The 50,829-nt window shown below is 42.3% G+C and overlaps 1 protein-coding gene and 1 long non-coding RNA gene across 2 annotated transcripts; both read left to right on the top strand.

Annotated features, from left to right (window-relative positions):
- Window positions 1-13,785: 13,785 nt before the first annotated feature.
- On the top strand, window positions 13,786-24,789 carry COQ2 (coenzyme Q2, polyprenyltransferase). Its single transcript, XM_039541904.1, is given in 8 exon segments — window positions 13,786-13,907; window positions 13,909-14,048; window positions 16,389-16,555; window positions 18,780-18,901; window positions 19,165-19,250; window positions 21,590-21,723; window positions 22,147-22,335; window positions 24,612-24,789. Coding segments are annotated over 8 exon segments (1,116 nt in total). The 3' UTR covers window positions 24,768-24,789.
- A 561-nt stretch (window positions 24,790-25,350) lies between these two features.
- On the top strand, window positions 25,351-29,910 carry LOC120406785. Its single transcript, XR_005599579.1, has 3 exons — window positions 25,351-25,677; window positions 27,167-27,418; window positions 29,752-29,910. It is a non-coding gene; the product is annotated as an uncharacterized LOC120406785 (long non-coding RNA).
- Window positions 29,911-50,829: the final 20,919 nt, after the last annotated feature.

Raw genomic sequence — 50,829 nt, 5'->3', positions numbered from 1 at the left:
CCTTTTTGTAATGACTTTTTTATATTTGCATATTTTAATAAAATTTATATTAGTTTAATTGTAGTTTTCTTTAGAATATCAGTTTTTAAATGGAAACACAGCTCTCACTGTTTTACTGTTGACATTTTTATATTTGCACATTTTTAATAAAGTAATTTATATCACATTTTAGTAATTGTGGTTTTCTTTAGAAGGTTCGTTTTTAGCTTTATTCACATCTGTGAAAGGTAGGTACATCCTTAGTCAGATTTCTTTTTCTTTTAATCAAACCTCCTCCAGCTGTCTTTCTATGGTTTCCCATGAGAGTGCAAGAGAGAAAAAGTAAAAACCTCATCTGAAGCACACAATCTTATTGCAATTTATATTTCTTGTGGAACACCATCTGACAAACACTGGTTTTACAGTTTCAACCAGATGAATATAAAACAAGGGATAACAGTACAAATGCAAGGGATCATGGAGACAAGGCTTGTGATGTCAACATGTAAATCATTGTGATAGTTTCATTTTTAAACATATGGCCTCTTTAATAGATAATTATCATTACAGAGGTAACAATTAGTGATATTTAGAACTTGGATAGTGCTTTTCAACCTTATAACACCCTCTGAAGAGTACTATATAATGAACAGGAAATCACTATTAGCCCCATTGTACAGGTGAAGACACGGAGGCACCGAAGTTAAATGATGTGTCCAAGGTTACAAAGGGTTCAGTGTCAGAGCCTGAATTAGAATCCCAGGTTCTCAGCACTGGGCTCATGTAACTTGACCATGCCTATCTCCCTCCCACTGCAGTTGTTGCCTTAGCAGCTTGTTTTATGGTTTTTCCATGGCATTATAATAAACCACAGGAATTTAATCCAGACTAAGGAATTGGTACATACATGAAATCATAGCTCATTAATTTTTTTTCCTATCCCCATTTTAATTATTTTCAAGGAAATTACTTTGTTGTTTTAATACTCGTGGCATTTTTCAGAAGTATTTGAGAGAACAGCATTTGTGTACAGCAGGAAAGATTAACAGCTTTGGCATGTCCCTCTTCTCCCATCGTCCCCAGAATTGGGAGGAAGGGGAATTCAGATTCACACACCTGACATGGTTCGGTTAAGCAAACGTAACCTAATCATCATAAAGTTCTGTGTTTTGAAGTAGTATTTTCCAGAAGATGGTTATCTCCCATGTACTCGCCTAGTCCAGCTACTTAAAGTACATCCTTAAGCGTGAAGCAGGGACAGAGACTGGCTCTCCTTACAGTGTATGGGGGGTGGAGGGGGGAAGGAAGGCAAAGTGTATCTCAGGGCAGGTCTACACTACAGGGGAAAATCGATATAAGATACGCAACTTCAGCTACGTGAATAACATAGCTGAAGTCGAAGTATCTTATATCGAATTACCTACCGTCCTCACGGCGCGGGATTGATGTCCGCGGCTCTCCATGTCGACTCCGCTACGGCCGTTCGGGTTGGTGGAGTTACGGAGTCGACAGGAGCGCATTCGGGGATCGATATATCGCATCTAGATGAGACACGATATATTGATCCTCGAGCAATCGATTGCTACCCGCCGATACGGCGGGTAGTGAAGACGTACCCTAAGAAGTTTCCAGTGTTAAGACACTGAAATTTGGGGTCCTGTTTTGTTAATCACAATGCAGCAGGTTGGTATATGTCAATGTTCAAGGTACCTGTGAAGGAAAATGATGGGGGAGGACATAAATAACCAGGAAAGAATTAATGGAGCTAGAGTCTCCGACTGCATGGGAACCATTAGCAACCAACTGCCTTATGTGATCACCCTCCTCTCTGCTTAGGGACGGTGCTTACAACATTTCTGCTCTTGAAAAGAGATCAAAATTCTGAGTTGGGCTCATTAGAGTGAGAGGTTTTAAAATGATGGCTCCTTTTTCTATGGTATAGTCATGTGAAGTGGAGAAATGATAGAGAGAGGTGCAAATCCAAACTGTAGAACCAAATGGCTGGGAACTTTGGGAAAGCATGACTCTGAAGCTGGAAGCAGTGGGCCATGTGGTGAAAGCTTCCAGAAGAATTCCCTATGTGTGAACACCAAAGTCTTTGGATGGAGATAGGTAAAACAGAACAGCAAAAGTTCTTATTGTGCCTTATAAAATGATAGTCAAATTGAAAATTATTTGCATCTACAATTTTTGTACTTACTGTTACAAATAAATTCTAAGGTTACTATACCATTCTTTCCTTTTACTTTGTGCTGATGGTGAATGCTTTTTCTGTAAGACCTTAAAGAGGGCATTTACCAGTCACAGCAGAAGAGCTGAAAATGAACAAATACCAAGCAGCATCCACCTGTAGGTGTTACAGTTCAGGGCAACTGCACCTCTATTCCACTTCTGTGATCCAGCGAAGGCATCCACTCTAGGCTGCCGGCTTGCCTCGCCATCACCTCGCTTGAATGGAGATGGTCTCGCTCCCTCCTGACTGGGGTATTTCCAGGCTGCCCAGTCCCCCTGACTGTATTCTGAAATCTCCTGCAAAAGACAGACTCCCTAAACAGCACTGATTACTTTGTCTTCAGAGGCTAACAACAAAGTAATTGCCCACAGTTGTAAGGTACCACATAGCACTTCCTCTGCAAACCTATTTTATTCTTAAGTTGAAAACATTCAGAACTACAAAGGGACCTACATGCATGCCAATAAGCTTGCCAGAGATCACGGGAGCTGACTTTCCAATGTGCCAGGGTGTGCTCGACCCCCTAGCCCCAGGGGGGGCCCCAGGCCCCACCCTGCCCCTTTCCACCCCCTCCCCCAAGCATGCCATGTCCTCACTCCTCCCCAGAGCCTCCTGCATGCCACAAAAAAGCTGATCAGGGCAGCTGGGAGGGAGGGAGAGGTGCTGGGGGATGAAAGGGGGCTGCTGGTAGGTGCTCAGCACCCACCATTTTTTTCCTGTGGGTGCTCCAGCCCTGGAGCACCCCAGAGTTAGTGCCTGTGCCAGAGATCACTCCAACCCTATTGTGGGCTTTGGCAGGAGCAGTCCTTCAAAACACCCAAGGAGTTTCATTGGAGTTTCAAGTTTGTCAGTTTCAGCTCAGAACAAGCATCCAGTCTTTTGGGGCCTCAGTAGGCCAACTCCTTCTACCCCTCCCTAAGGATTGGGACCCTCCATGAACTAGGGGGTCCAGTTTGTTTGTCACAGCAGGAAGAAGATCCTGAACCTGTTTAAAATCCAGGCTATTTATCAAAAAATCCTTTCTTCTTCTGCTGGTCCCTAGAGAATCCAGTCTGAACTAGTATATGCTCATCTCTCCAGAGGGTGGCGTCAAAGGGCTGATAACTGCAGAAATGTGATTAGCGTCCCCCACCTCCTAGAGGAGTTATATACAATTCCAATAACATACACGACTGATATTTAATACAACAGACCACAAAGATATTAAACCTAATTCAATATGTTACAACTTAACTCAGTAAATTTATCTTACTTCCATAAAGTTTGACCAGACTATTATCAATCTGTCATAGTATGAGCAGAGAGAAAAAAGTGAACTGGAGTATTTTTGGTTTTGCTCTCTGGCCTACCCAAGAGGCCCATCTAAACATTAAAAGGGAGGCAGGAAAAAAACCTTAACTGTTGAAGGAACTTTTTAAAATGCATGTGATTTAAATGGTGCTCTATCTGAAATAATGCTTTAAATAAATTGTTAATCTAAAAAAATGTAATTGGACAGTTAATTTAATGTGTGTGCTTATTTAGGTTCCAATCCCACAAACATTTTAGTATAGTTGTGCAGGATTGAGACCATAGGATGAACAAAGTGCTAATCTTTTGGCTTTTTTTTAAATCATTTCCACAGTTTCAAATAATAAATCTTCAGGCATATCCTGAAACTCAACGATATACACAAATCAAAATATACAGCACAAACAAAACTGCACTACAAGAACAGTCAATGATTATTGCCGGAAATATGACTAGGAATTAGGAAGGGAGAAAGGATGACAAACGGAAAATTTAAAGCACTTGTACGCAAACTCATTGTGAAATTATTTTATGGAGACTAATTATAGTGATTGCGAGTGTTTGCCTCCACCCTATCATTGCATTGACATGTAATCCATTTGAGGGTGTAGAGCTCTAAGTGTACTTGTGACTAATAGCCATCCTTGAGGACATTTTCATTTTTGTGAAATCTCTTTGTGATAAGTTGCATTCTGTGACGAAGTAGAACTTTGATTACTGAGCCCAGATTCACTGCAGCTCTGTTTCTGAAGATTAGCTATCGTGGAGCATAAAAATTTATGCACTGCAATATTTTATACACATAAACACACACATGATCTACTGCTGCTATCACTGAACTCAATAGGAGTTTGACCATTGATTTAAACTGGAGCAAAGCAGGCTTTTGTCATATAAATGCTGCTTCTCTGATTATGAAAAGGATTCAGCAGACCCGTAACATCTAATGTACATTATTGACTGGATGCAGTAACAATAACTCCACATGATTAATAGTGGATCACTAGCGATATCAATCCTTTTTAAAAATAGCCATTATATCTACATACTGGATAACAATGGAACTCATAGTACCATCTCTTTCACCATAGAATTACACTGTAACTGGGCTTGTGATTGAAGACTTTCATTTCACTTTGTTATAAATGGATGTTCATTCCACCAGTGGTCAGCAACTGTGGGTTCCCCCGTGGATCATTGTGTTCTTTACAGGATGTTTTACTGCCTTAAAGATTATTCTACAGCCGAACTATGAATGGAATAAACTGGGTGACACCCTGAACTGTACTGTTTGTTTCCAGTTCTTCCTCTTAGGATAATTTCAATGGATTTAAAGTTAAGTTTGTAGAGCTTCTGTCAGGTCTGTCACACTGAAAGGGAGGGAGGCTGTGGCATGAGATACCACTTAGCCTCCTGGGGAAGTACAGAGGTCACAGAGTCATGATGATTTGATTCCTGACACTGCACAGTCGCCTGAAGCTTCTTTTGTAAGGGGCTTCCTGTTATAAATGACTCTTGCTAAATCAGCATATCAACCTCTTGCATAGTAAGAGAATGGACTCAACCCATTTGTTTGGGGGTAAGAAGAGAATGTCTACAAAAATAGGTGTCCAGAATAGCTGCAGGGGCAATGGGCAGTAATGGCAAGATAGCAATTGTCCAGTGGCTTTGTCACCACAATGGCCGTCAAGACCTGAGTTCTATTCTTGCTTCTGCCACTCACTGTGTAGCCTTGAACAATTTACTTAACCTTTCTGCGGTCAGCCTCTCTATTTGCAGAAGAGAATAAATATTTCCCTACTTTTGTAAAAACAATGAGAAGTCCTTGGGTGAAAGGAGCTCTCCATGTGTACTATACTCAGAATACAACTTTTGCAGTGAAAACACACCCATGACAAAAATGTTAACTGTAAAGTGCATTCATATCCAAATCAGGCAGGCACCTTGCTCAATGAGCTACACAGAGATTTTGGTTAAAAAACAAACCTATAAATTTATAGTGTGAAATTAGCCACCAGAGGGAGCAATTACTTAAACTATGCTACAAAGTTCTTCTCGGCCTGGTCTACACTAGGTGTTTAAACCGGTTTTAGGAGCGTAAAACCGATTTAACGCCACACCCGTCCACACTGAGAGGCCCTTTATATCGGTATAAAGGGCTCTTTAAACCGGTTTCTGTACTCCTCCCTAACGAGAGGAGTAGCGCTAGTATCGGAATTAACATATCGGCTTAGGGTTAGTGTGGCCGCAGATCGACGGTATTGGCCTCCGGGCGGTATCCCACAGTGCACCACTGACCGCTCTGGACAGCAATCTGAACTCAGATGCAGTGGCCAGGTAGACAGGAAAAGCCCCGCGAACTTTTGAATATTTCCTGTTTGCCTAGCGTGGAGCTCAGATCAGCACGTGTGGCGATGCAGTTAAAAATCAAAATAAAGAAAGAACTCCCGCATGGACCATGCGGATGTGATCGCTGATAGAACAGGCAAATCTGTTCTATCAGCGCTCCGTTACAGAAGACGAAATTCAAAATCATTTTTTAAAAATCTCCAGACAGGGGCTCAGCGCACTGCTGTGTGACAAACGTAACGGAAAGCCAAAGAATCAAATGGACGCTCATGGACTGGAGGACTCAAGCTATCCCACAGTTCCTGCAGTCTCCGAAAAGTATTTACATTCTTGGCTGAGCTCCAAATGCTTCTAGGGTCAAACACAGTGTCCGCGGTGGGTCAGGGCATAGCTCGGCAATTTACGCACCCCCCCCCCAGAAGTGAAAGGGAAAACAATCCTCTCGTGACTCTTTAACATGTCACCCTATCTTTACTGAATGCTGCAGATAGACCCGATGCTGCAGCACTCAACACCAACATCCTTGCTCCCCTCCTGCCATGGGTGGCTGATGGTGCAATATGACTGGTATCCGTCCTTGTCATTAGCCTATTGGCACATGGGGCAGTGCAAAAGGACTGGTAACCATGCAGACTAGCATCGGTGAGGTCTATCAAGGGTGCCTGGCCCTAATTTTTCCTGGTAGATGGTGCAGTATGGCTGATAACCATCGTCGTCATAGCAACAGGGGGCTGAGCTCTGTCAGCCCCCACCCTTCATGTGTAAAAAAAAGATTCAATTGCCCCTGGACTAGCAGAGGGATGCTGGGCTCCTCTGCTCCACACTCCTTAGTCCTGTCTGGACTATCATAGCAGCTGGAGGCTGCCTTCCACTCATTTCTCACTAACAAGTCAGTGTGTCTTATTCCTGCATTCTTTATTACTTCATCACACAAGTGGGGGGACAATGCTACAGTAGCCCAGGAAGGCTGGGGGAAGAACGGAATCAACAGGTGGGGTTGTTGCAGGAGCACCCCCTGTGAATAGCATCAGAGGGGTAGCCGTGTTAGTCTGGTTCTGTAGAAGCAGCAAAGAGTCTTGTGGCACCTTATAGACTAACAGACGTTTTGCAGCATGAGCTTTCGTGGGTGAATACCCACTTCTTCGGATGCAAGCAGTGGAAATTTCCAGGGGCAGGTGTGTATATATAAGCAAGCAAGAAGCAAGCTAGAGATAACGAGGTTAGATCAATCAGGGAGGATGGGGCCCTGTTCCAGCAGCTGAGGTGTGAAAACCAAGGGAGGAGAAACTGGTTCTGTAATTTGCAGATTTAACACCATCAGTTTAGTCCTAAACTGATGGTGTTAAATCTGCAAATTACAGAACCAGTTTCTCCTCCCTTGGTTTTCACACCTCAGCTGCTGGAACAGGGCCCCATCCTCCCTGATTGATCTAACCTCGTTATCTCTAGCTTGCTTCTTGCTTGCTTATATATACACACCTGCCCCTGGAAATTTCCACTGCTTGCATCCGAAGAAGTGGGTATTCACCCACGAAAGCTCATGCTGCAAAACGTCTGTTAGTCTATAAGGTGCCACAGGACTCTTTGCTGTGAATAGCATATAGCTCATAATTTCTGCAGAATCTGACACAGAGCAGCTGTGCTCTCTGATACAGTGGTTCTCTAGTACACTTGCCCATATTCTAGCCAGGACTGATTCTATTTTTAGATACCAAAAAAGAGGGATTGACTCTGGAAGTCATTCCCAATTTTGGCTTTTGCGCCCCTGGCTAAGAGCAGCCAGGGGCACTTATGACAGCAGCAAATGGTGCAAAACGACTGGTAGCCATGCTCATCTTTTTACCAATTTATGGATTGGTAGATGGTGCAGTATGGCTGGTAACCATCTCTGCTGTCATGCAAAAGCAAAAGCATGCTGCTGTGTAGCGCTGCTGAATCGCCTCTGTCAGCGGCATCTAGTACACATACGGTGACAGTCACAAAAGGCAAAACAGGCTCCATGATTGCCACGCTATGGCATCTGCCAGGGCAATCCAGGGAAAAAAGGCGCGAAATGCTTGTCTGCCATTGCTTTCCCAGAGGAAGGAGTGACTGACGACATTTACCCAGAACCACCCGCGACAATGATTTTGCCCCATCAGGCACTGGGATCTCAACCCGGAAATTCCAAGGGGCGGGGGAGGCTGCGGGAACTATGGGATAGCTACGGAATAGCTACCCACAGTGCAACGCTCCAGAAGTCGATGCTAGCCTCGGACCGTGGACGCACACCACCGATTTAATGTGTTTAGTGTGGCCGCGCGCACTCGATTTTATACAATCTGTTTTACAAAACCGGTTTATGCAAATTCGGAATAGTCCCGTAGTGTAGACATACCCCTCAATTCATAACAAGTGCTCTCTGTATTTCTAGTCCAGTACTGTCCAGCCCAAGCATTCAAGAATCAGGAGTATGGCCTCAAAAATCATTAGATTTTTTTTAAAAGTTTGTTTTTTATTTTGCCTTCCAGTTACTGAGCCTTTAGAGTGCACACAGGTGATTTATTCAGGCTTTTCTCCTCCACCAGGGAAGTTGAAACTTACTTTTTTAAAGGAAACTGAGATCCTCATGTAATTAGTTGCCTCCAGGAGCTGGGACTTTAAAATACGTGAAATACCAGAAGATCTGGTAATGGTGATGATGGTCTTTGTAATCTGAATGCAGATTGTAATGGGAGATTGTAAATTGTAAAGGGAAATTAGTAAAATACCAAGATAGAGCTATGACAGGCCACATCCAAATCATACATGTGAAAAATGTTTATCACATATAATCTGTAAAATAAGATTTAAATCTACTAGGCATCAAAGCCAGCATATATAAAAATTCCATAAACAATAACAGGTAGTATTAATACCGTACTACTAAATTAAGTAGTAAGAAGAGGCTTTGATAAATAGCTGAAGTGAAGTACTGTAATTAAAGAACTTTAAAGTTCTTCACATTTTAATTTATAAATCCCATTATTTTTAATGTATGTTGCCAAATGCACTTAGCAGAAAAGTTGAAAGCCTTTGGTGCGAGTTGGTAGATAAACAGCAAAGGCACAAAGATCCACACACAAAAAGCATGGATTTTTTGTAAGAGCAAATGTATTGGGAGTAGATGTAAACTTAAATATTAGTTCACAGAAATTAGAGATGGAAAAGACCTATTGGGTTATTTAGTCCATCCTCCAGTCAATCCATGATTGTTCTCTACATTGTATACTCTGTTGTTTTGTTCAGTCTTTGGGGGACTATTCCACAGTCCAAACAGATCTCAGAGTCAGGAAGTTTTTCTTAACATTCAGCTAAATTTTCATTTCCTTTAACTACCTTGGGGTTATTTCATTTCTTCCCCTTAAACATTTCCTCTTACTGACTTTCTACTCATATCAATTATACATAACTATCATGTCCACCCTCTTAGTCAACATTTATAACTAACTTTTCCTTATAGTCAATCTTTCCAGTTCCCTAATTAATTGCTCATTGCTGAACTCACTGCAATTTGCTTAAGTGTTTCTGGTACTGAGTAGCCCAGAACTGAACACAATATATTAGGTGTAGTCTCAGAAGTTCTATCCGAAACACAATGTAAAAATAGCACTACCTTGTATAACAAAAATGCAGCTCTTTCTGTGTAGACAGTCATATCTGCTGACTTTAGTAAACAAGGTACATTTGTATTGCTTTTTACTCCCTCCCATTCTGCAGTGGCCAACAGCTCTGAGATATGCCTTGATGAACAGTTCCAATCAGTTACACCTGTGCAAATTCAAAGACAACACCAGGGTTGAAGAGATGTCAGAAGACATAATTTGGCCTGCAGAAACTTCTGTGGCAGAGGTGAGTAAGAAGGAAAGAACCCAGCTTGACTATTTTCAGGGCTTGCATTTAGTTAAAAAGAAATATCCTTTGTTTTTGTAGACTGAGTCTATCTTATGTGGAAATCGAGACAGCATGAACAGCAATGTGTCATCCTCCTCCTCCCCCCCGCCCATGCCATTTTTAGAATTACTTTTTAAAAAAAATGAAATTTAGAGATTTGTAATATGTGAAAACATTACAGTGGATACAGAAACTGACTGAAATTAAAGTCCAGGCCTACAGAGGAAAATAATATGAACTAAAGTTAAAATAAAAATGTTAAAATGCCAAGTCATTAATTCAAAGAAACACCATCAGGCTAGTTTAGGACCTGAAACATATTTAAAACACATGGAGACTAAGTTTTGTTGTTAAAATATCTGTCACTGTTTTTATGTCCCTAGCTCTGCAGTGGGGAATGTCTGACATTCTGGGGTGCAATCCAGACCAGTAAGGAGCTGAGTCACTCCTGCAACACAACCTTGGGTGCTTCACAATGCTTCACTGTTATAGCTTACAACTTGGGTTGCTCACAATCAGCTTGCTGGCACACAGGTCACACCCTGAGTGCTCTGTAAAGCCACAGCGCTGGACCAGCAGCCTGTCAGCAGGGATCAGCCACACTCTGTCTTCCAGCAGCATTGGTTACTATTTTCAGCGTGATCCCAATGCACTCCCCGTCCTGAATTCCCCCCCCCCAAAATGTGTGTTTTGCAGTGTCCAGACCGCTCCTAGACAATCCAGATATACTAGCTCCATTGCCCCCTCTAAAGGGTAAGTATCCACCAATGCTACCTTAAATTAAGTTACCCAAACAATTCACAACACTGGATTAGTTTTAATTAAAGAATAAAACACATTTATTTAACTATAAAGAGATGGATTTCAAGTGAGTACAAGTAATGAGGCATTAAAGTCAGAAATGGTTACAAGAAAAATAAAGCTAAAGCGCTTTAGCGTAGACACTACTTACTCTGACAGGAGGGGGTCTCCATTGGCATAGGTAATCCATCTCCTTGAGAGGTGTTAGCTAGGTCAACAGAAGAATTTGTCCATTCACCTAGCGCTGTTTCCACCAGGACTTAGGTCAGTTTAACTATGCTGCTCAGGGGTGTGGATTTTTCACACCCCTGTGTGACAACGCAGTTATGCTGACCTAATTTTCTAGTGTAGACTAGGCCTAAATTTGTTTTTCCACTGATTTAGTCCTTATACCAATTTAACTGTTTGTATTTAAGGTTAGAAAGGTCACTCCTGGGATCTCTGTATTTTCTCCTAATTAGAAAATAGGCCAGCCTACTACAACTGCTCTTGATGGAGATGTGAGGAAGGCAATGCTTAGTGAAATCTGCTACTGCTTAGGGATGGGAAGAGAAAGAGTCTCATCTTCCAATATATACCTTGGGTGAGGGGAATTATTTAAGGATAGGAAGGGGTTCTTGGTGAAGGGCATTAGGCGCAAATGGTTGGGGGCAAGCAGCTTTCTGGGGCTGTAGAAGAGTACACAATACCCTGCCCCCCCCCCCTTTTTTTAAATTGCTGCACTTCAAACGTCAAGAGACGCTTCTGAGCTTAAATGACCTAAACTCACAGGTGGGTGCCCTGGGCTATAGAGTCATTCATTCCCCTGCCTCAGGCCACATGACTGTTTAAGTATTTACAACAGTGGAATCCTCAGAGATCAGAGAGAGATGGGGAATGACTCCGTGGGTAGGGCACCCATCTGGAAGAGGGGAGACCGTGACTCCAGTCCACCTGCTCCAATCACTCTTTCATTATTTAATCCACAGTGGAGAACCTTCAGCAGGAAAGACTGAGGGAGCCCAACATCATAATAGCCCAGAGCTCAGCAGTTAGAGCTCTCCTATGAGCGGTGGGAGACCCCTATTCAAATCCTTTCTCCCCCAGTGGCAGAGAGGAGGAAACTGGGTTTCTCACATCCCAGGTGAGTACTCCAGCCACTGGGCTAAAAGTAATAAGGTGAGCACTACCACTCCCTCCTCTTGCTGTTTTGTGTGAAGCAAGGCAGATCCCACAAGAGGATCCTAACCTGCCTGACTCCAGACAGCTGTTTCCTGTTTGTGGCTTGCTAAATAAAGGGAGATATCTCTTTATAGCCATCTATTTCCAACACCACTCAGGTTGACATCTCCCATTGGCTAGTTTTGCAGCTCCCCACCTAGCATACTGACTTTTGTGAATTGCATCCTTAGGCACTTACCTCTCCCTATTCATTCGACGGGGAGCTTAGCCACCTGAGTCTTCATGGTGAACTGCAGTGTTGTTCCTGGGACTTCCTAGGCACCATGACCCTCAGTGTTTCAACACCTTTGTGAATCCCAGCCTTAATCTGTGCTTCTATTTCCCCATCTATAAATTGTGATAATGATGTATAATTACCCCACAGGGTTGGTGTGAGCCTTACTCACTGTTTGTGAAGTACTTCTAGTTCTTCAAGTGGAAGGTTCTTTCAAAGTGTTGGCAGTTGTTATTTCATAAGTAACCATGTGTTATATTAGTAATAGGGTTGCTACCTAGCCAGTTTCCAACTGGCTGGGATGTTTTTTTCTACTGCCTTACTGGTTGCAATGTTTTTGTTTTGTTCTCTCTTATCTGTAAGCTAGTCACACATGCAGCAGCACAAATGGGTGTGCTGCAAACTTCTAACTACCACATACGTCACGTCTGGGAGTGCCTCCAGTGCCGCACCCAGGGCCTGCTCTGTGTGCTGGTCCCTCAATATGCCCAAACCCTGGTGGCTGAGGCTCCTGCTCCTCCTGGCACTGGGAAATGGGAAAGATGGGATTGGGAAGGACAAATAGATCCAAGACTTGCTATTATGGAGCAGGAAACAGTGGGGACCGGGGGGGGGGGGGAGGAGCAGGGGCTTCTGGGAAGGCACGGATGTAGGGGCTTATGGGCCAGGCGTCAGTCTGGGGGAGGTGGTGGGCACCTAAGAAGGGAAAAGGAAGATTGGGCTGGTGTGTGCTCAAGAATGCCAGGGAGGGGAAAGGAGGTCCGGCTGGTGGTAGGCAGGGCAATGGCCACTTTCTCTGCATCTGAGGTGGTGACCCTAATTAATACGAGGAAAGGAGATGGTTAAGAAGTGACCATTGGTTTGACAAGATTAATGGTAGCCAGGAGGCTTTTGGGAATCAAACTTATAACAGAAGGAAGGGGTGGTTTAATAACAGAGAGAAGCTTGTTGTCCTGCCCTAGAGAAATGGAAATGAGTGGTGGGCACAGCCATAGGCTCTGCCAGCGACAGAGGGTATCACTCCTGGAAGCTCATAGGATGAGACACCAAGAATTCAGGGCAATGGCAGGCGAAAATCCAGATGAGCGATGAAGGAAGCAAACGGCATTGTGCACAGCAGGGAGATAAAGGTTCAGCTTCCCCACAGGGAGCAGGAATGCGGGGCTGCCCACCGGGGACCTTCCGGCGCTGTTACTGATTGCTGGGGGTCTCCGTACAGGGCCCGCGCTCGCAGTCCAGGCAGCCCGGCTCTCAGTGCAAACGCCAGGGCCTGGCTTGGAGGGGTGTGGGTAGAAAGTGGCCGAGGGCCCGTGGGGCCGAGGGCTCCGCCATCACAAGGGGCGCAGTCCCCACGCGTTGTCGAAGGCAGGTATTTCCCGTGGGCCAGGCCGGGGCTCTAGGGGCTTTGCCCCAGCGCTGCGGCGCAGCCTGGCCCGGCAGGCCGGGGGCAGGGGGCGGTTATGCGGCATCGCGTGGCCAGGGCTTCGCGCTCACCGCCCACAATGTGCGGGGGGGGGGGGGGCAGGCCCGTGGCCACGGTGAGAGGCACCGCCGTAGCCGGGGGGAGGGGACCGCACCACGCGACCCGCGGGGGGTGGCTCAGGAGGAGCCTGTGGCGAAGCGACTGAACTTCTTCGCGCCCTTCGGGAGGGGGAGGGGCACGGGCCACAGCGAGGGAAAGAGCTGCGCACGCGCAGTACTTCACGGCGGGACGGAGATCGAGAGGGAGCGTCCCGACACCTGACGTCATCAGGCTGCGCGCGCCCCGCCGCCGGAAGTGGGCAGCATGGCGGCTCTGGTAGCACGGCTCTGCCGGGCCCCTGGCACTGCCGCCGGGCCCCTCCGCCTCCGCCTCCTCCGCGCCGGCTGCGCCCGCCCCGCCGCCGCGCTCACTGTCCCGCCCACGGCGCCCCGGCTCGCCGCTGGGCCTGGGCTGGGAGGCGAGGAGCGGGAGGCGGCCGCTGAGCTTCTCCGCGGCGGGGCTGGTGAGCTCGGCCCCCGGCCCGCTGCAGCCCTACCTGCGGCTCATGAGGCTGGACAAGCCCATCGGTGAGTCCCGGCGGGGCGGGGCGGGGCGGGGCGGGGAGCCGCCCTCCGCCCCCGCGTGCGGGAGCCCGGGCTCAGTGCCTGGCTCTGCGTCAGCCCGCGGGCCCGGCTGTCCAAGGGGCTGAGCCGCCGGGCGCAAGCGCTGTCCGCAGCTGCGGCAAGCCCCGGATTGCCCGGAGCTGGCCCTGGACAGCGCGGGTGGCGCGGTGGGTGATTGCTGCTCACTCATGCCCTCGGACGCACCTGGCATTGGCCGTTATCGGGCTAGATGGAGAATTGGTCTGACCCGGTGTGGCCGTTCCTATGTTCTACAGCAGGCGCTGGCTCCCCTCTTCTTGGGGAGTGATGTGCCTCTGCCACACCGGGATGTCGTGAGGATAAACTCCATGAAGGCTGCTGCAATTACTGGGGCCTTCAAGGGGGAGGGATCATAGAAATGTGAAGTATGGTTATAAAAATGGATTTCAGCAGCATTCACCTGCCAAGAGACTGCTGGATTGTCTATGTGCTGCAAAGTGTGTCTAGTCTGTACAGTCTCTGATCATTTTTTTGGTGTACAACTTTCAGAACCACCATTCATCCTACCACAATCTAAATCTCCTTGTTGTTTGAGCCACAAAAAATACATTGAAGTACAAACTGCCTTTTGGGTTTGAGAGCACTTTTCTTTACAAAAGAAATTCCAGTGTTTGTTTTACAAAAATCATGTTATAATAATACACCTCCACCCTGATATAACACAAATTCAGATATAACACGGTAAAGCAGTGCTCCAGGGGGGCAGGGCTGCATGCTCCAGCGGATCAAAGCAAGTTCAATATAACACGGTTTCACTTATAACGCAGGAAGATTTTTTTGGCTCCCAAGGACAGCATTATAGCGAGGTAGAGGTGTACTTCACGCAACAGAAGTCTAGTAATATAAAACACTTAAGGATCATTCAGGACAAAAGGATTGATTAACTGTTTTACAGGTGATCTAGTAAAGCACCACTCAAAGGATCCGGTGCTGACAGTTTGGTGCCCAGCAACACTGTACAATTATGGGAGAGGAAAATGTTTCTCAAGGACAGTAAGGCAAATCTCTACACTTATATATAGTGCCCTGGGATATTTTATGTCTATGACTGTCATGTGGAGGCCTCTTCCGGGGTAGTTAATCCACCTCCCCAAGAGGTGGTAGCTATGTTGACAGGAGAAGCTCTCTTGTTGACATCCTGCTAAGTACATAGATGATTAGGTAGATATAACTCGCTCACTAAGGAGTGTGGGTTTTTCACACACCTAAGCAATGTAGTTATACCAATATAGGTCTGTAATGTAGGCCTGCCCTTACACAGAGCTGTTCTTCAGGTCTGAGAAACTTGCTCACAAGTTTAGACAAAGGCTATGTCTACGCTAGCACTTGTCAGTCAGGGATGTAAAAAAACACCCCTGACAGACACAAGTTTCATCAACAAAAGCGCTGATGTGAACAGTGCTATGTCAGCAGGAGACATTCTCCTGCCAACATAACTATGCACCTCATTAGGGGTGACTTAATTATGCTGGCAGGAGAATGGCTACACGAGAGATTGTACAGCTGTGCCGCTGTAAGGTCTGTAGTGTAGACATAGCCGAAGACGTTAACACACGTTTCCAGGGACCTTTTAAGGTGAAATGGCCCGTTAACACCCCTCCAGTCATAGGGGGAAAGAAAGGGAGATGGATGGCGGTGCGGGGAGAGGGGTTGTTTTATAGATTGTTGTAATAAGACAGAAATCCAGTATCCTCTATTCTTGATAGAAGGATTGCAATTTGCTTATTCAGGTTAGATAGTCAATTAGTCAGCAGGTCATGTGACATTTGGAACAGAAAATATTTTACAGATTGGCTAGACAATTCATATAAACTCAGGAGACAAATCCATTTTGGAATATGTCCTTGTGAATAATTGTAAAGATAGTTAAATATTTGGTTTGAATAGAGATGTGGAACAAAGTGACTTAGCAAGTATGTGTTGCATCTTATGTTCTCTGTAATGGCTGATTTTATAGCTACTGTTCAAACACTGCATTCCCTCCATGGTTCAGTTTTCTGTTTTTATTGGGAAAATAGACAAAGCGTCTTTATAGTCAACATTTCAGTCAAGAAGAAGAAGAAAAAAAAAGGAGCAGAATCAAATTGTGAAACTGCAGCGCTTTGCACAGATAACCATTTTAACTGTCTCTCAGCTTTGGTGTTGCAATTTTAGAAGTTTTTAATTAGTAATTCAACACTTATGGCAACACTTTTATGGCATGCTAAAGAGTAATTCCATTTATAATTTCTCTTTTTCTAATCCCTTTCAAACTTATTTTTCTAGGAACGTGGCTGTTGTATTTGCCGTGCACATGGAGTATAGGCTTGGCAGCAGAGCCAGGCTGTTTTCCAGACTGGTATATGCTGTCACTGTTTGGTACTGGAGCGGTCCTGATGCGTGGAGCAGGCTGTACAATTAATGACATGTGGGATCGGGACTATGACAAAAAGGTAGAGAAAGCCCCATGGACTTGAAAAGAACAGACAGGCTCCTCTTAATGTTTGATGAGTAAGTAAATTGCTGGCCTTTTATTGAAGTAAGCCCTCTTCTGTCTTTCACCAAGACAAACTGGTTATTTGTCTGGTAGAAATACAGGCTTGTTTGATGAAGACTACTTCCAAGTAATCTCGCTCTCTTTTTTTTTTTTTCTTCCCTCCTGGTTCAGATGTAATCTGAGTAAAATGTAATAACAAGTAACCTGATGCTTACCATTAATCTTTGAATGGTAAAGGTGACTTTCTTTTTTGTATAAGAGAGAGCCACAAGTAGTAATGCAGTAGTGGGTCTTTGTTTTCTAGATAATTTGTATGTAGGATAAGGTACATCAGATAGTTACAATGTAATCAGAGCTTAATCAACATAAATCCACTTCTTGTAATGTTTTCCTAAAAACTGAGCAAAACCAACTGACATGCTTCTTTTAACCTTGCTAGCCATTATCTACCCAAGAACTATCAGGGATTTCTTTATCTGCATTTTGTAACTTTTCAGATGTAAATTTTTGCCAAAGGTGAATTTTATACTCTCTTAATTAAACTGGTGGCTATGGTAATGTACCCCAGATAAGAACGAGCTTTTTGTAATGTCAACTTGCAGTTTCCTCAGTAATTTTACACTAAGGGCACATCTTCACTGGCAACATTAAAGCGCTGCCGCAACAGCGCTGTAACATGGCTTGTGCAGTCACGGCATAGCACTGGGAGAGAGGTAAAAAACCCACCTCCGCGAGGGGAGTAGCTACCAGCACTGTTGCACTGTCTACACTGGCACTTTACAGCACTGAAACTTGCAGCGCTAAGGGGGGTGTTTTTTCACACCCCTGAGGGAGAAAGTTGCAGCACTGTAAAGTGCCAGTGTAGATGAGCCCTAAGAGAAGACTGGATAATTTGACACTGTTATGTTCCTGGTAATAAAAGCTGGAGTCACTTGCATAATTGTGGCCTAAATGCAACAAAATAATGAACTTAAATGAAATTGACATGAATGTAACAGTAAGGAGTTTAAAATTCATATAGAAAATTATTTTACAAATAAAACTTCAGCCAGCTGTCTTCAAGAGTGGGTTGGGGGTGTTTTAGTGGTGGTATGTCTAGTTAGTCATCATTTTGTTGATTTCCTGACTAAAACATCCCTTGCTTGGTCTTACCCACAGGTGATTTTTTCTTGAATGTTAGAGTTAAATTAGTGCAGCCATTTTTGAGTTGCATGAAGGTGAAGATGATACTTTCTATGGCCCCCAAAATATTTTTTTGTGTCTCACTTAAACTGCAGATCTATAAACTTCTAACTTTGGCATAATTGTAGTCTTAACTGAGAGAGGAAAATCGAGCCAAACTTAAAGGAAAATAGCTTAGTATTGTTAAAGTGTGCACAAATAACCCTTTTTTGATAATTTTTTTGGAGCGCAGTAAGCAGGTGGCATTCTTACCTGGCTCTGAGTACAACTGTTCTGTATAAAGTGAAAACTTACTCCTTCCCTGGGGTTTGGTTTTATTAATTTAGATAACATAAATTCAGCCTAAACTTTCTTCCCAAACTTGGTTGCTCCTACAGTTTTCCCTGCTGACCTCTCTGCCCCTGAAAGAGGTTCCGTTGCCTTCTATATCCTGCTTGGAGCTAATTGAATCCGTCCGTTATTATGACCAGGAATGACTATACAGCATCCTTATGTAGAGTTTAAGTATTTAAATGCAGGATGAGTCAACAGAAGGAGCCCTGTAACTTTATTTAATAATCCTAGAATCTTCCACCCTATTACAGACATCTTCGTACAGAAACACTTAGAATGTTTGAACAGAATTGCTTTTAAAATAGGGATATTCAGTGCAAAAAGTTAATTTCTCAATATTGCACTGAGCGCACACATAATAAAATTCAAATCTAAACTTTCTGCAGTATCTCTAATTCAGCCTCATTACACATAATCCTGCTTTCATTTTTAAAATGCTCCATATTTTAGTAGAAAGCTTTAATATTTATTCATAAATATGTACTGTATACAGGATGTGAAATGTAGTAGAGGTAATATTGGTGTAGGAACCATAACTTTTGAATTCCCTGACTCGTGGGCTTAATTTTTCCACCTTACTTTGCATTAAGAGATGAGTTTTGCCTATAATGTGTATTTTAACTCAGTATATTGGATTTAGTATTGAAACTATTCTTTCTTTTTAGGTTTTAAGAACAGCAAGTCGACCAATAGCTGTTGGAGATATCTCAACTTTTCAGTCCTTCGTTTTTCTTGGCGGACAGCTTAGCTTGGCTTTGTGTGTCCTTCTGTGTCTAAATTACTATAGGTAATGTACCTGTGATCTTTTATTCTTACACTATTTCGCTACCAGGCTAAAGCAAAGCATGATGAATTTCAATAGACAAGGCAGTTTTTTGAGAAAGCAACCAAATCCATGGTTTTAGAATGAAATAATACTTTCAGTCTTAACTACAGCATCACTCCTCTGATACTACAGTATTGTTTCTTAGACTAGGGAATAATGAGAGTACAATAGAATTATTTAAACTAAACCACATAAAGTCTCTTAATGAACCTCTTTCATTACAGTATTGCCCTAGGAGCCGCCTCTCTGTCTCTTGTGATCACTTATCCACTGATGAAGAGAATCACGTATTGGCCGCAGTTGGTTTTGGGTGAGCTTCAAAATCGCTAGTTTCCCTTCTTTCAGATGTAAATTTTTTTTTTTAAGTGTTCTGGCAAAATCTTAATAGTAGAACTTCAATATCAAATGAAGTTGCCTGAAACTGCAAATAAGGTCATTGGTATGTCCCACATTTCTTAAACAGATAGTAAAACACATGGAGTTTCTTTCCCTCATGTAGTTCCTCCTTTCCCCACACTCTGGTGTTGAGAAATAATCCGTTTGTCACCTGAGTACCAAGTAGGAGATGTGGGACATTTTTCTCCCAGCCTTGGGAAATCTTTCTTAAATATGTATTTCACCCTGTATTACAATCTTAAATTTAAATTAACTGGGGTAAACAGATGCATTGCACTGTATTCCAGATTGACCCAGTTTGGTATCCTACCTTTAAATTTTTGTTTCCCATATTTTTTCCACTTTTAGGAACCATTTTTAATATCTACCACCTTTAGTAACCACCACTGTTGTGTCTGCTCTGTTCTCCTTCCATTTTTCTTCAACAGTTCTCTAGAGCTAACGAACATTAAGCTTAGGCCCGACATTTAAAAACATGCTTAACTTGAGATATATGGATAGTCCTGCTGACTTCATTGGGACTAGTCACATGTACAGCTGTTTGCAAGATGGGTGTGTGTGTCTGTGTTAAATCAGATATAATTTAGAGAAAGAATGTGTTGCTGTTTATACTGTGTAATCTATAGGTACTTAAATGTATATGAATGTTACAAACCCAATGTGATAAACATTTAAGATTTTATAAAATTCATGTGGTTTATCATTGGTTGTTTTTTTTCTTCTTGTTTGAAAACTCCACTGCACTCCTCTGAAATTTTAAAAAAGAAGAAAACAAAGTAAAAAGAAAAGATAAAACATTGCACAGTGCAATGTACTGATAACAGCTCAGCTGTCTGCTCTTCATATACCATAGGGTTTCTCTGTTACTGTCCCTAATAGTAGCAGTTAGCCAGCATCCTCGTCAGTGCATTCTCACCAAATATTTCAGAGACTGGAATGTTAGTCACTTTCCTTCTGCTGCAGGTGCAAGAAGAGCATGGAAACCTAGGGATTGGTAGAAGGGAGACAGGTGGTGTTTCCTACTATGATCAGCACTCCTGTTTTCTCATATAACTCCTTTCTTTTCGCATGAGAAAATAATAGAATAATCCTCCCTTTTCCCCCTTCCTCATGTATGAGTTCCGTGTTTCTGGGTTCATAGATTCCAAGACCAGAATGGACCATTGTGATGATCTAGTCTGACCTTGTGTATAACATAGGCCATACAACTTCCCCAAAATAATTTCTAGGGCATGTTTTCTGGAAAAATATCCAATCTTGATTTAAAAATTGCCAGTGAGGGAGGATCCACCATGGCCCTTGATAAATGATTCCATTGGTTAATTACCCTCACTGTTAATAATTTATGCCATTATTTCCAGTCTGAATTTGTCTTGCATCAGCTTCCAGCCATTGGATAGTTATACCTTTCTCTGATAGATCAAACAGCCTATTATCAAATACTTGTTCCCCATGTGGGTACTTATAAACTGTAATCGATGTTGTTATAGCTGTGTTGGGTCCCAGGAGATGAGAGAGACAAGGTGGCTGAGGTGATGGCTTTTCCTGGAGCAGCTTTTGTTGGTGGGAGAGGCAATCTGTGTTGTTTAGCTGTAATGCTCTGAGTAAGTTTCCCAGACCTGAAGAAGACCTCTTTGTAAGCTAGGAAGCTTGTCTCTCGCACCAACAGAAGTTGGTCCAATAAAAGATATCACCTCACCCACCTTATGTCTCTAGACTATAAGCAAGTCGCCCCTTAATCTTCGCTTTGTTAGACTCAAGGAGCTCAGTCTATTTAGCTTGTCACTGTAAGGCATGTTTTCTAATCCTTTAAGCATTCTTGTGGCTCTTTGAACCCCTTCTCAAATTTATCAACATCCTTTATGAATTGTGGGCACCACAACTGGACACAGCACTCTAGCAGTGGTCACATCAGAGCCAAATACAAAGGTAAAATAACCACCCCAGTCCTGTTCAAGTTTCCCCTGTTTATGCATCCAGGGATTGCACTAGACTTTTGGGCTACAGTGTTGCACGGGGAGCTCATGTTCAGCTGAGTGTCCCCACAACTCCTGAATCTTTTTCAGAATCCCTGCTTCCCAGGAGAGAGTCCCCCATCCTGTAAGTGTGTAGGGATTAAAAATCAAAAAAACACACACATGCTTGAGTGTCAAATGTTGATTTAAAAAAAATATATAATTTAGATTGTTCCTGACTCTTACATTTTTAGAAGCCTATAATTCTGTATATTTTTTTTATTTTTGTTACTTGCAGGACTTACATTTAATTGGGGAGCCTTACTTGGGTGGTCTGCCATCAAAGGTTCATGTGATTGGTCAGTGTGTTTGCCTCTGTACTTCTCTGGAGTTATGTGGACATTGATATATGACACCATCTATGCACATCAGGTGAAGTAATAACATTAACTGTTAACTTTCTCATTGTTAGTTATGTGTGTATGTATAAAACTCACTACTTCGGACTTGCATAGCACTACTAATCTTCCCACTGCAATCAGCAGATTTAAAACCTAGAAATGCTTTTAAGAGATTCTTCTCTTATCCACTAGTTTTAAAGTGCCGTGTATACCTCGGTACATCATAGTCAATAGCAGCGGTCAAGTGCTCAGCAGTTTTGAGAACCAGGCTGCTTATTTCAGTGCCTAAAAGTGTATTTAGGAGCCTAACATTAGACACCTGTTCTTAAAAACCTTGGCCTTAAGGCAAAGCCTTTTCTATTACATCCCTAAAACTACTTTCCCCACCCACGACGTCTCAACTTGTGAATTGCTAAGGGTATTATGTTTTTTCTAATAACCTTCTTTATTCTAGGATAAAAGAGATGACATGGTCATTGGTGTGAAGTCAACAGCACTACGGTTCAATGAAAACACAAAGCAATGGCTCAGTGGCTTCAGTGTTGCAATGCTCGTGGGTCTGAGTGTGGCAGGAATAAACTGTGAACAGACTTTCCTCTATTACACAGCTGTGGCTGCCATCGGTGCTCACTTAGCTCACCAGGTTTGATATGATTTTTGTATTTCTTTTCTAAGTGGAAGCTCTAGATTTCAAATCCTGTATCAGTTTACCTAAAATATTCCGCCATCTTGTCTCAAACTGCTGCAGCAAAAAGAAGGCTTTTTAATAACAGCTACAGGCAGGTCTGTCTTTATACACCTAAGCATATAGCAGCCTTTTCTCTTCTCCTAATGTGTTTATTGTAGCCATCACCATGCCATTTTGATGCATGACTTAGAGTACAATAGGTTCATAATAGAGTAGAACCTCAGAGTTTCAAACACCTCAGAAATGGAAGTTGTTTGTTACTCTGAAATATTTGTAACTCTGAACAAAATGTTATGATTGTTCTTTCAAAAGTTTACAACTCAACATTGACTTAATACAGCTTTGAAACTTTATTATGCAGAAGAAAAATGCAGCTTTCCCTTTATTTTTTTAGTAGTTTGCATTTACTACTGTACTGTATTTGCTTTTTTCTTTTCCTCTGCTGCTGCTGCTGCCTGATTGTACTTCTGGTTCCAAATGAGGTGTGTGGTTGACTGGTCAGTTCGTAACTCTGGTGTTGGTTACTCTGAGGTTCTACTGTACATTAGGATCGTTCACTTAAATTAAAAGGTGTATAAAGGTTAATGAGGGGGAAAACTAAATGGCTCAGTGGCTTGGCAATGGATGCAGAATCTTAAACGGGGTTATGCTCTGAAAAACAGCAATGGAAAAATGACGTTGTTTTTGTCTCCCAGTAACTCAGTGAAATTGGCACCGCTTACAAATGAATACATATTTTCTAACTGCAAGCCCTGCAAACTCAGTCTGGGATCTGAAAGGCAGTCGGGGTTCCCTTTGTCTCATACTTTTATCACCAATTGCAAATATCCTACAATTGTAATTCAGTTAACAATTCTGTGTAAGTGCCAGGAAATAATCCAGCTCACTGTCTCATACCTATATTGGTTTTAGTGATCTGATGAGTAAAATATAGTAAAAATCCAACTTACTTTAATCAATAGAATGAGCAGCTGGGACTCATTTTTATATACTCACATTTCTGATTTTTAAATTCAGTCATCAGTTCATATCCAGACCTAGCTTGTAGTGATGGTAAGTAGTCTGTAGAAAATGAACCGGTGGTCTCAGTAGTAGACTGGTGGTAGTAGAAGTGTAGAGGTAGTTCCTGGTAATAGAGAAGAGTCCATATCCCAGCTTGCAGCCTTGTTAGTAGTTAAGAATATCATTGGCATGCAGTCTGATCTATGATCTCCCCCACATCAGGGTTGTGAGGTGCATTAGGGTGATTTGGGGAAGCTCGCACATCTGATATGGTGCTGTCCTCTATGGATAGATTTCATTCTCTGACTGCTGGCCTGGCATCTTTCATGAGCACTAAATTCCCTCTTTCTTACCGTGCAAATATTGAATGGCCAGAATTCCCTTACATGGGAGTTGGCACAGCATGAGAACTTCTGTTCTCCAGACCAGGTAGGCTTGGATATTTGAGAATGAAAATATAAGACTCTGTGGGAAGGGGAGTATAGAACAGTTATCAAGAACAACATAACGGATCATTCGTCCCTGTGCCCATGCAAATGCATACACAGAAGTGATATTCGGAAGGTAATTAGGTATTCAACTGTCTTTAGTTTGGTAGCTGTTATGACCTTTTTCAGAAAGTTAATTGCAGTTGTCTTTTGCTATTCATCTAATGCCCTCTCATCTCTTTTCCCACATGCCCCCATCTTGCACTTGCTTCTCTGTTGCTTGGTCGTCATCCTGTTTTGTACCCTGAACATCCCACTGCAACTCATTTTAAGTAGCAGTGTTCCCCAGTGGAGGCAGCTAGGCTGGCTAATCCTTATTTCCAGCTGCTATTGCAGGTCTCCTGTGAGTTTTCTGTGGATGACAATTTGAGAACCCCTTTCCTGTGAACTCTTGTGTGTGTTTGTATTGAATCTTTGAGCCAGATTTTTAAAGGTACAGATAATACCCTATGCACCTGTTGTCTGTATCTTTTGGTGCTTAAATACCTTTGAAAATCTGGTCCTTAGTATCCATACCTGTTACTCATTATCTGTACCTTTCTGGTATATCTTCATCCATTTATCAAGCGCATTTAGGCAGACCTCTGTGTCTGTATCTAATCCAGTGCTGGCACCGAAGCTAGCATGTGTGGAGCTCATTTTGAGTCCCTTGAGGTAGGGACCTGTGTCTTCTCTGAAGTGTCTGGCATGCTTGTGGTACTATAGATAATAACAACAGAACATTATACTGTACTTTCACAGATTTACACTTTGGACATACACAAACCTGAAGACTGTTGGAAGAAGTTTACCTCTAACCGCACAATCGGACTTCTACTTTTCATAGGGATTGTAACTGGAAATTTATGGAAAAGAAAAGATCCCAAAGAAATGAATGCAATCAACACTGATATTTAGTCATTATTTAAAAAAAAAAAAACTATTCAAAAGTAAAAGCACCTTATCCGCAACTGCTACTAGTTTTGCTTAATTAAAATATTTGGCCAAAGCATCTGTTTTTAAGAAGATACTTCAGCAAACAGAATTATTGTTAGTGTGTGCCTTGTGAATACACTTTAAAGACTGAACTAGCAGTGATCTTGGCAACTAAGCTTCTCTGCTGCTTGTGGTGATCTTTTATTGTAAAATCCTTGTACTCCCTCTTGCAAGGAATCTTTTGTAAAATGTTGACTACTGCCCTGGCAGTCTGTAAAACTCTCAGTAGGTTTCTTAGAGTCATGGTTCATGTGAAAATGTAGTAATTTTGTAATATAAAATAAAACCTACTGTGTGAAGTTTTCGTGGTTTGATTTTTGCAGTAGTTTGTTTTGCATGAAATATTTAGGTCCAGTAAATCATTTTTTATCCTGCCAAGTTTAGAAGCATTTATACTTTGGTTCAGGGTAATAAGTAGAAGAACGACTTGCCTGTCTGATTGGCCAGCTATGGTTCCAAGCCAGGTGGAAATGCTTTGCTGGAATCTATTCATGGGCCTCAATATTTTACCTTTTTTAAATCCTTTTTGAAAACAAACTTCAGCTCACTTTTTGTAAGCAATGTTGCAGATCTGCCAAGAATTAGTGATTGGAATATGGGCTATATATAAAAACAAACCCAAAATAGCCCAGAACTATTAAAAAACATACATGGCCATTCAAGTTGTTTGATGTTACAAATCTAATCATGTCTTACTTTCACTCCTTTGTGTTTATTACCCTTCAAGATTGTAAGATTTTTGGCGGAAGGACTTGTCTTTCTCTGTGTTCTGTAAAGCCTCTAACATGCTCTTGAGCACAGTAAAAGTAATAATCGAATGGCAAATACGTAGGTGAGAACTACTTAGTATTTTTATTTGTTTCTATTATGAATTTTATCATTTAGTAGGTGGTCCAACAGTTCTTTTATTGGCCCTTAATACAGGGCTGTATCCTGCAAGGTTCTGGGTGCTTTAATATTCTATTGAAGTCAAAGGGTTGAGGGTGGTCAGCCTCTCACAGGAGTAAGTTCAATGACGGTGACTTTCAGTAATGTCCTCGATAGTGTGTGATTTACAAGTGAAGCTGCTCAGCCAGCCTGTCATTCCCTCACTGATGAAACTCTGTAAAGAGAATGTACTGTGTAACTTCTGGAGTTAGTTTCTATATAAGGAACAGCAGACACACCTATGGCCGAGTTGCTTCCCTGGCATATCTTTTAGATGAGGCAGGTGTAGTTTCCTGAAGTAATGAGCTATGACAGTTCTGGTAAGTAAGCCACCACACCCTCAACCAAGTTCTTGCGGGAAGACCACTGCCCCCACGTAGAGTCCCATTGAAACCACTAGCCCATGGGTACACGGATCTGTTTGCACTGAGTTTATTGCAGGATTAAGCCTGACTGTCATTTTTTTATAAGGCTTCCATCTTACTTTTATAATTCTTTTGTTAATTATTTTTTTCTCAAAACAAAGTAATTTTCTCTTACTCTGAACAAACAAAATATTTTAAGCAAAAAGTAAACAAATTAAGAATCTTGCTCTCTAAGGATGCTTTTTTCAATCAAGTCCTACATAACACGACTCCAAGTATTTCCATATATTTTAGCAACGCATGATAGTTTTGTTTTTCCTGGTGGCTTTTAGATGTTTGGGCCAAGTTTTTTCTAAAACTAGGTAAATTCTCTCTTGTCCTCTATTTGTTCTGTTTTTTAAAAAATATTAAATGGAGTGTGCTCTAGATATCAGGGACTTTGAGACTTTAGATCTGCCTTTAAATTAACCGTTGCTAATTAAGGTATTGCGCGGCTCTATAAAAGGGTAGCTGCAGTTTTAGGTTTTAAGCCATCTACTCAAAGCTGTGGTGTTGTCATTGGTGATCCTGGGTCACCAATAAGGAGAGAGAGAAAGCCATGATAACTTTTAGCTTCCTTGTTGTCAAAAAAAAAAAAAAAAAGGGTGGGGAGACAAAACTATTAAAAGAATATCATTAAGGTAACAGCACAGTTAAAGTGGCTCAGTTGGTTTGTTCTTTCCTTAAAATACAAACAACCCCCCCACCCCCGATATTCTGGAAGTGGGTGGAGAATTTCATTTGTCATCCTCATCTTGCGGGAGAGGGGGAAGGACAAAACAAAATGCACAACCCCAGTTTATTTATCAGTACCAGTTTAAACTGTTGGCTTACTAGCCAAATCTAGACCAGTGCTTTCTGGTAGCCTCTATTCTGTTGAGGATTCTGGCCTTTTAAAAAACAGTTTCCCATGTTCCAGATTCTCAGTTATTAACGTGTTGCATCTGAGTCTCCAAATCATTAGTAATTATCAGTATAACTTGTCCATAGGTGCATGCGTTTGCCTATTTGACTTTTGTTGTCTCTCTGAGAAGAAAAGAAAGATGCTGCAGCTAATAGAAGGAAGAAACAAAAGAAGCCTGTACCTGTCGCACTTCATTCCGATCCATTTCACTCACACCAATGCCACACCGAACAAGGAAACTCCGAACAGGAGAGTGACCTGAATCCTTAAGGAAAACAAAACCAAATCTGAATAGTGCCTTGAGAAGACAGACCACACCCTGTCACATACGAAGAATGGTAGACAAACCCAAAATGAAGTCATTGACAATGTCCATGTAGTCTCAGGATTGTTTTAAATACAACAGTCTACTCTAGATGGGTGGCTTGAAGGTGTTCAAGATCCTTGAAACTGCATCATCAAACCAGCTGGGTAGGGTTTTTTAAGTGGATCGATCCATCCAAAATGTTCCCTCTTTTCCTAAAATTGGATTTTTGTGCATTAACTTCTCCCTGTAGTGCATATAATCCCCACCCCCAGTTTGGAGTTCTGAAGTAGTATCTTCAGCTATATTTGGTATGAGAGCTTGACATTACTGCTTGATTTTAATTCGGTACATTTTGCCAGTAATGAGAGATGCAGCTTAGGTAGTTGAGGTACACCACTGTGTGTGAGTGGACTCTCAAACTCTAAAGGCCAGCACTGGCATGGATAACCAGTGATCTTTAGGGAAAAGCTGTGATAGCTCTCAGCCCTGCTGATGGATTTAAAATTTTAAATAGACTTGTTTTTTCAAAGCAGTCTTCAAAAGGAGAAGGCTTGAGGGTGTGGGGAAAGAGTTAATGACAAGTATGGAAGAGAACATATGTACACATTTTTGCAAACCAGATCCCACTTCCCCTATAGGTCAGCTTCAACTATTCTGTCCCCATCTATTCTCTATGTAATGGTGCAGGGGGTGAGGGGCCAAGAATCTCAAGTTCCTTGAAGTTCATGGTTTTGCTTCTACAAATCTCCTTGATCTCCCTGATGATGAGCCTGCAGGGGTGGAATGTAGATACCCTGGTATAAAGAGCGCCAGTGGCTGAACTGTCTGAAATTCATCCTTGGTATGGAGGCTATTGAAGGCCCCCCTAGACCACGTAAACCTTGTACAGCCAGAGATTGTAGATGTCTTAGATGTCAGTAGGCTAGTATATAAGGTATTCAAGGATTAGGAATACTGGATCTGTGATTGCGTGTAGTGGCCCAGAAATCTTCCAAAGGGGCTGAATTAATGCCCCAGAGCCTCTTTCTGAGCTGGGAGATGAATTCCATCCCCTTTGTAAACCACCCATGGAGTTCCCCAGATACAATCAGGTTACTTAGGTTGGGATTTTCAAAAGTAGCTAGAGGATTTAGGAGCACAAGTTCCATTGACTTTCAGTTGGACTGGTGCTCCTGCAAGTCATGTAGGAGCATTGGAAAATCCAAATCTTGGTCTTCCATGGCAGAATTTCAAATTACACAGGGTAGCAGCTCTGGAGCTAGACGTGTTAAAACAGTAAACAACTATTTTGAAGTGCACTGGTCTTTATTTTTTGAACTGTAAGAATTATTACAAAAATCTCAGTGTTTGTTTTAGTCACAAATGTGTACTTATTGTAAGCGCTATGGCCCCAGTTCTCAACTGACTTGTAGTAGTGTAAAAAAGTAGAAGTAATATTCACTGCAGGCTGTAGAGTCAAACCAGTGTAAAACTGATGGTATAAAGAATCAGTCCACTTATGTCAAAATATTTACCCATTATTTTATGTTTACGTGCTCATTTCTTCTGTTCTCCCTTTCTTTCGCCCATTCATTTTCTTTCGTTCTTTCTCTGTTGGAACATATTTTTTTACCCCTTGCTTACTTATTTTTTTAATTAAAAAGCCAATTTTCATAATGGTTTTAATCATACCAAACTCAGGACATTTTAAATTTCGTTTTCTATAATAACTGTAACTCAACCACATTTCTTGTGTGTGTATATATACAACAGGGGTGGCCAACCTGAGCCTGAGAAGGAGCCAGAATTGACCAATGTACATTGCCAAAGAGCCACAGCAGCCCCTCATCAGCTCCTCCACCCCACTCCCAGCACCTCCCACCCACCGGCAGCCCCACTGATCAGCGGCTCCCCCTCCCTCCCAATCAGCTGTTTCATGGTGTGCAGGAGGCTCTGGGGTGGAGGGGGAGGAGTGAGGGCACGGTAGGCTTGGGGAGGGGGCAGAAAGTCGTGGAGTGGGGGCAGGGCCTGTGGCAGAGCCAGGGGTTGAGCAGTGAGCACACACCCCCCCCGGCACATTGGAAAGTTGGCGCCTGTAGCTGCAGCCCCAGAGTCGGTACCTACACAAGGAGCTGCATATTTAACTTCTAAAGAGCCGCATGTGGCTCCGGAGCCACAGGTTGGCCACCCTGATATACAAGATTGACAACCTATATTCAAAATGTAACAAGGCACTTGAGTTACTATGTGAACAAAGATTTCAGTTCTGAGTTTTGCAAGATTAAATCTCACCCTTGGTATTGCACCATGTATTTCTTTTGTATCTAACATACATCATTTTGTGATGGAAAAATAGATGACTGTTCTTACAAAATATCTTTTCAGGTCAATTTGTGATATCCTGTAATTAAATTCCTTGATGACAAATAGCCAATAGCAATTTTGGAATGCCGCCTGGTTAATTTACATGTTGCAATTTGTGTAGCATATGGATATATAAGGGACTCGGTTGAAGTTGGACCAAGAAAAGCGATCTCTCCAAGACTGCTCTGCAAGTGGTATGTGGATATTTCTTTATTTAGTTTGACAGAGAATTTGGCAAAGTTCAATGTATTCAAACTTGTGAAAGCTGTTAGCTGCTGAGTTGGTTATTTCTGGGAAGGGAAGTTAGTAAAAATGTTTAGTTCTCTGCTCAACAAACCAATTAAGGTAAAATGAAATATGCTGTCAATCCTATTAGTGGGCATTTGACAAAATTATGCACCTAAGCTGAAAAGCAGAAACGTTTGTTTGTTTGTTTGTTTTGCCTGCCACTGTTCAGATTTTATAAATATATTGACACTGATATTTCCCAGAAAGATCAAGGCTGATTTTACTGAAAAATTAACTTTGATACAGTTTAAATTTAGCTGCATATATTTCAAAATGACCAATGGAGACAAAGTACATCTTACTAATGGTATTGGGGTTGTGAAACAGATTTCAGAAGAATTCAAGGAAACTTCTATCCTATGTGCTTTGGAATTATCCATGTTTTAAGAGAAGGCATATGTTGCTTGCTGTTTTCAGGACGCTCTATCTATTTTCTTCCCTCTTGAAAGATGCAATGATCTCGTCACCTGCAATCTTGTTCGGTCACCGAGATCAGGGCCGGTTCCAGGCACCAGCAAAGAAAGCAGGTGCTTGGGGTGGCCAATGGAAAGGGGCGGCACATACGGGTCTTTGGTGGCAATTCGGTGGCGGGTCCCTCAGTCTCTCTTGGAGGGAAGGACCTGCCGCCGATCGCAGCTTTTTGTTTGTTTGTTTGTTTGTTTTTTCCCGCTGCTTGGGGCCGCAAAAAAGCTGGAGCCGGCCCTGACCGAGATGTGTATAGTATTAGTAATGGCAGAGTACCAGAGGCTCAGGTACTACAAAGAGCCAGAGCAGAGCATACATGCTGCTCGTGCTGTTTGCAATGGTCTCTGCTGAAGGTGTACCCAGTCCCTAGTGTAACTGAAAAGCTTCTCCGGTAAACTCAAGGTGTGTGACAGCACTGTGTATCTGCACTTAAACTCAAAGAGCGCCAAAATACACGTTTGTCTAGGGCATTGTTTTCTCTAAGGCTGGACCTGGGGGCAATAGCTCCGTTGCTGGCAAGCTTCCAGAGGACTCTGGAGAGCAATTCTTGTCTCTAGTCTCTGAGTGGTGCCTCACATCTCAATCCGCTCTGCAGGCTTATTTAGACATGGCAGATTCTGCAGCCAGGGCCATGACGACGGCAGTGACTACACACAGATCATCCTGGGTGCAGTCCTCAGGGATTCCTGGGGCAGTGCAACGATTGAGGACCTCCCTTCTGAGGCCTGTGCTCTATTTGCATCTAAAACAGAGGAGGAGTTACACACGCTAAGAGATTCAAGAGTGGTGTTGAAGTCTCTGGGCCTTTATATGCCAGCAACAAAGAGGACAAAACATCACCCTCAATGTTAGTCCAGGCAGCAATACGACCCCTTCTGCCAGCCTGATCTGTCCAAGAGGAGACAAAAGCCCATCAGGAGGAAGCCAATGCCTGCAGCTTCCTCATTTTCTTCATCCCAGCAGCCACAGACCTCAGAGCAGTCATTTTGACTTTTACGTTGAGGACAGCGCACTATCCAACCCAGATCTCACCTGGCTTTTTCCACCTTTCCGGGACAGATTGTCCCATTTTCTGCATTGGACAAGTGGGTGCTAGTCCTGATGGAATTGGGATATACTCTCCAGACTCCTCTCTATCCCAATCCCTCTTCAGGGCAGATATGCCAAACCCACGAAAAAAACGCAGAGATTGGGCTTGTTTTTGGCTTAATTGGCTTGTGAGTTGCTTTTTGGCTTGTTGCTTCTTTTGTTTGATCGGCTCCCGGCAAGCAGGGGCAAATGGGGAGAGAGTCAGGGGTGCACAGCAGGCCCACCACAGTCCCAGACTGCACGCCGGGGGGATCTAGTCACACAGAGTGTTGGGGTTCTTAGGGATTGGCTTCTTTTGAAATGGGATTAGCTTGATCTTTGGCTTTATTGTGAAAGTCAGGGTGCTTATTTACCACCTGAAAGTTGGCAACTGTGCTTCAGAGACCCCTCTCATGAGTTCGTGCTGAGGCAAGAGGTGCAGACTCCTACGTTCTTTGGGAGTGATGGAAGAGGTGCCCCTTCTTCATCAGTGCAGGGGAGTTTGTTCCTGATATTTCCTAATACTCAAAGCCAGAGGAGTGCTCAGGCCCATACTGGATGTTTGGAACCTGAACAAATAGACCAAGAAGATAAAGTTCCATGTGATATCCCTGACTATGATGATCCCTTCCATGGATCTGGGAGACTGGTATGCTGCCCTTGACTTACAGGATACTATTTCGATGTAATGATCCGTCCTGGCCACAGGAGATTTCTGAAGTACATCATAGAAGACAACCATTACCAGTTCATCGTTCTGCCCTTCAGTCTATCATCAGCACCTAAAGTTTTTACCAAGTGCATGGCTATAGAGGCAGCCTACCTTTACAAAGGAGACATCCACATGTATCCTCACCTGGACAACTGGTTGGTTCATAGTTGCTACATACGCCAGGTATGGGCCACTGTACACCAAATGTTGTCTGTTCAACGTCCTAAAACAGAACAAAGAAAAATCAACCTTAGGGGCTCTGCAAGGGATGGAATTAATTGGGGGCATCCTGGATTCAACCTTGGCCAGGCCTTCCCTGCGTCTTTCCATATTTCACACACTATGAGATCTCTGTGCATCCCCGCTCATGAGCCATTCCCAGACCACTGTGAGGAGTTGTCTCAGACTTGGGTCCTATGACAGCATGTACATGTGTCACTCCTCATACCAGGCTGCACCTCACAGGTTTGCAGATATGGCTCAAGTCAGTTTATCACCCTCATATTCATCACCTAGACAAGCTGGTGCACATCCCGGACAGGGTACTGTCATCTCTGACATGGTGGGTGAGACAAGAGCATCTGTGCAGGGGAGTCCCACTTTCTCCCCCTCCCTATCATGACTGGCAAATGGATGCCTCAGCTATGGGGTGGGGAGTATATCTGGTGATCTTCAGGCTCAAAAACTGTGGACAACCCATGAGGCCACATCTCACACAAATGTTCTTGAATTATGTGAAATATTTTGTGCGTGTCGGCAGTTCTTGCCTCACGTCCACATATCCAGGTGCTCACCAACAGTCCCACAGCCCTGGTTTATGTGAACAAATGGTGGGGTGCCAGGTTGGACAGGAGAATGTCAAGCTGTGGAATGGGTGCATTTGGAGCTCAGTCACTCTCAAGCCATCACACCTGCTGGGGCTTCAAAATGGCCTGGTGGATCGTCAGAGCAAGTCTTTCAGTTTGGACTATAAGTGGTCTCTCAATGTGAATGATCTAGCTTGGCTGTTCGATATGGGAGGGATGGTTCCCATCCATAGATCTGTTTACGATGTGACAGAACAGGAAGGGTTCCTGTTTCTGTTCCAAGGCCCACAATCAATATCAGACGTTGTCCTGTTTCAGTGGAACAAAGAGCTTCTATGTGCACACCCGCCATGTTCCTGATTCCGAGGGTCCTTTTCAAGCTCAGGATAGAATGTTCCTTATCGCTCCAGTCTGGCCAAGACAGACATGGTATTCAGCTTGGGTCACATTCGGACCTTTGCGAACTGTCCACTCACGAGCCTTTACTATTACCAGTAACCAGAGTCCTACTGATACAGAATCATGGCCAGGTGCTGCACCTGAATCTGCAAGCACTGCACCTTGCGGCATAGATCATCAGTGGTCGAATATAGAGGAGGCACATTGCTCTGCAGCAGTCCAGAATGTGCTCCTTAATATCAGGAAGCCATCCGCATGAGCTGCTTGGCTTAGTAAAACTGGAAATGTTTTTCCATGTGGGCAGCTTCCCACAGTGCATCCCCAACTCAGACAAAGATTCAATCAATTCTCGACTGTCCTTAAGGAGTCAGGTCTAGCCCTCAGTTCTGTTTGGTACATCTGGCAGCCATCTTGGCATTTCACCTTTGTGTAAATGGTAAGACTGTTTTCAGTCACCCAGTCATGACCAGGTTTCTGATCGGCAGAAACCATCTATCAGAGACCAATGCCTTCCTGGGATTTGAATCTGGTGTTGTCTGCACGAATGGACCTCCTTTTAAACTCTTAACATCGTGCTGGTTTCTATACCTGTCAGCAAATATGGACTTCCTAGTGGCCATCACCTCCGCCTTGAGGGTGGGAGAGGCAAACGCATTGGTCACAGATCCACCCAATACAATGTTCTACAAAGACAAGGCTCAGCTGAGACAACATGGCAGGTTCCTCTTAATGGAGGTATCTGATTTCCTCTTGAATCAGTCTATTTACTTGCCAATTTTCTTTCTGAAGCTTCATATGCACAAGGACATGTGGAGGCTCGACACCTTGGGTGTTTAGCAAGTTTGGACATTTTACCTAGATAGAACAAAGTCTTTTCAGGTTGCTTCTGAGCCTTTGTCTCATATGCAGAACATATATGAGAGGCCATTTCTAGAAATGGATCACCAGCTGCATTACAATCTTCTGTGATGCCAAAGGAGTTGGACCGCCTGCAACACTCACAGTGCACTCGATCAGAGCTCATTTGACCTCAGCAGCATTCCAGGCACACATCTGTGTAGAGCAGCAATGGGGTCTTCCATTCGTACTTTCACCAGACATCACACCCTGCCTGCTGCATCAGGAGAGGACACAAACATACAAAGGCGGTCCTGCAGTCCGTCTTCTGTTGAGACTCCATGCCCCACGTCCTGGGGTAATAGTGTGAGAGTCACCTGATGTAGTGGACACATAAAAGCACTCAAAGAAGAAAAAATGATTACTCGCCTTCTCATCTCGAAGAACAAGAGTTGTGTTGCATGTGGCCGTTATACAACCCATCCTCCTTCCCTGGCACCAAAGTCTACCACTGGCATTCTGGTGCAAAGGAACTGGGGGAAGGAGGAAAGGGCAGAGTGGCTCTGCCCTTTATACTCTCACTTTGAAGCACCGGGAGGGAGTTTGGTTGTGGGTGGGACCTCCCTTATAGATACGAGCAGGGAAAACTTTCTCCAGCACCAGTGCACATGGCATGGTGTAATGGACATACAGTGTAATGGAGATATGCAACACCTCTTGAAGAACAGCAGTTATGAGAAGGAGAGTAACCGTTTTTTCCTTTGTGAAAACCCATTAATAAATGCCATTCAAACATACTAAGAAAATTATGTATTTTGATATGGTGTCAAATAAAATCCAGATGTACTAAAGGGACATCAACTATGAAACTAGTTGATTTACAAAATTAATTGAATGTAGTTTCTGATCCAGTGCCTGTTTCGGAGCCCTCGCTACTTTTTGTTGTTTTACAGTCAATCACTTTTTCTTATTGCTTAAACATGTGCTCCTCTCCCATGTTACTGAGTGAAAGACACACATAAAAACCAAGGGAAAGCAAGTCACTGACTACAGGGGAAACAATTAAACCCACTACAGTTAAATGTATAAAGTGAGCAAACTAAAAAATCAGAAAAATGTTTTGTTTCATCTTTCATTGATAGTAATCTTAGGTGTTATGTGTCACAGTAGTGGCTGAGTAACTGTCACCATGTAGTAGCTGCAACATTTTCAGACTTAGGTGATTTGTTAAGTAGGTGTGCCTTTACTATGTACATTTATAATGGGTACAATACATATTCTACATATGTACAATACTATACGCTGTTGTCTGCCAGAATCATTCCTGATTTAAGCAAACCATCACTGAAGTCAAAGGGAATTTGCCAGAGTAAAAGACTGTGTGAAATCTAAATGTTTGGCTAAGTGTCAGCAGGAGCAAGAAAATTCTGACTTGAGGGCTAATCTCTGTCTTTGAGAACAGCAGCAAGAGAGATTTCTGTTTCTGCAATGATGTCTGTAGTATTTTGCATTGTGATGGTCTCAGATCACACATACCAAGTAGGATCAGCGTAGGTCTGAAGTCACCTGGAGATGGCCAAGGAACTGTTAGATGTTGCTGGAAAATATGCTGGCCATTTAGTTAGTGGCACCCTTTCCTTTGAATCAGGAATGAACTATGCCCCAATGTGATGTTAGGGGAAAATATGCTTTTAGATTGAAACGTCACCCATTAATAACCTGGTCTGAAGAAACTGGTCTAATCCCATTAACTACAATTTGACCTAAGATGTCCACCAAAACTATCCAGGCTTTCTAGCATTGCTTCTGATGAAGTGAGAAACATAATACCATTTCATAAAGCAATGTGAGTAACATTCCCCTAATTGCATCCCCACAATGACAAGATACCCTGACTGTGCAGCCTGCTAATCACTAACAGAGCTTTTTAACGTGTTCCTTTTATTTTTCTTTCCAGGCTGTAAACTTCTAAACTGATTTAGTGAAACTAGAAATGACTTCGTCCCCTGTTATTACGAGTCAGCCCCAGTTTGGCATTGCTTCTATTGCACGTAATTCCTGGCAGACAGAGACATTTGACTGCTGCAGTGACTGTAAAGTCTGTAAGTGAATGTGAATATCTGACTTTTGTTTTGGCTTGTGGTGTCTTGAGTTTTGGATTAATGTTATATCTCTGTTCATTAATGGGAGTGACTTTTAAATGAGGGTGGTGGAATAGTTGTCTATTATTTAAATTACAAAAGAATGGCTTGTAGTGAGTGGTCCCCCATGCATACTGTGAGCCAGCCACTAGATGGCAAGATCACTCACCCATTCATTCACGTACACCAGGGGTAGGCAACCTATGGCACGGGTGCCGAAGGCGGCACGCGAGCTGACTTTCAGTGGCACTCACACTGCCCAGATCTTGGCCACCGGTCCGGGGTGCTCTGCATTTTAATTTAATTTTAAATGAAGCTTCTTAAACATTTTGAAACCTTATTTACTTTACATACAACAATAGTTTAGTTATATATCATAGACATAGAAAGAGACCTTCTAAAAAGGTTAAAATGTATGACTGGCATGTGAAACCTTAAATTAGAGTGAATAAATGAAGACTCGGCACACCACTGCTGAAAGGTTGCCGACCCCTGACATACACAGAGCGAGTGCTGGTACTTCTGCTCCAGTCAGACAACTGAGGGTCACAGATCTAATGGGCTGGTACCAGCTGGTAAGAAATCTATACTGTGCAGACAACAGACACAACTACTCAATATCAAACACACAGGTGGGACTAAAACTTTGGTCTTTCAATTCCAAACTATAGACCTCTACTACTTATGTTAAAGAAGAACTCCACACCTGGTACTCTTGTTTTAAAGAGAGACCTTCACACTAAACCTTCAGCCCTCAGACCACATGACATCTATATTTTTTTATTTACGATTACATTTACTTGCTACCGCTGTTCTGAAATGAGTCTTTTGTTCTTCTGAGGAACAGTCCTACCCACACATCATGGTTTATTGTTGAATCAAAATATTTACCAAAGATCTACATGAACTAAACACAAACCAAGTCTGCACTATATACTAACAAAACCAGCTGGTGTTCCAATCAAACATAATGGTGTGAAACTCAAATATCAGCTATTTGTTTTGCTCTCTAAAGTTCATTATGAGATATCAGATTATTTGATCCTGTCTTTCCATTCTTTGAAGGACCTGAATAGTGATGTCATGTACGGCTGTCACCTGCTACTTAATTGGTTATGGGGGGGAGAGGTAACAGTTTTATGTGACATCATTGCTGAGGTCTTTCAAAGATCCCACCTTCCTTTCCGCAGGCTCTGGCCCATTGGCACATGCCTAACTGTCTCCTTCTCTTTGTCTAGGCACTTCTATGTCTCTCCTAAAAGTGGTGGTGAAAGTTAACTGACTGCATAAATGGTGGGGAGAATATCCATTTGTTGTTTTGTCTTTATGCAGGTGCATGTGGAACATTCTGTTTCTGTTGTCTTGGATGTAAAGTTGCAAAAGATATGGGTGAATGCTGCTGTTGTGGCACAAGCGTTGCCATGAGGACTCTCTACCGGACAAGATACAGAATCCCTGTTAGTTACTATCTAATCCTTTGTTTATCCTATGCTCAAAAGAACATGGGATCACCAATGAGGGGAGGAATGACATGAAAGGGACCTGGAAAGAATTATAGCCATAACATTAGTGTCACAGTTCATGGCAACTGCACCTGTGTTCCCCCTCTGTGGCCATCAAGGGCACCCACTCTTTAGCTTCACACTCCCCCGCTGTCATCTCTCTTAGGTGGAGACATGTCTCTCTCCTTCCTGACTTGGGTATTTCCAGGCTGCACAGTCCCCTGCCTACATTGTGACATCCCCAGCAATCCAGACTGCCTAATCGGCCTGCGTCTGCACTTCACTTTCTCTCTAAGGACTATGAACAGCTGTAATAGCCCACTGTGTAAATTACTACACAGCTCCTTCGAAGCAAGCATACTTATTCTTAGGTTTTCTCTGCAATGATTTTACCCTGTTAAAACCGGAGAAGAACATATGAGCATGCTAATAAGCTTACCAGAGATCACCCCCACTCTAACAAAGGCTCTGGTAGGAGCAAGTCTTTCAAACCTCACAAAGGGGCTTTTCTGTGATCACAAGTTCATAACAGCCTAAGCTCAGAACTAGCACAAACCAGGAATAGTTCAGACTTTCCTGTATACAGCTTCAGACTTTGGGAACAGGTAGTCAGCAAACCATGGTCTTCTCTGTAGCTTCAATAGGTTGGATCTTTGCCTAGCCAGAGGAGGGAATTTACATTCACCTCCTCTCAGGTATTCCCCAGGAAACCCACTTAACTCTTCTTTCTCGCTGGGCACATTGTTCAGTTTAGTCTTCTGGAGCTCCCAGCACTTCCCAAAGTTTACATTGGTCGTGTCTCTCCCCTAAAAAGTAAAATACAATAATACATAAACTTGGCATTTGTAATACAGTAGACTCCAAAGACACTTAAACTTACTCATGTGTTTAAAGGATATTGAAAAAATGAGATTCAGCTTAATGTCTCTAGGGAAGAATAAATCCAAAACTCAGATACTCTATTGGTGGAAACACATGGAAAGGAATAACACTGAAATGTACTTTGGGGGTGAAACTGATCAGTAAATTAGATATAAGCTTACAAATGTAATATAGCAACAACGAAAGACCAATGAAATTTTGGAATCTGTAGAAATATACTGTAAATTGGATTTTTCAAAAAAGCTCAGCTCCTATTTAGGCATCTAAATGAATTATCCAGATTTTCAGAGGTGCTCACAATAGCTTCTGGGTGATGAGCACTATTCATAATGTACTTAGGAACCAAGATCTTTTTAAACCCTGTCCCTTAGTCACAAAGCAGGAAGGCAGGAGTAGTTCTGTGTGATCCTAGTGAGCCCACACCTACAATATTTGGTTCACTGGTGGGATCTTCAGTACCAGAAGAATGTAGATACACTGGAAGGAAATTGGAGAACAGCAGTGAAAATAATTAGGAGCCTAGTATTACTGGCTCAGAAGAAAAATTAAGAGCTAATATATATAGTTTGGCCAAGCAATAATACAGGGGATTATAACTACAAAGTCTGAAAGGTGTAGAACAATATTTTAAGGTGTGGTATAAGAAATATTAATAGGATGAAGGTAAGAAAAGGAAAACCTAGGTGAGTATCTGAAAATACTTCCTAATGTGAAAAGAAAGTAGGCTGTAGAGAAGTGTCCCAATTTAAGAGCTGAAAACCCATTACTGGAGACATTAAAATGGAAACTGAAAAAACCCCACAGAACATTCTGTAAAGCACAATCCTGCATAGGTAGGGAGGTGGACTAGATTAACGGTAACCCAGCAGGGCTTCCAATCTCTATTCTCATTTGATATCTAGCTGCTAAAGTGTGTTTGTTATTGCGTAAATCCCACCCATTATTTAAATCTGCTGCCTAATTTGAGTAAATAGCTTCTTTAGTGCCTAAACCAGCCCTCTTCAGAGGCAACTTGGTACCAGCAGCCAAATCTCTTTTCCTCCTACAGCAGGCAACTGCTTGCCAGCTGTGGGCACACTTCTTTTTTTCTGCTTGTAATAGCAGGGACATGGACTAGATAACCAAGTAAGGCGTGGCCTCTTTTTTTTTTTTAATCTGTGATTGTGGCAAAAATCCTTTGGTAAAAGTTGTTTAACTAATTTTTGTTCCCATAATGCCCCTGTCACTCAAAGGCAGCATTGAAAGCCCATGTGGACCTGATTTTTAGGTCCATTCAATGTACTAAAGTCACTGAAAAGTTAGATGTACATCTTCTGAAGTCTACAGACAGTAATATTTTAATTCTTTTTAACTAGGGAACCCTCCTCTGTGATTGCTGCACTGCTGTGTGTTGTGCTCCATGTTCTATTTGTCAACTGAAGAGAGATATTAACATAAGGAAAGAGATGGGAATATTCTAGCAAGGTTTGTCACTTATTTAATATGCATTTGTAAGCGTGTTTGATAAATCAAGAGGCTTCTCTAATGCAATGTCTTGTTTAAAGTTAGTTGTAGAACAAATGGTTCATGTGATAAAAAAGTTGGTATACAATTAAAATGATATGCAATTAGTGAACAGGTCTGATTAGGATAGAGAAGGAATATTCCGCTGTGCTCACCCTGTGTATATTTAACTGAAGTCTTCCTGGGCCCAAGATGGCCACCCATCTGTAATACGGCTTTTGGAAATCAGCAGGTACTTGACATGTGTTAGAGACACCACAGCAACAAGGATTGAGTGTTACCTTAGTGACTCAAGCCAATTTGAAAGGCAAAGTGTATTGTTTTTAATGACCAAAATGCCTGGCAGGGAAATGCAAGGCCATGAGGTTGCAAGAGCCATCTGTTACTTGGGGAGAGCCTCGTTGGTAAAGCAAAGGTGCAGAGTATTCCACACTAGGTGGCATCTGCAGTGGGACGCCACAAAGGAATAGAGCATGTCAGGCACAACAAAGAATGGAGCCAATGGGTGTGTTCCGCCAAGAACCTATGTAGCTCAACTGTTGGGTGTGTTGCAGAAGAAAGCAACTGCCACGTTTCTACTGTGCTTCATTCCAAGAAGCAGGCACACCCGCTCGAGCAGTGCCCTGGCATAGCAATGTGTGGAGTGAGCAGCCATTCCCTCAGCTCCACTCCACTGCGATGTTGTCCGCAAGTAAAAGTGGTTTGTTTAGAAGGACTTCACTCCCTTGTTCAGGATTAGCCCCTAGTAATTTTACCATCTAACTGAACTTCAGCTCTGTGTAAAACAAGAATCACAGTCATGTCAACAATGTGAGCGTTCTATTCACCTTCTAGTCAAGGTGTGGCTCACAGGTAGGATTTTCAAATCTCTCAGCACTGAGCTAACTGCTCCTCCTGGTATCGATGGGAAAACTCATTAACTTCAGTGAAAAGTTCAGCAAATGCTGAGAGCTTTTAAAAACCTCCCCCAAAATGTAGACAAAGATTTGTTCACCTTGCACTGAAAAAACAAAACTGTACCACAGAGGGTCTGATTTTCAGGCACACTGAAGATCTTCATATAAAGGGAGGAAAAGGCTAAGCTCTTATATTCATTCATTTTTTCACCCCTGCAGTATCCTTGCTTTGAGGCAGATGTATACAGTAAGCGTTCAAGCAATGTAAAACTTAATACACTACCCTGTAATTTACTTAACAACACCAATAATATGAATCTCAGCCTTGTGTATAATTGTCTTTTCTCATCTGTTTCAGGTGTTCCTGTATTCATTTGTGTGTCCTAGAGTTCCATATGCAAAAGTCTTCCCATCTCCTGCTGTATTTACTGTTCACCAAAGCGCTGTTGTAGGCATTTTAATGTAATTGCTACCAAGCACTATTTGTAGGAAAACATCAATAAAAGAAACAACCTCAAAATTTGTCGTTGCTTCACTTATTGTGAACAGATGTGTTAATTTTGTCATTACTACAGTTGCTTGAGTTTTATCATACAAAACTATCTTGGAAAGAGTATTCTGTTCCCAATATCTTGCTAATACTAGCTTACTCTAGGTCTGTTGAATACTCTCCCCACAATATTTCTGCTTCCATCCTACAAGAACATAAGGCAGAATAAGCTCTGATAGTTAACTTATTTTCCTGCTACCTGACTTGTAAGAGAAGGATGTTTCTTTTCCTGGATGTTCTAGATATTTAAATTGCAAATCCAACATGGGAAACTTGGAAGGTTACAATTATATTACAGTTTTCACACATTGCTCTGACAGTTCGAGTTTCAAAGTATTACAAGTGACTGTTTTAAAAAAAAAAAGGCAACAGGATAGGTTGATCTAATTGGCTCATTCCTTACTTTATTGGAATAACCACAATTAACAGAAACATGACAGTTTCAAATGGAAAAGGACCAGATCACAAAGCAGTTTAGTAAACAGTAAGTGCTATTACAAAATAAGAATTTTTGCTGCAGAGATTTTACTTCTTCCTGTACTGTTAAACCTCAGCTTTCAAAGCAGCAAAGCACCATAGTGGGTACACTGAATCAACTTCATGAGTTTTAAATAAAATACTGTATACTCCCTATGACTTGTATCAATCAGGGTTTTAGAAGAAAATGAGTAGAAGCAAAGGGTGAATTTTTTCAGGTACAGTCAAACCTCGCAATAACGCGACCCGCCATAACGCGAAATCGCATATAACGCAATCATAAGTTGGCTCCCCTTTTAGGCCTAATACCAGTGGTCCCCAACACCGTGGCAGGGGAGAGAAGCCGCGGCCCCGCGCCTGCCGGGGACGGAGAACTCTGAGGCTGTGAGCGCCGATGCTCTCTGTCCCTGGCAGGCGCGGGGCCGCGGCTTCTCTCCCCTGCTGGGCACTAGGGGCACTAGGCAGCACACATCAATGCACCGCACTGGGGACCACTGACTTAAACTGACCGGCTTGAAACCCCGCTATACCACGACCCCGCATTTAACGCGATGGAATTTTTTGGACCCCAAACATCGCGTTACAGTGGGGTTTCACTGTAGTTTTTTCATAGTCCTAGTTGATTTCATCTGTATAGCCTGGAATGAAATGCATTACAATCAAAAAATTTTAAGTAGAGGTTTACTGAGGCATCAGCTTCTATGGCCTATGCTGTCTGTTCTGCTTGTAAACTTGGGAACATAGTAATTGAATCTGTTTGTCCCATGTTGGTAAAGCTTCAGGAGCTAAGAGAAAAATGAATTTGCAAAAGCAGACTTAGTCTTTGCCATTCTACTTTATTTCAGTTGTAAGCAGTTCTACTGGTATTTCACGTGTGACAAAAAAGTATGTCTATTTCCTAAATGTATAATTATTTCTAAATTTAAGAAGATTAAATGGATTGCCTGTACATTACATGATTATGTATTGCAGCACAAAATGGGAGTGGGAGATTTCCTACTGAACATGTATTTACAAGACTAATAGGCTGATAGTTATTTATTTATTTATTTATTTATTTATTGCGCTCTGGTATAACTATTTTGTGTAGTGTCAATCACACAAGTTCTCTTAAAATTTAAAAAGCTGCTAAACACCGTTTTGTAAGTCACAAGTCAACCTGCTGAACTGCTACTTGACAGTACAGACTCTGCCATCTGCTGGCTATAGCAAGACCAAGCACGGTCACTTTGGATGTAAGTTTTATTTGGTTCATGTAGCACAGTGGTTTTCAACCAGGCGTCCGAGGCCCCCAGGAGCAAGTTTCAGGGGGTCCATGAAGCAGGGCCAGCGTTAGACTGGCTGGGGTCCACCACATGGGGCTGAAGCCCGGGGTCCTGAGCTCCACCATCCAGGGCTGAAGCCAAAACCTGAGCAATGTGGTTTCGCAGGGGCATCTGTGTCATGGAAACCCATGCCATTGCCATGCTTGGTACCCTTCAACGCCGCTCTATCGTTTGTATGTAGAAAACCAGTTGTGGCACAGGTGGGCAGTGGAGTTTTTGTAGCATGTAGGTGGGGGAGGGACTCAGAAAGAAAAAGGTTGAGAACCTCTGATGTAGCAGAGCCTCATTTTAAAATATAACTTGCTTGGGCTGTATGGAACATCACAACCAATTAATTTTGAATTGCACCACCAGAGAAGGAGGGACAACCTTACTTCAGAATGAATTATTCCATCAATTTGATCAATAAATCCATTCGGTTATCATCTGAGAAGCTTTCTTTTCTCCTTCAAAGCAGGAATTAGAGAGACAGATCTGAGAAAGTATATTCATTTTGTTTCCAACATATTTATGAAGCTGCTAAAAAAAATCCCTAAACTTTAGCTGTCTTCCTCCCTCCAATTTGTTTTTAAGACTCTGCATTATTGCCACCCAGGCTTTGGGCCAAAGAGATTTCACATTTGCACTTAACCACAACTTCAGAAGTCTCATTTGGAGTACGGAATCTTGAACAAGAACCTCTAGCTTCTGAAAACCGTGTTATAGTATGAAACAATTAGTATTAAATAACTGCCCTACAGTGCCATTTAAATACGTTGTATCAATACTGTTGCTCAAGCAGTGGAACTTGAAAAGCTGAACTGCTTAAAGTTATAGCCCAAAATATTTGTTAATATCACTGTTTGCCAAGTTTTTGGAACTTGTTTTTATCATTCAAAAATTATCATGCAGAAAACGCCTAATATGGTATCTGCAGGGATCTCTGATGATGCTCCAAACTCTTCACGGTAATATTATTGTTTGCAGATAATAAGTTGTGTTCAATAACAGCTCTGGTCAAGAGATTGGAACCTTAGCAATAACAATGAACAGTCGTTTTAGTCTAAGACACTTCAATGGACTTTCTTGCACTGTAAGAAAAATACTTCGCTAAAAATTTATATGCACAGAGCATCTAGCCATATATGGTATTCTTACAGCACCGTTACTCCTTGTGGAGTGAACAAGCAATAAGAAACTGACAATATAGATAACTGTTCAAAGTAAGAAACTTAGAAGAATGTCTTTAGTCTCTATAGCTCAGTTCTAGGTTATCCAAGTGGAGATGGTCTTGTGGTTAAGATACTGGACTAGGACTCTGGAGATCCGCGTACATTTTCTGACTCTGCTACAGGTATCATGTATGACTTTTTAGAAAAAAGAGTTAATCTGTGCCTCAGTTCTCCCAATCTGAGAAATGGGAATACTGTTACTCTCCTTTCTACCACCTTTTGTCTCATTATTTTAGTTCTTTAGGGTAGGGACTGCCTCTTACTATATTTGTGCAGCATCTAGCACATGGAGCTCTGATTTTCGAGCCTCTGAGCACTATTGTAATACAAACAGGAGATAGCTATCTGCCAGAGAGTGGGAGACACTGCAGCAGTTACACAGGCCTACTAATTAATGAGGATTTTTTTCAGTTTTGGACGAGACAGCATAGATTATAGCCAACAAGAGTTTGGGGTTCAAAAGATGGATACAACTTATTTGATAAGAGGAACCTATTACAACTTTTTTTTTCATTTTGATCTTCTTGTTCATGCATTTCTTCCTTGCTGTATGGCAAGTGTCCAGAAAGGTAAGGCATGCCTGGCCTATGAAACATTTCATATTCTTCATGGCCTCTGAATTTAACTGCTCTAATCTACAGAACACACTAATTTGACTGGAAGGCTCTACTCTTGTCATTTTGTTTACATAATATCCTTTAGTAAATTCTAGCCTGAACTGTGTTACCAAAAGCTGCACTGCACTGATCAGAGAATGGATTTAGGAGGTAGGAAGCTGATGGCCCTTAGTTTTTAGATCCATGTTGTCTGGCAGCAGCTAGGAAAACAATCACTGAGATCTATCAAACTCACAAAACAAGAGATTTGTATAAATCTGTGTAAAATAGATCCCACTGTATTAAAAAAACGGGCACCATATTACAAATAAACATAAGAATGGCCACATTGGGTCAGACCAATGGTCCATCTAGACCAGTATCCTGTCTTCTGACAGTGGCTAGTGCTAGATGCTTCAGAGGGAATGAACAGAACAGGGTAGTTATCGAATGATCCATCCCCTGTTATTCAGTTCCAGCTTCTGGCAGTCAGAGGTTTAGGGACACCCAGAGCCTCGTGTTGTGCCCCAGACCATCTTGGCTAATAGCGATAGATAGACCTATCCTCTTTTAACTTATGTGGTCCTTTTTTTTTTTTAAACCCCAGTTATACTTTTTGGTCATTGCAGTGTCCCCTGGCCACAAGTTGCAAAGGCTGACTGCGCATTGTGTGAAGAAATACTTCCTCTTGTTTGTTTTAAACCTGCTGCCTATTAATTTCATTTGGTGACCCCTAGTTCTTGTGTTAAGTGAAGGGATTAATAACACTTCCTTATTCACTTTCTCCACACCACTCATGATTTTATAGACTTCTTTCATATCCCCCCTCAGTCATCTCTTTTCTAAGCTGAACAGTCCCAGTCATTTTAACCTCTTTTCATATAGAAGCTGTTCCATACCCTTACTCATTTTTGTTAACCTTCTCTGTACTTTTCCCAATTCTAATATAGCTTCTTTTTTTTTTTTTTTTTTTTTTTGAGATGGGATGACCGGAATTGCACACAGTATTCAACGTGTGGGGGTACCATGGATTTATAGAGTGGCATTATGATATTTTCTGTTTTATTCTCTACTCCTTCCCTAATGGGTCCTAACATTCTCTTTTTTGACAGCCGCTGCACATTGAGCAGATATTTTGAGAGAACTATCCACGATGACTTCAAGATCTCTTTTTTTTTTGAGTGGTAACAGCTAATTTTGTCCCTATCATTTTGTACGTAAAGTTGGAATTATGTTTTCCAAAGTGCATTACTTTGCATTTATCAACATTGAATTTCATCTGCCATTTTGTTGCCCAGTCACCCAGTTTTGTGAGATCCTTTGTAATGCTTCGCAGACGGCTTTGGACTTAACTATCTTGAGAAATTTTGTATTGTCTGCGAACTTTGCCACCTGACTGTTTACCCCTTTTTTCCAGATCATTTATGAATATGTTGAACAGCACTTGTCCCAGTGCAGATCCTTGAGGGGACCTCGCTGTTCACCTCTCTCATTGTGAAACCTGGCCATTTATTCCTTTTGTTTGCTGTCTTTTAACCTTCTCTCTTATCACGTGACTGCTGACTTTGCTTAAGAGCCTTTGGAGAGGGACCTTGTTAAAGGATTTCTGAAAGTCCAAGCACACTATATATACTGGATCATCCTTGTCCATACGTTTGTTGATCACCTCAAAGAATTCTAAGAAATTGATGAGGCATGATTTTCCTTTACAAAAGTCATGTTGACCCTTCCCCTCTTAAATTGTGTTAATCTATGGCTGATAAATTTGTTCTTTGCCTCATGCGTCTGACGAAGTGGGTATTCACCCACAAAAGCTCATGCTCCAATACCTCTGTTAGTCTATAAGGTGCCACAGGACTCTTTGTCGTTCTTTGCCTCAGTTTCAACCAATTTGCCTGGCATAGAAGTTAAGCTTACGATCCTGTAATTGCCAGGATCGCCTATGGAGCCTTTTTAAAAAACTCAGTGTTAAGTTAGCTATTCTCCAGTCAGCTGGTGCAGAGGCTGGTTCAAGCGATAGGTTATATACCACAGTTAGTAGTTCTGCAATTTCATATTTGAGTTTCTTCAGAACTCTTGGTGAATACCATCTGGTTTGGGTGATGTATTTCTGTTTATTTTATCGATTTGTTCCAAAATCTGCTCTAATGACATTTCAATCTGGGATAGTTCCCCAGACTTGTCATGTGTGAGAATCTCCCTCACATTTTCTGCAATGAAAACCAATGCCAAGAATTCATTTCGCTTCTCTGCAATGGCCTTGTCTTCCTTGAATGCTCCTTCAATACCTCGATCATCCCATGGCCCCACTGATTGTTCAGCAGGCTTGATGCTTTAAAAAAAATGCTGTTAGTTTTTGTGTCTTTCACTAGTTGCACTTCAAATTCTTTTTTGGCATGGCTAATTATACTTTACCCTTGACTTGCCAGAGTTCATGTTCCTTTGTAGTTTCTTCAGTAGGATTTGACTTCCAATTTTTAAAGGATGCCTTCTTGCCTCTTATCACCTCTTTTACTCTGTTATTTGGCCATGATGGCATTTTTTGGGTCATCGTTTTATTTTTTGTTGGATTTTTTTATTTTATTTAGGGTATACATTTAATTTGAGCCTCTGTTATGGTGTTTTTTAAAAGTTTCCATAGAGCTTGCAGGCATTTCATTCTTGTGACTGTGCCTTTTCATTTCCATTTAATTACCTTCCTCATTTTTCTGTAGTTCCCCTTTTTGAAGCTAAATGCTGCTGTAGTGGGCTTCTTTGGTATTTTTTCCCCTACAAGGATGTTAAATTTAACTATATTTTGGTCACTATTACTGAGCGGTTCAGCTATATCCACCTCTTGGACCAGATCCGGTGCGCCACTTAGGACTAAATCAAGAATTGCCTCTCTCCTTGTGTGTTTCATGGCTAGCTGCTTCAAGAAATAGTTGTTAATGGTGTCTAGAAATTTTCTCTTTTTATCCCACCCTGAGGTGACATGTACCCAGTTAATATGGGGATAGTTGAAATTCACCTCTTATTAATGAGTTTCCTATTTTTGTAGCCTCTCTAATCTCCGTGAGCATTTCACAGTCACTGTCACCATCCTGATCAGGTGGTCGGTAGTATATTCATACTACTATACTCCTATGAAGCAAGCATGGCATTTCTATCCATAGGGATTCCATTGTACACTTTGATTCATTTACGATTTTTACTGTATTTGACTTGATGCTTTCTCTCACATATAGTGCCACTTCCCCACCAGCACAACCAATTCTGTCATTCCTAAATATTTTATACAGTGGTATTACCATGTCCCATTTCTCTCACCTACCCTATTACCAGTTGCACATTGCAAAGATTTCAAAGCTTGACCATTATCCCCATTCCACTATAATACATTGTACAAGATGCGAGAGGAGCACTGAGGAATCACATCGCAACCGTGTGACTTAGTGGCTAGAAGCATTCCTAGCTCTGCCACTGGCCGACATTGGGCAAGTAATTTAACCTCTTTGTGTGCCTCAGTTTTCCATCTGTAAAATGGGGATAATGATATGACGTTATTTGAGATCGACCAATGAGATGCACTATATAAAAGCTAGAACTTTTGTTTATTACCTAGCCACAGTAGTGTATCAACTGTAAACCTAAGTGACAACTACAACTGTCTAAAGTACCACTTACTCCTATCGACAGATATTTCTCTCTGTTTAAAAAACTAGGAAATTAAATAGCAAAAAACTTAGTAAACACAGAGTGAAGGATGCCCAGTAATAGCTTGTTCCATTCTGGAATGCTGAGTTCAGAAAAACTCTAACTTCTGAAAACGGGGTGTTATTTGGAGGGGAGGTCCCCACACAGGCTCTGAAAGGGTTAAAGAGGGTCTGAGAGGCTAATTATGTTCTCTGGAGACACCCCTGAGCGGGGAGGAGGTGAGAGTACCTGGCTTAATTACAGATGAAGCCCAACTGGGGAGGAGCTGGGGCGTGATTATAATGGGAGAAAGTTGAGTGCAAGGGGCTGGGAGTTTGGCTGAGAACTTTTGGAGAGGGACCTGGCTGCAGGCTGAGACAGAGGCAGCTGGAGAAGCCAGGATGACACGTACTGGTGGACAATGAGGGTGGTGATGAGGAAGATAATGACTGACACTCAGGGGTTCTACAGCAAGAGATGCAAGTAATGCCAGTCATAGTGCTAAACACTTTGTGTTCTCTTTCTGCGGTGGTATTTCAGTGTTTGTGGGATTGTTTATCCGCTGAATGGATTTATTAATAGAGGAACTTGTGATAAATTGCAATTTATCTCCTGTGCTCCCCAGGTCTGTCATTCTGAAAGCACTGGTAATAATCTTCCTGAGGCTGTAGCTGTTTAAGAGACCGAACCTTTATCGACCATTGTGGTCTAAGTATATTAATCAGTAATCAATACACCACTTCATTGATTAGGCTACAATGTAGAGAACATTGATAAGAGCATGTCTGCTGTGAAAAGTGATATTTATATATATCACTTTTCACAGTCTCCCAGCTCTGAAGGCAGCACATTGAAAATGTATCATTTTAAACAAGATCCCCCACAAGTCCCCCCAGCACTGCCCCTGCCCGTGTCTCAGCTTTTCCATGACTTCTAAAACACACATTCTTGGTAAGAGATGGCCTCCTTGTTCGGCACTGGAACTTATGAGGTGATGGTGCTGCGCTCTGATTGGCAGAAGGTGGTGGGAGGAATTCTAAGAGGGGTCACCCAACCCACTTCTGGATGGGTCACCCCTCCCCTGACTCCCCCCCGATTGGTCAAATCTCCTCTTGAGGGTGGTCCCCAGCGGCTGAAACCACTTCTGGCCAGCAGCCGCCACTGTCCAGCTGCCCAGCTCTGAAGGCAGTCGCATAGCCAGCAGCAGCGCAGAAGTAAGGGTAGCAGTGTCAACCCCCCATACAATAATCTTGCAGACCCCCCCCCCCAACAACTCCTTTTTGGATCAGGACCCTATAGTTACAACAACATGAAATTTCAGATTTAAATATCTGAAATCAGTAAATTTACAATTTTTAAAATCCTATGACCATGAAATTGACCAAAACGGACCATGAATTTGGTAGGGCTCTACTTATGGCAGTTGCTGTCTGCTTCGTGGGTGTACTTGTGATAACCTCATTTCCCCCTGCCCCCAAAGGTTGTAACCCCCAGTTTGAGAATACCTGTCCTATAGGTTAGTATATAAATGAACTTAACTTATATATGTCAACGTTTTCTCATGTCCCTCTTGTGGTTAGGTATCTGCGGATGTAACCCAGGCACCTGTTAGATATAAAAATTTGTTGCCATGACACACGTTTGGTTGGACTCATGTTCCTATTGTCAGAAATTACTTTTAAACACTCTACTTTCAATTCACCATCGCTTGAGGTTTTCCGCTGGGCTGTTGGTTTGTTCAAAGTTTCTGTTGTTTGTTCAAAGAC

The sequence above is a fragment of the Mauremys reevesii genome, linkage group 5, assembly GCF_016161935.1.
Source record: "Mauremys reevesii isolate NIE-2019 linkage group 5, ASM1616193v1, whole genome shotgun sequence".
Classification (NCBI taxonomy): Eukaryota; Metazoa; Chordata; order Testudines; family Geoemydidae; genus Mauremys; species Mauremys reevesii.
Note: the sequence above shows the minus strand (reverse complement) of the source record. Positions and strands in the feature narration are given on the sequence as shown.